Genomic DNA, 72,089 nt, shown 5'->3' on the forward strand with positions numbered 1-72,089 from the left:
CAAAAATTTTAAAAACTCCAAAAAGTAAAATTTTCACTCAAATCACTCACAAAACTTTAAAAAAAAAACCAAAATTATATTCATGTCCAAACATAACTCTAAATTTCACATACCATTTTTACTTGAAAAACTTTTTCGCCCTATTTAGGAATTTTACAATTGTTATGTCCAAACGCCCACTTAGTCAAACCGCTTTTCAGACACGGAGAAGTAAACCTCTAGGCTTACGCATCACTAAAAAAACGTGCCTCAAACGTCCGGGTGTACGCCCAAAATTGGTAGGCGTACGCCTCTTGAGATTTTCGCCCCACACCATCATCTGAGAGTGTTTTTGATGCGTCTCCCTCCCATGAATCGCCCCGAAAACGCCTTTTAAAACATTGCTTACTATGTCCAGCATGTTTGATGCAAATGAGATAGTGAATTCTACATTGCATTAGTTTGAAAGAGTTTAAAACTTTTTTCTATTCTTGATTGCCAAATATATAGATTCCCTCAAAAGTATTTTCTTAATGTATTGCTACGTTAAACTATTTTGACAGATGGATCTACTCATGTTGTATTTTACTAAGCAAATCGGGCAACTTTACTTTCATTAACAGAAAAATGACTGACAAATGGAAATAGAGTAATAGCAACACAACCCTAAAAATAAAACTCGTTGACCTATTAGGATCTGACGGTACAAAATATTACCAAGTGTCCCACAGGAACATTTATAAAATAGTCACAACTAACTAACTCAAACAAAGAGAGGTCTTTGAAATATTATAAGGAGACCATGATGTTCATTTTTAGTTTCTTTCCCCCCCACCCCCCCGCCCCACCCCCAAAAAAAAAAAATTGGTCATCAATGAGCTACTATCAACTATACTTTTAAATTGAACATGGCATGACACCAATATCTTAAGAGATTTCTTTTTTTAATCCACCTCAATTATTGTGATAATGTGATTCTTCTCTTACCCCCAGTTCTCTTGAAATTCCTAATTAATTAACCTACTGTTGAAATTTGAAACAACGGACATCTCATCATAATCTCTCTTGGAGACCGGTACTGCTAGTTTTAATATTTTATGTTAAATTTGATATACAGTAGTTATAACGATTCTTTACACTATCAATGTAATCTTAACATGCACTACAATAAATTTGATTATCAGTGACTAACTATTTTATCACCTAAACTTCATATTTCGTCACAAAAAAACCTTTTATGACAAAAAAATTTTTGTCGATAGTTTGTCCTTGAAAGAGGGTCACTAAAAGTATACAAAGACAACTTATTGTTTTGTCGCTCAATAAAACTATATTAACAACGAATTTTTTTCGTCCCCAAATGAATAGTATATATGACAAGATTGTTTGTCATAGAAAGTAAAATAAAAATTATAGCTAATTGTTTATTTTCGTAACTAAAAAGTTATTAATTCCGACAAAATAATTTTGTCGCTAATTATTTAGCTTAATTAGTGACGACGTCAATTGTCTCTAAAATTGTGCATGTTTTGTAGTTGTATAAAAGTAATTTTGTCGTTAAAGATCACCTTTTATATACATAAAAATATTTCGTCCCTAAAATGTATGAATTAGTGACAAATTTTCTTTTGTAAAAATGGTTTATAATTTTGTAATTAAAAATTAATGTCATCTAAAATTTTATTTTTATTAGCTAAATAAAATTTTTGCTACAAATTTTATGAGTAGTGACAATTACACTTGTCATAAATACAACATTACTTTGTGGTCGATAAAAGCAATTCTTAGATAAATATTATTTTTATCACTAGATACATGCAATTTGGGAGAAACTAATATAAATATGATTGTCATTGCTGAAAAATAAAGTTTTAAAGGTAATACATTTTGTCAATAGTTACAAAATTTGATGTCATTTAAATTCGTAGTGGTTCTATTTATAATTAGTACACCTAGTTTTCCATTAATTGATAATATATAATTGTACAAATTGGAAATAACATAATAAAACATGCATTGTAACAATAAAAAATTTCATCCACGACAAATAATTCTAAGCAACTAATACTATATTGAGATAATATCTCATTACAAACTCCATAAATTAAAATACATAAATAAAGTAAAATCTATCCAACATGAAAGTCTAATCGGAGTTACAAGAATAATTCTAATGTAACCACTTATCTATTATAAATTTACTCTTGAATAACTTCCGCGTTCATGAACCTGTGAAAAAAAGTTACATAATTTTAGCCGTACATTTTGATATCATAATCTAGAAAAAAAAAATTAAACGTTTACTTAATCGATTTAACACAACAGATATTCACAATTCTTCTTTGGGTGCAAATAACCACAAAAATTAAGAGTAAGAAATGTCAAATTTTGAGTACTTAACCTCTCAAAAATTAAAGAAACATAAACAAAATATCTTTAAATGTTCTTCATAAAATTAAAAAGAAACCACTACTACATAAACACAATGAGATCCGGTATGGGATATGTACCGAAGCAAAAGAGGCACGAAAAATGGCATTAGGTCTTAAAACAAAATATTATTACAATTTTAGTCTCTTAAAGTTGTTAAGTTATTAAAAAAAGGCTTTGAAGAAAATCAAACATTTTGGATTGTGTGTTTAAGAGAGATGGGAAAAAAAAGAGAAATGATATATCATGATAGATGTAGGCAGATATTATTGGGGGTAAGAGTGAGATGGGGATGAAGATCATACAAAGAGATACGAGTAGATGTTGGGGAGATGAAGGGGATGGGATTGTGGAGGGGGTGGAGGCGGCAGTACAGAAATTAAAAGGAGGGATTTGGGGAAACATAAAAAAAAAAAAAAAAAAAAAAGGAGGCAAACTTACCGCCACTTTTTTGGTTCATCTTTGAAATATAATGAAAACCGAAAAAGTTAATTTTTGGGTAATTAAGTATTTTATCAGTAACAAAAATATTTTGTTGGCAATTTATTTACACTTTAACTTTATTATATTACCAAAAAATACCACAATTTAAAACGTTTGCTAACAAGGATAACTCATGATTAAAATTTTTATTATGCATATCAATTATTAAATCAAATTGTGAAAAGATAAAAAAATTATTAAAATTTATAAAGTTAATCATATTTCACTAACTAAAATTAAGAAAAGCTAATAAGTTATTAGTAAATTCATCACTAGTTATACGTACAAAGATTTAAACTCTAAGCATACCTTTTAAAATTATAATTAAAAATTAAATTCTTTTAAATTTGATGGAAGATATCTACAATTGTAGCTTCGGTCATGGATTCAGTCTCCTAGTAACAACAACCCTTGAATTGGCAAAGATTTTCGTCTAAACTTTAGCCAAATAGTATCTGATAGCTTTTACTTGAAGGGAATCCAAGAGTTTAATAGCTCGGCCGAAGTAGCATTAGCAAAGTAGTACTAGTGCTTCTTCATTATAAAAATAAATGACTAGCAACAATAGTGAGAAATTATAAAATTACTTATTTTTTAGTAAGACTGTTGTAGATGGATAATTACAAATAGTTTATTATTAAAATATTACATGTTGTTATAGGTTATAGAGAGGTAAAATATAATATAAAAAATTGATTCTAAGGAAAATTTGGTTAATATATTGAAATATTGCTATAGGCGATGAATGTGATAAGAGGTCGTACTATATATTTTGGGCAAAAAGGCCTCCTGGCCATTTAAACTTGCACCCGATTATCATGCCGGTAAATAAACTTTCAAAATTCCCATATGAACACTTCAACTTGAGCATAAGTGAACTAATAAACACCTCCGACCTTTGAATCATAGCGCGTGCATTACAATTTCACAAACGTGGCAACTCAGTCAGCAATAAACGAATTAAAACCTACCACGTGTTATTTTTTACCTAAAGACCCTAAAACACTCATTTCCAGTCATCTCTCTCAAAGAACTCTACATTTTCAATCGTTCTAAATGGAATCTTCTCAAATGGAATGAACGATTGTCATAGGATTTTCCACCCATTAGATCATCTGCATAACTCTTGCCAGGAGACCGCCAAATCCCCTAGCCATCATTTTCAATGGTCAAAGTGTGACTCAACCATAGAACCTTTAAGCACCACTGAATAACTCATTTCCACTGTTATCGACGGTTTTGTCAGCATATTCGATCTGAAATACTTTGCCGTCTGGCGAGAATATCGTCACTGATAAGTCACAACTTGTTCCTATGTTGCTCATTTTTTAAGTTTCGATTCCTTTGTTGTGAAATACTATGAATTTTACTGATTCAATTTTAAGTTCGAAGATTTTTTGCTTTGCAACTATGAACGACTATACATATAGAGGAGGAAGAGGAAAAAAGTTTTCTTTTGTGTCAAGACATAAGAAGAATTTGAAGGAAAGGGGAAATGTTAACGAAAAAAACAAAAGAAAAAGGAAGAGATAAGAGGACTGTGATGAGAGGGGTAACGAAGAAGATGAGGAAGGGGGTACCTGGAGGCATTTGGATTTTTCTTTTCATTTTTAGTTTCTGTCTTTTTAGGTATTTTTGTTATTCCAATAAACTGAATTCACGCATCTAATTTGTGTGATTGGTACGCACTATTGCCACATCACACACGGCGTTGCCATACAAGCATGGTCAACGGTCAAAGGTATTTAATAATACTTATTCTCTCAACTTTGAGTATCTAAATAGGAAAGTTATAAGTTTGCTTACTGGGATAACAATCGGGTGCAAGTTTAAGCGGTCATGAGGCCTTTTTGCCTATATTTTGTGTATATATGAGTTCTTGAATCTCATAAATACATTACTATACTAATTTGCATTTTTTAATCATCTTGTTAGAATTTCTGTCACGGCCCAAAATTTCCACCTTCGGGACCGTGATGACGCATAATATTTTACTTGTTAGGCAAGCCAACGTTAAAATAATTTAAATTATTTTTCAACAATTTATTTTAATTAAATAATAAAGAAATCAACAACCGGAATAATATCTGAATTTAGATGAACAAACCAAAATAAATATGATGTCTAAATACCATATCGGAATTGGAGTCACAAGTGCACGAGTTCTAGAATAATACAAACAAGGGTCTGAATAAAAACAAAGTTGTCTGAAAGAAAGCACACAGGTGGGATAAAGTAGAAGGGGACTTCAGAGTTGTGAACGTTATACAGCTATACCTCAAGTTTCCTCTGATAGTTGAATCCGAGCAAATCTACAGTACGTCGTTGAGACCAACTCCGGTATCTGCACAAGAAGTGTCGATAGTATAGTATGAGTACAACCGGCTACATGTATTATGTAAGTGTCGAGCCTAACCTCGACGAATTAGTGACAAGGCTAAGGCAGGTCGCTTACATTAACATGTACGCAATAATAATAATAATAATAATAATAATAATAATAATAATAATAATAATAATAATAATAATAATAATAAGAAGTAAGACCGGTAAATCATATCAATAATTGAAGTCAATTCAACAGTCATAAACCTTCAATTAACTTCCGTTGCGGTGTGCAAACCGCTCCAACAATATAAACTTAGAATAATTCTGTTGCGGCGTGCAACCCGATCCAACAATATAATCTTTCAATTTAATTATGTTGCGGTGTGCAACCCGCTCCAACAATATAAACTTTCAATAAATCCGTTGTGGCGTGCAACCCACTCCAACAATATAAACATAAAATGAATCAGTTGCGGTGTGCAATCCGCTCCAACAATATAATTTAACAACACTTAAATGTAAAAGTACTTCTATTAATACCACAATTAATAAGAAATTATTAAGCAACAAAGCATACAATAATTATGATTTATTTAAAAAATAAGTAATGACAGGTAGCAATTAATTATGAAAATCAGGGAGAAAATAGGCAATTTAATATTTAATATGCTAAATGTCAAGTAGCAATTAAGACACATAATTCAAATAAGCATGTAGCAATTATAGCATTGATTCAAGGCATAATATTAGACAAGGAATATGAGAGAAATAATTAACATAATAATTAATTCATGATTTAAAATAATTTATAATTTTCAGATAATTATGCAAACAATCAATTTGATGACGTATAGACACTTGTCACCTCGCCTATACGTCATTACACATGAAATTCACTTAACAAATAATTCAAGGGTTCTATTCACTCAAGTCAAGGTTAACCACAATACTTACCTCGCTTTGTAACCAACTCAAGATTTCAATAAACTTTTGCCTCGCGAATTGGTATCTGAATGTCTCGAATATAGTCACAAACAATTCAATATACTCAATACGAATTATAAAAACCAATTCTATATGAAAATACTAAAATTTTCAATTAAAATCTAAAATTACTCAAAAATCGCCCGTAGAGCCCATGTCTCAGAACCCGACAAAAGTTATAAAACTCGAAATCCCATTCAAGCACGAGTCTAATTATATAAATTTTACCAAATTCCGACATCAACTCGACCATCAGATCTTTAAATTAAACCAAGAGGGTTTTCACAATTTTCCAACTTAAATCACCAATTAAATGTTAAAAACAACTATGAATTCAGGTAATTTAACCAATATCGAGTTAAGAACACTTACCCCATTATTTTTCTTGAAACTCTCCCGAAAATCGCCTCTTTCCGAGCTCCAATTCTTCAAAAATGGAAAAGTCCCATTTTCAGAACTTAAACTCACTACCCATGCATTTCTTCTTCGCGAACGCGGAAGCACAAAAATTCACTGCCAAAAATTCCTCTTTCACGAACGCGAGGGTTCTCTCGCGAACGTGATGACCAGGGATCCCAGGCCTTCGTGAACATGACGCCTCACTCGCGAACGCGTAGGCCAACGCATGAAGTCTACCCCAGCCCTCACTTTTCTTCACGAACGCGTCAGTTTTCTCACGTTCGCGATGCACATTGGTCCTCAACCTTCGCGAACGCGTCCAATGCTTCACGAACGCGAAGAACAAATCTTCGCATGCCTCCAATTACCTTTCGCGAATTCGTGACTCCCATTGCGAACACAAAGAAGGAAACCAGGCACCAGAAAATCTGTTGTTTCAGCCATCTTCCAAGTCCAAAAATTGGTCCGTTAACCATCCGAAACTCACCCGAGGCCCTTGGGAGCTTAACCAAATACACCAACAAGTCTTAAAACATCACACGAACTTAGTCGAAATCTCAAATCACATCCAACAACACTAAAACCATGAATCATACCCCAATTCAAGCTTAATGAAACTTAAGAATTTTCAACTTCTACATTTGATGCTGAATCCTATCAAATCAAGTTCGATTGACCTCAATTTTTGCATGCAAGTCATAAAAATGACATAACGAAGTTATTCCAACTTTCGAAATCCAAGTCCGAGTCTGATATCAATAAAAGTCAATTTGTGGTCAAACTTTGAAATCATTAAGCCTTTAAGCTTCAAATTTTCAACAAAATGGCGATAACTCAAGTTAGGGACCTCCGAATTCGATTCTAGGCATACGCCCGATTCCCAAATTACGATATGGACCTACCGAAACTGTCAAAATACTGATCCGGGCCCGTTTGCCCAGAATGTTAACCGAAGTCAACTTAAGTGAGTTTTAAAGTACTATTTCACATTTTAATAATTTTTTCACATAAACACTTTCCTAAAGAATTTATAGGCTGCACACGCAAGTCGAGGAATACTGAATGACACTATTTGAGGTTTCAGAACACAAATGAATATTAAATTTAAAGATGACCTTTCGAGTCATCACAATTTCTAACTCCATTAAACTTACATTTTAAATTAGAAGGAATAAAATAATAATTCTCAAAATTCAAAAGATAAATGTAAACTAAAAAATATATATTTAACGTAAATAAAAAGGAAATCATCTTTTCAAGAAGGAATAGATTGTATTCAACTCCTAATATGTGAAAATAATAAAAGAGGATGCATTTAATGAGGGATGAAATTGTTTCAAAAATTCCGAAAGTAAAAAGAATTAAATTTTTAATGACGAAACTATTTTCGTATTCAAATTATGATTAATTTTAAGACAAACAATAATTTGTCACAAATTGTCTACAACATTAGTGACGAAACTAATGTGTCACCAATGTTTTTAATTTTGTGGTTAATGTTACTTAATATTTGGCGCCAAACCATTTTTTTGATGGGAAACTTTAGTAGACAAAACTTTTGCTACGAACTTTGTGTTTCATCGCTTTAAAGTATGTCCTCGTGTATTTAAGTACGAGTATAATTTTTGTCACAAATAGTCAATAATTAGTGACGAATTTTCAATGGCAGCTAATAGTTTCGTGGATTAAACAGAGACGATACGATGATTGTCACTAATTGTTTATGCTTTAGTGACAAAAACTAAGGTCACAAAAATTATAAATTTTTATGGCTAATTTTCACACCATTTAACTACAAATTTTAGTTTGTCGCCGTTTTAATTGTAGACTTTTAGTGACAAAACTTTTTCGTATCCAAAATATAATTAGTTTTAAGACAAATAATAATTTGTCACAAATTGTCTACAACATTAATGACCAAACAAATTTGTCACAAATACCTTTAATTTTGTGGCTAATATTACTCAATATTTGGCGCCAATCCATCTATTTGGTGGTAAACTTTAGTAGACAAAATTTTTTCTACGAAATTTGTATTTCGTCACTACAAATATACCTCTCATGCATTTAAGTACGGATTATTATTTTTGTCACGAAAAATGAACAATTAATGACGCTTTTTCTATTGTAGCTAATAATTTCGTGGTTAAAAATCATATTTGTTGTAGTGATGTTATAATATAACAAATTTTATTATTATGACTAGTTTAATCTAATTATTTTTAGCTGATCTAATAGTATAATTTTATTTTACACGGTCAATGTAAATTGTAGGGTTTTAAAGTATATTACAAGATTAGTATCCTCTTGGTCACTTAAAGGGCCTCTAGAGGTACTTTTAATAATCTTTGCTATTGCGACTTTATCTCGATTATGTGCTAACTAATGATATTTTGCCAACTCAAGTTAAATATTGCTGAAATTTCTTTTTTTATGAGTATGATGAAACCGATCGTGACTTCAAACCCAGATTTACACCGTAATAATTGTTAAACAAATGCAAATTGAGATATTATTCAACAAAATCGTCAGAACTCAGCTGACATATTTAAAAGGTCTGAAAATTTGGTTTAAATGGCTTCTTGAATAGAAAAATTATAGCTAGGATGGAGACTATGGAGTCTAATTCTTGACATGAGACTACATAAAAATATTAGATGCTATCAGTCTGGCAAGATCATAAACGTTAACTTACTTTTCAAAAACTTTCTCTAAGTTTAAACAATTTATTGCCTTGGATTAGGAATTTTTTTTTCTCAAAGAATATTTTTATATCACGAAGAACCCAATAATTTATATACATCCTTTAAGAGTTCAAATGAAAATGTTTTCCACTACTTTGTCAGGACTCAATGTCATTTTTCCTAGCTATTAAATCTATATATTCCATTTGAACTCCAACCCCGAACAAAAAGTTAGTCATATCAAAAATAACTTTTTACAATAATTAACTACCTTATATCATAATTAGTAGGAAGTAGATGGCCCTAAAAGTGTTCCTATACAAAAGCTCTTTCCCATTTTTGATGGACATTACTTTCTACTTATTGAAAATGCCATGCATCGATCTAATCAAACAAAACCTTAGACCTTTTCACTCAAACCTTAACTTTAAATTAGTTTTAAGCATAAGTTGTGATGCATGAGGTGACTAAATTATATTTACACCAAATAATTGGCAAACCACTCCAAAATTTAAATGCTACCAATACGTGATAGCTGACAAATAAACAATTGTAGAGTGATAAAAGGTGGTGATTTGTTCTCACTTAATTAAAGATCTCTTCACGTAAATCCAAGTCTTGTTGGTGCTTTTAATAACATAATGGTCAATGTGTGGCAACTAGAGTAGAAAGAGTGTCGCAATTCACATATAGGAAAGTTCTTTATCTCTTATTATATAATCAAACTTCCCGGATTAACTTAAACGACATGATAATTTTTATAATATCGAAATATTAAAAGAGTTGCCGGTAGTAACATTTAATTTTGTACCTCTATCTCAAATATTTTTTTAAAATTTCTAGTTGACACATTTAAGTTAAATACTTGTATTTTCAAATTTTAAGAATTTAATAAATCTATATCCAAGTGTTATTTAATTTTACTTCTCTTTACCTTTATAAAAAGAAAAAAATAGTTATAATTTTCGAAATACAAAAAAAAAATAGTTTATCATTTAATACTTCTTATTACCTTGACATTTTGAATTTTTTTTCCTCCGATGACATATTTGAATTCCTCTTCTCCCTTTTTATCATTTTTCTCGTTGATAATCTATCCTTTGTTTTTTTTAGTCTTTTTTTTTCTATCGTTTTTCATTTTTATAATTTTCTTCATGTAATCTACCTCTTTTCCTTATACTATTTATTTTAATGCATTCCAACATTATTTTCCGTTCCCACCTTTCCTCAGCTTCTATTCATTTTTTCACCTTGGTTACCTTTTATTACTTCTTCCTTTTTTCTCATACTTATACCATTCAATTTCTACAATAAAGCAAAAAATCGATATCCTTCTGTTTGACCAAAAAATGTAGTTGTTGGTTCAAATAATTAAAATGTTCGAATTATTCTCGAATCTGATGAAAAAATATGGAATAATATGAACGAAAATCTTGATGAAAATGTAGTGTTTGTACCTAGTAAGAGAGAGAGAGAGAGAGAGAGAGAGAATCTTTTGTTAAAAGTCCGTTCTTATCAAATGAATGTCACATGCCCCATATTATTGTCTCTTTTTCTATTTATATGAGACATTTTCCTAATAAACTTCAATAGTACAAGTGTAGAGAATATCCACTAGAATATTCTCTTTAACATCCTATTTCGAAAACTAGCCATTACAACATCATCAACGGTGCTCTACCTCGACCATTTTTGATATCTTGACCGCGAATCTCATTGCTTCCTAATTGACCTTGACTGACAACGACCCGAGGACTCTTTCTTTAGTGTTATCTTATCTTAAATATTTTAGGGCAGATTTTAACCCATACAGTTAGTCCCTCCGCTTATTGAGGCCGGCCTCAGGCGGGCTTGATGAGCTGATTCTGTTTATTGCAGTCGAAACGATTAAACGAGCTGACCGGGTCGTGATGATTCGGGCGAGATGGCAGTGTGGCCCTTTGTGAACCGCAAACTTTGGAGTTGTGCGGTCCATAAATCAGGGTGATATCATGACATCATGCATCATTATGACGTATTTTCCCGATGTGTTGCTTCATTTCGCGTGAGTCTTTTGATTGAATCAGCTGCTTCGGTTACGATGCGAGATAATGATGAATCAGTTTCTCGGTTTCGATACTTGAACTTATTTAAATAGGGATGTGTGGGTGTAATTTCAACATTTACGAAATCCTTGCACCAAACTTTGTACCTTCTACTTTCTCCTCAATTGTTGTGCATCTTTTCTTTCTATTCCGGCGAACCCTATCGTTTTTAATTCTCTGTTGTTTGATACATTCCTTTATTTTGTTGAAAATATGTCTAACTTACCTTCTGGTCCTAGCGAGGGAAGTGACCCAGTCCCTCTGGCGATTCTTCTTCCTCCTCATACGGAGAACGTTCCCACTACCATAGAGGATGGAAGTTTCCCGACTGTGGAAGAGATAGTTCCTCGCAATCCTGATGTCAGGTCTGATTTCTCGAAACTGCCTGAAGCCGAACCTGAAACCTTTAAATTGGCGATGAATGAGGCTAATTTGTCAGAGCTTAAAGTGAAGTACGGCTTTCCTGACCACGTCGAATTGATCCCTGCTGGGTGGGATGCGGTGCAGCACCACCGTCCTGGGTATTGCGCATTCTACGACCCCTTTCATGTTGGCTACACTTTTCCTCTCCTCCCGCTAGTGTAGGAATTCTGTCACTTCTACGGCATTTGCCCAGCTCAACTCGCGCTGTATGTTTACAAACTTATAAGGATACTCACTAAGTTCGCCGAGTTGACCGGGGTCGAGGTCACACTTCGACATCTGATGTACTTGTTCGCCCCCAGCTTTTATAGGGGGACGATGGTGAATCTCCGCCACCGATGAGGCAAATGCCTAGCGGTGAAGATGGATGATAAGGTTTACCGCCAGTTCTGGCTCAACCTTTTCTTCGTGAGACTTGAGAATGTGGTAGCCAACCTCGTCGGCTTCCCTGAAGCTTGGAATTGCACTCGTATGTGCGTCACTCCCTTGTACGTAGGTACTTGGTTTATTTTGCTTAGTTGTGGATTCTGAACCCTCGTCCTTTTCTTATGCATCAAAGTCCTCGCCTCCTCCTTTGGTCAATGACATTTCTGGTTGGGTCGGTCAGCTCCTCCTTCACATTACGGGAATTTATGAGTGGCCAGGCTTCTTCAAGAGGTTTGGTCCGGCTCCCCCCTCGACTGGTAAGTTACTCTTGTCTTTGTCTTGTTGGTTATTTCTCTTTTGTGGTTATTTTGGATAACTCTCTTATCCTTTTGTGCTTACCTTAATTTTAGCTAGGGGGTCCTTGAGGAGGTCAAGAGCTCCCGCACCTGCGTTATGTAAGAGGAAAGCTGCCGCCTCTTCGGCTCCTGCCCCTTCTACGACCGCGGCTGATTCTGGTCACTCATCGGTCCTACATATTGCTGCATCCACACTAACTCCTTCTTTATATGTGGATACTTCGGCAATAGAAGCATCAACTTCTCCCTTGTATCATCTCATTGATGAGGAAGAGGAGTCGTTGCCATGTGATGGGGACCCGATGCCTCGCAAGAGGAGATCGGTGGACTTGGGCAACGGGGTTGCCCGGGCCGTCGACACGGTGATAGATGAATTCACGCTTCATGAGACGACCACTATTGTCATCGAAGACGATGTCAGGATGGCATCTGAGTTTCTGAGGTCGGCAGAGGCCGACGAGGGCGGATCTCTCCCTTCTATGATGACAGAAGTTGAAGGGGCGACCACTCGGGCTTCTGGCACTTTGCGGCAAGAGGTGTCGTCGACTTCGTAGCCAACTGATGATACTTCTTCGTCGGCCGATGAAAGAGGAAAAGGCGAGGCAAAGGCGTTGACGAAGACGGCTACGAGACGGGTTCATACATTGATATTGCAGAACTGAGGATGATGGAGGAAGGGTTTACCCAGCTCGAGGTAAGGCTGGGGGGGATCTATGCGGACCATTGCAATACCCATGGATCGTGATCTATTAAGGAATACAGAGAACGTAGTTCCTGCCCTTGGCTCTCTTTACTCCAACGTAGAGGGCAAAACCCTCAAAGAGTTGGACGATGTTACCTTGTCGAGGATCATAGGCGGCCTTGCTCTCAGGGTGAGTATTTTAGAGCTTTGTTTTTGTTTAGGGCTTTACCTTTGTTAGCGGGCGCGTTTTCATTTTTTCTTTCCTTCCTTTTCTTTCTTTTTATGACTGCTGACCATGATCTTGGAGTTCCGCAGGCAATTGGAAGAGTGTCACCTACAGATAGAGGTCCTTCATGGCGAAGTCGCCGAGAAACACAACGAGCTTGAGAAGGCGGAGTCTTCTCGTTTGGAGGCTCGGAGAAAATCAGAGATGTTAGAGTTGGAAAATAGGACTCTTCGGGCCGAGCGAGAGATTGACCAATCTAAGGCGAATGTAAAAGAAGATAGATTAGAGAAGAGGATCAGAGAGCTGGAAAAGACAACTCCTTCCTCTAGGACCGGGTGGCCGCCTTAGAGGCTGAAAAGGCTCAACTGCTTGCGCAACCGTCTTCCTCTCGCACTTCAAATTTCCCAAACATTCCCCGGGACCTGTACAAGGAATGGATTCATGCTGAAGCTCAGTTGGACGTGTTTTGAGATTTGTATAAGGTGGGGTCTGTTTCTGTGGCCACCCTTGATGATGTTCATCTTAAGGCCCGCGAGGCTCGGGTCGCTTGTGGATATGATCCCTCCACGCCTGACGCTGGTGACGATGAGGGGGACAGAGGCATGGACCAGCTTGAAGAGAACACCTGGTATGATGCTGCATACCCTGAGGGCCATGGTGATGATGAAGAGGAATATCGAGACGGCCCAGGTGGTCAGGGCGATGGTGCTGAAGGTTCCGATGGCGGCGACCAATAGTTTTTCTCCTTCTTTCTTTATTTTATTGTAGGCTTGTGGATTTTTGTAGGCGTCTTCACGAGCCTTTGTAAAAACTATTTAAGTATGAAATGGAATATAACTTAACTTAATTATGGCCGAGGTCTAGTAGGTATTAGTTCGAGCGAGATCGAACATAACCTAACTTTGAGAGAAATGCGTTGGTAAGTGTAAAGTTTATTGCCTTGACATTGTTGCATTTGTTAGATACTTGGATAAATTTACAAACTTTGGGTATTGGCTGGCATTCTAATTCCAGTCCCGGTCTACCTAGTCCCTTCATTGGTCGATCTGGAGAGTAGTGAGTGGTCGAGCAATGAAATAGAAATCAGGGCATTGCCTTCGCGTACTTCGACTTGGAGTGTTCCCTTCATTGCCTCGTTAAAAACCTTCTTAAGAAAAACTAATTGGGACAAAATTCAAGTGAGGAAAAAAAAAAGTACGACTTGGAGGGCACTCTTTCCTTTAGAAGTTGAAGTACTTGAGGTGGCTGATATTCCAGTTGTTTGGTAGTAGCTTTCCTTCCATTGTTTCTAGCTGAAATGATCCTTTATTTTATTTTCCTGTGATTTTATACGGACTGTCCCAATTTGTTCCCTGCTTACCTTCCCTGGGATCTTTGCTCGCTTGGGTTTTAGCTTTCAGTACGTAGTCTCCGATTTTGAGCTGCCTGACCTTTACTTTCTTGTTATAATTACGCTATACATATCTCTTAGTTCGTCAACTTCGTCGAGTTCCTGTCTTCAGCCATCATCGTTGCTTGTGCCGCTCTCATGGGAATACCTTAGACTGGGCTCTCTGATTTTGATTGGTATTACCACCTCGGTCCCGTAGACTAAAGAGTAGGGCGTCTCTATTGTGCTCATTTTCGGAGTTGTCCGGTATGCCCACAATACTTTTGGTAGGACTTCTGGCCACAATCCCTTGGCGTGCTCGAGCTTCTTCTTCATGATGTTTAGTATTGATTTGTTGGAGGATTCTGCTTGCCTGTTTCCCACGGGGTGGTACGGGGTTGAGAGTATTCTTTTGATATGCCATTTCTCGAAGAATTCAACAGTTTTCTTTCACGTGAATTGGGGTCCGTTGTCGCAGATGATTTCTTTGGGGATGCCGAAACGACATATGATATTTCTCCATATGAAGGTTATTACTTCATGTTCCCATATTTAGGAGAATGATTTTGCTTCCACCTACTTAGAAAAATAGTTAGTTAAAACTAAAAGGAATCGTACGTTACCTCGTCCTGCCGGGAGGGGGCCTACGATGTCCATTCCTCATTTGATGAACGACCAAGGTAAGGTGACAGAGTGGAGGTGTTCGACTGCTTGGGGAATCACAGGGGCGTACTTGTGGCATTGTTCGCATCTTTTTACGAAGTCTGCAGCCTCCTTTTTCATGGTGGGCGAATAATATCCTGCACGTATGAGGCATCTGACCAGCGCCCATTTGCCAGAATGAGCCCTGCAATGGCCTTCATGGATCTCCTCAAGGACGCGCCGAGTCTGATTTGGGCCAAGGTACTTTACTAAAGGGCCACCGTAGGTTCTCTTGTACAGGTCATTGTGCAGGATACTGTATCTGGCCCCTTGCATTCTCAGTTTTGTGGCCTCTTTTTTATCGCCTGAGTGTACCGTCCTGCAAGTATGCGATAATATGATTGCGCCAATCCCAAGTTAGGTTAATGGTTCTTACCTCGACTTCGTCTAGCGAGGATTTGAGAAGATGGACCACATTTTTGTCTCGTGTTGTGATGCTTTTGGTAGCTGTGGCTAGTTTGGAGAGGTCATTTTTCTCAGTATTCTGTGCTCGCGGAATCTGGTCGAGTTGACATTCGTCGAACTTGGGCAGCAGCTTGCAGATTTCGGCCTGGTATTTTTGTAATCTTTGTTCCTTGATTTAGAAAGTCCCTCTAACTTGGTTAACTAAGAGTTGGGAATCACAGCGTAGTTTTAACCGTTTTGCCCCATACTTGAGTGCTAGTCTCAAACCTGCAATGACGGCCTCATACTTGGCCTCGTTGTTAGTCATGTCCGGGCACCTTATGGAATGGCGAATTACTTTGCATGTTGGGACTTCGAGTACGAGTCCTAGTCCGGACCTTGACGCGTTGGACACGCCGTAGGTGTATAGGACCCAGAGGTCTTGTGTTTGGAGGGAGGTTCGGAGGGCTTCCCTTTCGACTTCAGGCATTATTTTTGCGCTAAAGTGGGCGACGAAGTCAGCGAGCACTTGTGATTTTATCGTCGTTCGCGGCTGGTATGTGATATCGTGCTCGCTTATCTCAGTGGCCCATTTGTCCAGCCTCCCCGATAGCTCGACATCGACTAATGTTTTGCTAATGTAATAGATGTAAGATTGCGTACCTTTATTTTCTCGAATCAGGACAGCAATCACTGCTATATCGGATACAACTAGATAAACGAGGAGACGTTCCCCCGGCTCGGGTTTTGAAAGCAAGGGCAGAGACGATAAGTATACCTTTAGTTCCATCAGGGCTTGGACGCACTCCGAAGTCCATTGGAGGCCGTTATATTTCTTGAGCATACCAAATAATGTATGGCATCTATTTGACGACAGAGAGATGAACCTTGATAGGGAAACGATGCTGCTAGTCAATTTTTAGACCTGCTTTTTGGTGGTCAAGAGTTCAGGTATCCCCTTGATGGCTTTAATTTGGTCAGGGTTGACCTCGATTCCTTGCTGCGATATGAGGAACCCTAGAAATTTTCCTAAGGCTACGCCGAACGCACACTTCTCCGGGTTCAGTTTCATTCTGTACTGTCTGAGTATTTCAAAAGTCTCTTTCAGATGATCGATGTGATATTCTCCTCTTTTTGATTTGACCAGCATGTCGTATATATATACTTCCGTTGTCTCACTGAGCTGATCCTTGAACATTCTCGTCACCAACCTTTGATAGGTCATCCCCGCATTCTTTAGTCCAAAGGGGATGACCCTGTAACAGTACATTCCTTGGTGGGTGATGAATGTGGTTTTCTCCTGGTCTTCCTCTTCCATGAGGATTTGATTGTAGCCTGAGTAAGCGTCCAAGAAACTTAGTAGCTCATGTCCGGCTGTTGCATCAATGAGTTGGTTGATGTGAGGCAGCGTGAATGAATCCTTCGGACATGCTTTGTTCAAGTCTGTGAAGTCTACACACATCCTCCATTTGCCATTCTTCTTTTTGACCATTACTACGTTGGTGACCCATTTGGGGTACTTTGATTCCCTTATGGAACCATTTTCTAATAGGTTTTGCACTTCCTCGCGCACCGCGTCATTGATTGCTGAGTTGAATTTACACCTGACCTACTTCACCAGATGGTGGTAGGGACCGACGTTTAATTTATGCGTGGCGATCTCCTTTGGCATACCCGACATATCTGCATGGCTGAAAGCAAACAAATACGCATTAGTTTTTAAGAATTGACTGAATTTACCCAGGTCCTGGAGCTTGCAACTGATATAGGCCTTTTTGCTGTGGTCGTTGGAGTCTAATTAAATGGGGTAGAGGTCTCCTATGGTCGATTCTGCGGCTTCGACTACGCCAGGATCTTTGTTACCTTCTCCAACCTCATCATGCCCCGACCTCGACCCTACTGATTGCTATGCCTCTTTTTCTTTGTCCTTCCTTTGATGGGAGGTCGTGATGTCTAAAGCAATGCGGTAGTATTCCTGGGATGTACGCTGCTCTCCTTATATGCTGAATACCCTCCCATGGAGTTGGAAATTTGATGACTTGGTATAAGCTGGAGGGGACGACCTTCATAGGGTATATCCAGGGTCGTCCTACTATGGTATTGTACGTAGTGTCTTGGTTCATGATAAGGAATGTTATTTCAGAGTTACGCCACCAGCCAAAACAGGGAGAGTAATTTCTCTGGATGTCCGTTAAACTGCATTGTTAAAACCAATTAGTATGATGCAGCGTGACACTATCCTATCCTCGAGTTTCATTTGGGTAAGTACTCAGGGATGAATGATGCACACGCCACTTCCGTCATCAATCATAATACGTTTAACATCAGTATCCAAAATTTGCAGAGTAATAACGAGAGCATCATGATAAGGGAAGACCAAATCGTCGACATCTGACTTGTCGAAGATGATACTTTCTCCGAGTTCGTCATACCGTTCACGGGTGATGGATCGATTGAGTTTGTGTAGTGGTGAACTTTACGTTGTTGGTAGAGGTGTCGTCTCCGATGATCATACTTATGGTACATGATGGTGAGGGTGGTTTAGGTGGCCCTTGATGTTCGCGCCCTCTGGCGAAATTGGTTCTTCCCTTATCGCTTAGCAGCTCTTTAAGATGTCCTTGTCGTAGAATATTCATGACCTCCTGCCTTAGGGCAATGCGGTCTTCAATTTTGTGCCCTCGTTCTTGGTGGAACTTATAGAGGGCGTCAGACTTTCTGGTATTAGGGTCTGATCTCATCTTTGGCGCCCACTTCACTTTGGTCTGAGCTTCTCCAAGGCGTAGACTATCTCTGTGGATGACATACAAAAATTGTGAGCAGAAAGTAGGGGGACATACCTTGGTCAAGCGAGGTTGAACATAACCTAACTTAATTATGGCCGAGGGCCGGTAGGTTTTAGTTCGATCGAGGTCGAACATAACCTAACTTTGAGAGAAATGCGCTGGTAAGTGTAAAGTTTATTGCCTTGACATTGTTGCATTTGTTACATACTTGGAGAAATTTACATACTTTGGGTGTTGGCTGGCGTTCCAGTCCCGGTCTACCTAGTCCCTTCATTGGTCGATCTGGAGAGTAGTGAGAGGCCGAGCAATGAAATAGAAATCAGGGCCTTGCCTTCGCGTACTTCGACTTGGAGTGTTCCCTTCATCGCCTCGTTAAAAACCTTCTTAAGAAAACCCAATTGGGACAAAACTCAAGTGAGGAAAAAAAGAGTACGACTTGGGGGGGCACCCTTTCCTTTATAAGTTGAAGTACTTGAGGTGGCTGATATTCCAGTTGTTTGGTAGTAGCTTTCCTTCCATTGTTTCTAGATGAAATGATCCTTTATTTGCTTTTGCTGTTATTTTGTACGGACCGTCCCAATTTGTTTCCAGCTTACTTTCCCTGGGATCCTTGGTCGCTTAGGTTTTAGCTTTGAGTACGTAGTCTTCAATTTTGAGCAGCCTGATCTTTACTTTCTTGTTATGATAACGCTCTTCTTGTTGTTTGGGGCGATCATTCTTATATAAGCCATATCTCTTAGTTCGTCAACTTCATCGAGTTCCTGTCTTCGTCCATCATCGTTGCTTGTGCCGCTCTCATCTAGATGAGGGGGAACGTACCGAGGACCGGTAGATGTTAGTTCGAGCGAGGTCGAACATAACCTAACTTAATTATGGCCTAGAGCCGGTAGGTGTTAGTTCGAGCGGGGTCGAACATAACCTAACTTTGAGAGAAATGTACTAGTAAGTGTAAAGTTTATTGCCTTGACATTGCTGTATTTGTTACATATTTGGAGAAATTTACACATGGCCCCCTACCAGCGCATTGACTTCTCCAAGTATGTAACAAATGCAACAATGTCAAGGCAATAAACTTTACACTTACCAATGCATTTCTCTCAAAGTTAGGTTATGTTCGACCTCGCTCGAACTAATACCTATTGGCCCTCGGCGATAATTAAGTTAGGTTATGTTCGACCTTGCTCGAACTAACACCTACCGGCCCTTGGCCATAATTAAGTTATGTTATGTTGGACCTCGCTCGAGCAATAATGTAGCACTTAATAGCAATAAATAACAATAAATGATATTTAAGTAAATAGGAGAAGTGATTCACCCAATAAAGGATGAACTAGATGGTTGTTCCTCTTGACAATGATGAGTGACAGACAAATCCTAGAATGTTCGAATTATTCTCGGATCTGATAGAAAAGTATGGGATAATATGAACGAGAATCTTGATGAAAAGATAGTGTTTGTATCCTAGTAAGAGAGAGAGAGAGAGAGAGAGAGAGAGAGAGAGAATCTTTTGTCAAAAGCCTATTCTTATCAAATGAATGTCATATGCCCCATATCGTTGTTTCTTTTTCTACTTATATGAGATATTTTCCTAATAAACCTAAATAGTACAAGTGTAGAGAATATCCACTAGAATATTCTCTTTAATATCCTATTTTGAAAATTAGCCGTTACAACTTCATCAACGGTACTCGACCTCGACCATTGTTGACATCTTGACCACAAATCTCGTTGCTTCCTAGTCGACGACCCGATGACGCTTTCTTTAGTGTTATCTTATTCAAAATATTCTAGGACAGATTTTGACCCATACAGTTAGTCCCTCCACTTATTAAGGCCGACCTCAGGCGGGCTTGATGAGCGGATTCTGTTTATTGCGGTCGAAACGATTGGACGAGCTAACTGGATCGTGATGAATGGGGCGAGCAGGCAGTGTGGCGCTTTGTGAACCACAAACTTTGAAATTGTGCGGTCCATGAATCAGGGTGACGTCATGACGTCATTATGACGCATTTTCCCTATGCATTGCTTCGTTTCTTGGTTAATAAAAGAAAAAATTATTCACGGAGTTGTTGAATTAATATATTTTAGCAAGTTAGTTACGATTTCTATCAAGCTAGCAAGTAATCTTATTGTAGACAGTTTAGTAGTAAGTGAACTAGTTGTGTAAACACTTTTTATAACTATCACCACACAAAACATTAAAATTAAAAACACTAATGTTCGATCCTTCTCACCGTTTGAAAATATTACTTAATATTAGCATATAATAGTATGTGAAGACACGTTCTGCCAAAATCACCAAGTGCAGAGATTGAGGCCAAGTAGGAAGGTTTTTTAATGTAATTTGGGTCAATGATTTAGATTAAGCTTTAAGTCAAGGACCAACAAAGGAAAAAAGTAGTAGTTCAAACTGAGTATGATTGCTTAAGCATCTTAAAAGTTAAGAGAGTTGACAGCAGAAACGTCTTTATAAATGAAAATTTAAAAGAAAAAATGGAAAAAAGGATAATAAAAACCAAAACTGATCAAGAGCGTTGACCAAATAAGAATTGGATCTATTATCATAAATTCAGGCTGTTTTTTCTTTTCCTTTTAAATAATTGGGACATTATTTATTAACAGATCCGTAATTGTCATTGACGGAAATGGTATTTATAGAGTATTTTTATTTTTCTGAGATATTATTTCAATTATCTCTAAAAAAATTAATATGGAAAAAGGGTCCGAGTTGCAGTTACAGTATATTGTTGATATTATTTTTTTGTTCAAAGGATAACTATTTATATTATGTTAAGACAGAGTAGCAAAGAGAGCATTTGAAAGCATAGACATTATCCCGAGGGGGCGACCACGTGATGGGTCGTTACAAAAGGGGGATCTGGGGTAATTACTGCTGCTAATTCCCGCATCCCAGGAAATACAAAAAGGACATCCAAGAGGACTTTGCAAACAGATTTCGTGCTGAAGAGCTGATTGTGCAACCCTTCCAAAGTTGTTCGAACAAAAGACGGAGGTCGTGCAAAAACAGTGATGTCTGCAGTTCTATCCACATGGCAGCCAGACTTAACTAGTAAATCAGCTACTTGGTTTTGCTCCCTGTATGTGTAAAGTATGACAGGAACATCCAGTTGCGCGATAAAAAATATGCAATCATGTATAAGATTAGCATATAGAGGGTGTGAGGTCTGTAATATATTAATTACTATTTGAGCGTCTAGGTTCACTTCGAGAGGTTTGTATCCATGATTATAAGCCAATTGCAATCCATGATATAACGCACGTAGTTCAGTTTCAACACTCCCATGAGAGATGTGGTGTCCTGAAAAGCCGATGTGCCAGTTACCCGTGGAGTCACGTATGACACTGCCAATCCCGCCCTGGCCGGTATCTAAGTGGGTTGAACCATCAGTGTTAAGTTGGAAAGGAGTAGTGCTCGGGGGTGCCATTGGAGTTGTATGGGTATACGTTTATGTGAGGACGAAATAAAAGAGAAGCAAAACTTTAGATCACGTGAAGGTAATGTAGTAAAATTCCAAAATTGTATATTTGTATTAAAAAATTTATTAAATATGTATAAAAAATAAAATCAGTATCCAATTACTGACACATAATGCAACAACTATCTTAGAATTTAGAACTCATAAAGTTGAATTTCTAGCCTCGTTTTACATGCCAATTGTTTGTCTACTATATTGTATGTACAATACGAATCAATGTAAGAATATTATTGTCTGGCCGCCTCCAATAAAACCCCCGCAAAATAACCGGCAGAATGTTGCACGATACAAGAACGTAGATTAGCAATGCATTCGTTCCCATCCATTTCAGCACGGTAGTCCAGCGCCTATAACCCAACACATCAACCATCACATAGACTGCAGTGAAGAGAAATCCAGCTGCACCAGCAGTAACACACATGTAACTGAAGGAGTACAAAACCTTGTTTAAATGCATCCCGAAGCAGTCACATATTACACCCAACAGTACAAGACAATAGGATGGTATCAACCATTGCTGAATTCTAACTTTATGATTCTTGAAATGGACAATAATGTGGCCATAATGCAAACCAATGAAGCACGTTACAATCGCCATTAACGAGCTCAGAACGCCTTCTGGATCGAAAGGGGCTTGACACCATGATGGAGCATCTAGAGGCAGGGGACCATAGTCAGGGGAATTGACACTACATTCTTTTAATCTTCCATAAATTGGTCTTGTATATAAGTGTTGAATACCCAATAATTTTCGATCAATCATTCCAACAGCGTTACATGCTGGCCCTGTATCTCCTCGTACACCACATTTTACTGAGAATATCTTTGTTACGTCCATTGGCATCTGATACTCCCAATCATTAACATATAAACCGTAGAATAAAGAAAGGTAGACAACACTAACTATTATAGCGATGGCCCATTGTTTATGGTATTTCTTCAACAAAGATTGCCCTGAATTGACTTCATTATTATCACGTCTCTTAAACCAAATTTCACACATTGCTGCCACCAAAAATGAAATTGCAATTCTCTGCAATATACCCATCGATCTAATATTCGCAATATCCACTCCATAAGTTAGATTTTTGAGACCATGAAAATAGCCCCCTTGAAGAAAAAGTCCAATAATGAAAAGCTTAAGTGCACGGTATATTGCTTTTCTAGTGGCGGTCAATCTGCAGGGCAAGTTCTTGTATGCAAGTCCAAGAGAGAGTCCAACAATAAAGAGGAAAAATGGCATCACAAAATCTGCTAGGCTTAAACCATTCCAAGGTGAATGATTAACAGAGGGATAAAGTCCACCAGCGTATTCTACAAATATCATTAACGCAACAGTAATACCGCGAAAAACGTCAAGAGAAAGAAGGCGACCATCTTCACTCGCTGCAGCGGAACCAGTCTTAGGCCTGCTGCCTGATATTGGCAATGTATTTGTGGACAAATTTGTAGATGTCAAAGCAGCCAATTCGACACCATTATTGTAATCCTTTTGTGCATCACTTGTAATAACCTCAATATTTCTAGGCGAATAAAAATTCTTAACTTCTACCTCAACTTGCACATCTCCTTGTTCTAGATCCCGACTTAATCTTGCATCATTCTTCTCTCTGATTAATTGATAAGATCCCATTCTTTTTTTTCTATCTAAATTAAAAAAAATAATGTATTAATAAAAGCCCCTTTGGAGGATTTTAAAGGTAGGCTTTCGTGTTTCTTTTCTAGAACAGATATCTCAACATATATCTTGAATATTTTCACATTAGAAAATAGGGAGTAGCACTCTTATTTATAATAGTCCAAAACCTAGTTTAACTAAAACTAGGAAACATATTCCAATATTGTTTTGACTACACTTCCTATTTAGATATTGATTAAATAACCTAAAAATACTAAACCCTAAACAATTTAAGTTTCTAGCTACTCTAACTTTGAATTAGCTTTAGGGATGATAAAATATTAAGATTACAAAGTTTTCCTTTATATATATGAAGTAGGATTTGCATCCAAATTTAGATGACGAAAATGAAAGGAGATCGTTTTAGCGCCCTAGAATGGGCTGGGAGGACCTTCGTCAAGAGATTTTAGGGCTACAACCGGGTCCTTTGTATTTTGTATCCCTAATGTATGTACTCTTTTGGTATTTGCACCTGTCCTATGTTTTTCTTTTTATAATAATGACCCTAACCTATTTATTTCCTTGCAAAATAATAAAATCATTTTTTAAAATTTTCCATGGGGCAAAATGGGAATTACAATTCAGGAGTCCAAATTTAGATGAAGAAAATAAAAGGAGATTGTTTTAGCTCCCTATAATGGGCTGGAATGAGCTCCGTCAAGAGACTTTAAGGGCTATAAGCTACAACCCAAGAAACAACAATTGTTTTTCAATTCTCTTAGTTGTATTGGTCAGCCAATCCAATCAATGACATTTTGTTCGTGCTTATGCTTCACGAATATCAACTTCCTCTTCTTCCTTCTTCTTTTTTAAAAATAATGATAGTATTCAGATCAAATTATTCACACGATTATTATTTTTTTGGGTACAAACTACCTTCCTGTTACGACCTGAATTTCTCACATTCGTACCGTGATGACACCTAATATTTCATTTGTTAGGCAAGCCAACGTTAGAATAATATTAATAAATTTTTAAACAATCTTTACATTATTAATAATCAAGGAAACAAAAGCGGAAGCAAAGTTTGAAATATAGTGAAATAATCCAAAAATACAACGGTGTCTAAATACCATCCAAGAATTGGTGTCACAAGTGCACGAGCTTCTAGAATGGTATTTAGACACCGTTGCATTTTGGATTATTTCACTATATTTTAAACTTTTCTTTCGCTTTTGTTTCCTTGATTATTAATAATGTAAAGATTGTTTAAAAATGGTTAATATTATTCTAACATTGGCTTGCCTAGCAAGTGAAATGTTAGGCGCCATCACGGTCCGAAGGTGGGAAATTCGGGTCGTGACAGTTGGTATCAGAGCACTAGGTTACATAGGTCTCACGAGTCACGAGCAAGCTTAGTAGAGTCTGAAGGATCGGTACGGAGACGTCTGTACTTATCACTCAGAGGCTATGAAGTTTAGGAACAATATCACCATTTTCATTCCTTATCGTGTGACATTGGTTTTGCTTGAAACCTATATCTCGCATTCCTTTGTATCTACTCGTGTATGACATTGCGCACTCAGTATCAGTTGTGCGTCTACGGTTCGTGATGCCGCAGATGAACTACAAGGGAGTCAGAGATGCTCAAACATTGTCTCAACGTGTGATTCCGATTAAAGATGCAGACGTATAAAGAGATCACCCAGTGAATATATGGGGGGTGCAACGTACCTTGGCATTTGGTTGATTTATACGAGTTGTGAAGGTTAATATTGTGGACCATCGAACGTGGTGAACTATGACTTCGCGCCGAGTGGGGGAGTCTACTATCAACGAATGGATTGCGAGTCATGTGTTATATCAGTTTTGGCCTGAAATGTATATATGTGGTACTGAAAGGTTCTTCCAAAATTTACATGTGCTTAAGGCCTGAGATCTTGTAGAGAATAAGGTTGGGACTTGCGGTATGTCCGCCTCCGTAATAATCTTATACTTCAGTACCAAAGGAGTTAGAGAAACAACATTAAATTTACAGAAGGTCTACTCAGCGTGGACGTCACGGTTGCGGATTTTGGGGTGCTTCGGAGGAAGTACAGTAGTTGACGAGATTCTGGACTCTGTGGTTTGTGCCAAGATTTGCCTGTATGGAGCTCTACTTTTGTGATCGTTGTGTATAAATAGGGGTAAGGGTTACCTCTGAGAAGAATCGAATAGTATGTTAAGAAATGGGTCAGCTCAACAGTGTTGAGTCAACATAACAAAAGAATAAGTTGTCTTGAGAGAGATAATTCTCCACAGGTGTCCGTGGCAAGCATATGAAGAGGGCAGACCAGTCAATACAACACCTCCTACTTGGCTCGGTTCTCAGAAATGCTTTTGAAAGAGTTTATTTCCCGGACTCTCCGTAATGCATGGCGCATAAGGTTTGAACGATTGCGTCAGGTCACCATGACGGTGTTATACTATGCCATCGGGTTCAATAAGTTAGCCCGTCATATTCCTACTTTGCTTCCTACAGCCAGAGAGTGAGTCTACAGACTCATTAAAGGACTTAATTATGATCGTAAAATTTTGTATGACTCAGGAGCTACAGACTAATACTTCATTTCTGCTAGTGGTAGAAATTGCGAAGATAAGGAGACCAAGACGCTTCAAAGTTCTAAGGGATTCAGTAGATTCTACTGAAAAATTATTATGGCAGGGGCTCGGGCAGTCGGCCAGCCTAGTCCGCATATCGGATTACCCGGGGTGCTCCAGTAAGTTCTTTTAATGCACCATCAGCATGAGTTTCCTATGATGGTTATTCCAGTCATCTGTCACGGACTTAATATGAGCAGCCAAACCCGCAAAAGGGTTGTTATGAATACGGCGATACTAGGCACATCATGAGAAAATTGTCCCAAACTTGGGAGAGGCATATTTCATCAAAGCACTCAGGCTACGTGCCCCATTGCAGTTACTACACCACCCACACGACCAGTTAGGGGTGGAGGACATGCGGGTAGAAGGCGTCCTAGAGGTGGAGACCCAGCCGTTGTTATATTTGTTTTATGGTATGACGGAGGTCGTTACATTAGATAGTGTCGTTATAGGTACAACCTTGATTTAAAATAAAGGAATAATTTCCTTAACTTGATTTGGTTCTGAGAATCAAGACGAGTCCTCCTATTGTGCTCCACTTATGCGTAGGCTTTGTAATTCTATAATCTACTTATGTGTCTACTTCTGTTGGGAAGTTTTATGGAGATAACTACACCTATCATTCCATGATGGACTCTAATAAGATCTGTGAGAATAAAGGTGTCTTTCTGGTACTTATTTCGGTATGTTTTGATGTATTTCCAGATAATTGATTACAAATTATGAATTATATATCCTACCGGTGTGGGGTTCATTATGTGTTGTGATTTTGTTTAACGAAATTTATTTAAAAGGAGAAAATAGAAAGTTTCGATTGGCAAGATGTGCATATTACTTATGATTCAGAACTGAGGCCGAGGTCCTCGTATTTTAAAATAAATTGGTATGTTTAAAACGGGCTATGAGCTGCGGTGGAAGTTATATAATGACGAGATCCTTGTGATAAAAACATTCTTGTGTTTAAATTCTCCCTAGTGAAAATTAAATTTGTACTATAGTACTAATAGGGAGTCATGCCTGCTAGGCTTATTTGAAAAATATTCATATGAAATTCTCTGTGCATACTTGCCAAATTCGTGTTGTAATATTGAGTTGTAACCTACGAGGTGTGTGCCCGCTCAGGTGGCGTTAAATGTGACTCATTAATTCAGGTAAATAATTATGAGGTGTTCATGCCTCGCATCTCGTTATTAGTATTGTGAAGGTTTGAAACGAGATTTTTTTTTGTTAACATGAAGTTAATTGACGATTCTGTAATTGATTATGAACAACTATTAAGACCAGATTGACCCAGAAAGGTGTCCCATTCAGATGGTCAGACGAGTGTGAGTTGAGTTTTCATAAGCTCAAGACCGCTTTGACTACGGTGCCAGTGTCGGTATTACCCACAGGTTTAGGATCGTATACGGTATATTGTGACGCATCTCACATTGGGCTTGGTGCAGTATTAATGCAAGATGGCAAGGTAATTACATATGCATCGCGGCAGTTGAAAGTTCATGAGAAGAATTATCCTATCCATGACTTAGAATTGGCAGCCATTGTTCATGCAATGAAGATTTGGAGGCATTACCTCTACGGTGTCTCGTGTGAGGTATTTACTGATCATCACAGCCTTCAATATCTGTTCAAACAAAAGGATCTTAATTTGAGGCAGAGAAGATGGTTGGAGTTGTTGAAAGACTATGATATCACCATTTTGTATCACCCCAGAAAGGCCAATATGGTGGCCGACGCTTTGACTAGAAAGGCTGTGAGTATGGGCAGTCTTGCGTATATTTCGGTTGGTGAGAGGCCATTAGCTGCAGATGTTCAGACTTTGGCTAATCAATTCGTGAGGTTAGATATTTCAGAAACCAGTCGGGTTCTAGCTTGCACAGTCACTCGGTCTTCTTTATATGAGTGCATCAGAGAGAGACAGTATGATGATCCTCATTTACTTGTTCTTAAGGATACGGTGCGGCACGGTGATGCCAAACAAGTTGCTGTGGGGGAAGATGGAGTTCTGCGAATGCAAGGTCGTATTTGTGTGCCTAATGTGGATGGGCTTCATGAATTAATTCATGAAGAGGCACACAGTTCCAAGTATATTATTCATCTAGGTATCGCCAAAATGTATCAAGATTTGCGGTAACATTATTGGTGGAGGAGGATGAAAACGGATATAGTTGCATATGTAGCTCGGTATCTGAATTGTCAGCAAGTTAAGTACGAGCACCAGAGACATGGTGGTTTGCTTCAGAAGTTAGAAATTCCTGAGTGGAAGTGGGAGCGTATCACTATGGATTTTGTTATTGGGCTCCCACGGACTCAGAGAAAATTTGACGCAGTTTGGGTCACCGTGGATAGGTTGACCAAGTCATCACATTTCATTCAAGTGGCAGTTACCTATTCCTCAGAGACGTTAACTGAAATATACATTTGTGAGATTGTCCGCCTTCATCGGGTACCCGTGTCTATTATTTCAGATCGAGGTATGCAGTTTACCTCACAGTTCTGGAGGGCTGTACATCGTGAGTTAGGCACGCGGGTGGAGTTGAGTACAACATTTCAAGCACATACAGACGGAAAGTCAGAGCGCACTATTCAGATATTGGAAGATATGCTCCGCGCTTGTGTTATGGACTTGGGAGGTTCTTGGGATTATTTCTTGCCACTTATGGAGTTTGCTTATCATAATAGCTACCAGTCGAGCATTTAGATGGTTCCATATGAGGCATTATATAGAAGGCGATGCCAATCGCCAGTTGGTTGGTTTGAACTGGGAGAGGCTCGGTTGTTGGGTACCGATTTGGTACAGGATGCCTTGGATAAGGTCAAGATTATTCAGGATCGACATTGCACAGCTCAGTCTAGGCAAAAGAATTATGTCGACCGTAAAGTTCGTGATATTGCATTCATGGTTGGAGAAAGAATATTTCTGCGGGTTTCATCTATGAAAGGTGTAATGAGGTTCGGAAAGAAGGGCAAGTTGAGCCCTAGGTATATCGGATCCTTTGAAATTCTTGAAAGGGTGGGTGAAGTAGCCTACAGGCTTGCATTACCACCAAGTTTATCAACGGTTCATCCGGTGTTCCACGTGTCTATGATCCGGAAATATTATGGTGATCCGTCCCATGTGTTAGATTTCAGCTCAGTCCAATTGGACAAAGATTTGACTTACGAGGAACAGCTAGTGGCTATTCTAGACCGACAGGTCCGACAGTTGAGGTCTAAGAGTTGTCCTTCAGTTCGGGTGCAATGGAAAGGTCAACCGGTAGAGGCATCTACCTGGGAGTCTGAGTCGGACATGCGGAGTATGTATCCACACCTTTTCTCCAGCTCAGGCACTTTTTCTAACTCCGTTCAAGGACGAACGTTTTGTTTTAGAGGTGTAGAATGTGATGACCCAAAATGTCATCTTTAAATTTAATAAAAATTCTATGTTCTAAGACCTCGAAAAGCACCATTTTATTATTCCTCGACTTGCGTGCACAGTCCGTAAATTTTTTTGGAAAGTTTTCATGTGAAAAATGAATTAAAATATGAAATAGAGCTTTAAAACTCAATTGAGTTGACTTTAGTCAATAATTTTAGTAAACGGACCTGGATAAGTGTTTTGGCAATTTTGGTAGGTCCGTATCATGATTTGGGACTTGGGCGTATGCCCGGAATCGAATTCCGAGGTCCCTAGCCCGAGATATGAAATTTTGATGAAAAATTAAAAGCTTGAAAGCTTAATAATTTTTAAGAAATTACTGATGTTGGATTTATTGACCTCGGGTTCGTATATTGGTTCCGAAGCCCGCTATAGGTCCACTATAATATTTATGACTTGTCTGCCGAATTTGGTGAGAATCGGAGTTGATTTGACGAGATTCGGACACCCGTTGTAAAGATATAAGTTTTAAAGTTTCTTGAAAATTTCCTTTGATTTTGGTGTTCGATTCGTAGTTCTTGGTGTTATTTTGGCGATTCGATCGCGCGAGCAAGTTCGTATGATGTTTTAGTACTTGGGTGCATATTTGGTTTGGAGCCCTGAGGGCTCGGGTTGGTTTCGGGTGGTTAACGGATTATTTTTGGACTTGAGGAAAATGCAGAAACCTGCTTCTGGTTTCCTTCTTCGCGTTCGCGAGGGGAGTCTCGCGTTCGCGAAGAGCAAATATGGGCTGACACATTTTGTGCTTTGCATTCGTGATAGAGAGAATGCGTTCGTGAAGGCATGCGAAGCGAAGCTTCGCGTTCGCGAAGGGAAAGAGACTGGCCAGGTCAATTTTCTTCGCATTCGCGAAGGGCATCTCGTGTTCGCGAAGGCCAAGCAAGGCAAGCTTCGCGTTCGCAAAGTAGCCCTCACGTTCGCGAAGAGTAAAAGTTGGACAACACAAAGTTGTGCTTCGCGTTCGCGAGAGTACCTTCGCTAATGCGAAGGGTAAAAATCCGAGAAACAAAACTTAAGTTCTAAAAATGGGTTTTCGACCCATTTTCAACTCCTTCCCATTTTTTAGCTCGGTTAAGGCGATTTTTGGGCGATTGTCGTGGGAAAATATTGGGGTAAGTATTCCTTATCCTATATTGATTCTATTTCATGATTCCATACTCGTTTATATCATGAATCCCTGGATTTATGGGAGAAAAATCAGATTTTTCTAAAATCTTCCAAAAACGAAAATTTAAGATTTGAAGGTCCATTTAACATCGAAATTGGATAATTTTTGTATGGTTGGACTCGTCTCGGAATGGGTGTTCGGATTTAGTAAGGTTTTCCGATATTTGAGATGTGGGTCCCACTATCAAATATTTTAATGAATTTCAGATTTTTATTCGGAAAATTAGTAAATTAATATGGAATTAATTTCTAATATTCGTATTAAATATATCGAATTGTTTGTGAATATATTTGAAACTTTTGGAGACAAATTTAAAAAGAAAAGTTGTGGTTGAATAATTGATTGGAATTTGCAAAGCGAGGTAAGTGTCGTGGTTAACTTTGACTTGAGGGAATAGAACCCTTAAATTATTTGTTATGTGAATTGCATGTGAACGACGTATAGGTGAGGTGACGAGTGTCTATACGTCGTCAAATTAATTGTTTGCCTGCTTACTTGAAAAATCATAAATTATTTTAAATCATAAATTAATTATCATAATAATTGTTTCTCTCCTATTCTTTGTCAAATATTAATTCTTAAATTCCTGCATTAATCGTTACATGCTATTTGAATTACGTGTTTAATTGTTATTTGACATTTAGTATATTAAATATTAAACTGCCTATTTTCTCCCTGATTCCCATAATAATTTGCTATTTGTCATTGTTTGTTTCATGATTAAATCATAAATATTGAATGCTTGTTGTCTTATAATTTTATATTAATTGTTACATTTATTGGGGAAAATTTCTTCTATAAGAGTTGATAAATGAATATGTTGGAGGAGCGGGTTGCACGCCGCAACATGATTGATTATAATGAATATATTAGAGGATCGGGTTGCACGCCGCAACAGAATTATTAAAAGTCCATATTGGAGGATTGGGTTGCACGCCGCAACAGACTTATTAAAAGTCCATATTGAAGGATCGGGTTGCACGCCGCAACAGACTCATTTAAAAGTCGACACACACACACACACACACACACACACACACACACACACACACATATATATATATATATATATATATATATATATATATATATATATATATATATTGGAGGATCGGGTTGCACGCCGCAACAAACTTGATTAATGTGAATATATTGTGAGAGCGGGTTGCACGCTGCAACAGAATTGAGTGTGAATATATGGTAAGAGCGGGTTGTACGCTGCAACAGAATTGAGTGTGAATATATGGTAAGAGCGAGTTGCGCGCTCCAACAGAATTGATGTAAATGATTATTGGTTATGATTGCTGAGTTGACTTCAATTATTATAAATGAGTTACCTGAATTATTTCTATTATTGTTGTTGTTACTAATATTGCGTATAGGTTAATGTAAGTGACCCGCCTTAGTCTCGTTACTACTTCGTCGATGTTAGGCTCAGCACTTACTAGTACATGGGGTCGGTTGTACTGATACTATACTTTGCACTTCTTGTGCAGATTTTGAAGTTAGTCCCAACGGCGTACCGTAGACTTGCTCGGATTTCAGCTACCAGAGGAGACTTGAGGTATAATTGCATTGCGTCCGCAGTTCTGAAGTCCCCGTCTATTTTTACTTTAGCTATGTGTTTATTTTCAGACAACTTTATTTTATTCAGACCTTTATTTGTATTTATTCTAGAAGTTCGTGCACTTGTGACACCAATTATGGGATGGTATTTAGACACCGTTGTATTTTTGGATTATTTCACTATATTTCAAACTTTGCTTCCGCTTTTGTTTCCTTGATTATTAATAATGTAAAGATTGTTTAAAAATTTGTTAATATTATTCTAACGTTGGCTTGCCTAGAAAATGAAATGTTAGGCGCCATCACGATCCGAAGGTGGAAAATTCGGGTTATGACACTTCCAATATTGTATCGGGTATTAATTTTGCGGAGCAATACTTAATTAAATAAAAAGAAATTACCTATCATTTTTTTTTCTGCTGCACCAAATTGAGAAAAGCAATGTGATCCTAGTAGAATTTCCCACGGTGGGAAGTTGTACAAAATGAATGAAGAAGTTCATCCATCAATAGCATTAACCGCAACCCTTCTCTTATTCATCATCATTTTTGCTCTTTGTTTCAACGACACAAACTATATGCATGATTGTGGCTGATAAATTCACGCTAGTGTCACGACCCAATTTTCACTATAGATCGTGATGGTGCCCAATATTACCGCTAAGCAAGCCACCGGTGAACTATTCATTTAATTGTTCATTTTAATTGTTTAAAGTCATTGATTTTATTTCATAAAGAACCAAGAGTAAATGAACGTAGTAACATAAAGCATGAAATAAACATAAGGGTGAAGTAGTAAAATTAATAGACAAAAATTATGAATATCTACTAGAAAATTTTAAAATCCGGTGTCACAAGTGCATGAGCAAACTAGTAGAATATACAAAACCTCCTACAACTACTGTCTAAAGTAAGATAGACAGAAAAGTAAATATAACAAGGAGGAGACTCTGGGTGCTGCAGAACGGAGCATAGGAAGCAGCTCACCACTAAGTCTCTGGATAGCGGAGATACGTGCCTGACTGGCCACCAGATGCACATGCCTCAGATCCTGCACGATTGGTGCAAAAGTGTAGCGTGAGTATATAAACAACGTGTACCTAGTAAGTATCTAGTCTAAGCTCGAAGAAATAGTGACGAGGGGTCGGCATCGACACTTACTAGAGGTCAATAAATAAAGTATAAGAATTATAGATAGGCATGAAAATACAACATTAACAATGGAATAAGAAACAGGAAATAATGATTCTTAAACATAATATCAATTTAAAATCTCCAACTATCACATGTCAAATTTTTAACGCATAAGAGCCACCAAGTAATTATCAAGTTTTAGGTCAAGAAAGAAATATCAAGTATAATCGGACTCCTAGCAATATCACGCACGATTTATGCCGAGGTCGTTTGGCCCGACCCAGAATAGTGTGTACACTACCGAGGGTCGACCGACGCGAACCATAGATGCATCTAATATACTGCTGAGGCGTTCGGTCCGATCCTCAGGAATAGAGAAACTCTACAAACTCCGATCAACGACTACTACATAGGAATAGTACTCAAAGAAGGCATAATTCCGCTAACAATTAAGTATTTCGTCAAAACTCAAAGTAATGAAGCTCGGTCTCATAAAATCTTTTATCCAATTTCAATTATAAATTCAAGTAATTAAACTAACAAGTTGGGAGCAAATAATACAAGTAATGTATAGTAAAGTCCTAAGTCTACCCGGACTTCAATATGATTTTAGCTACATACGAACCTCGTCACATTGTGCGTACATAGCACCCATAATTATTAGCAAATAACTATTTAAAATACCTACGGGGATAATTCCCTCTTACATGGTTAGGCAAGAGACTTAACTCATTTCCAAATCCTCTTTCCAGTCCACAAATCGCACTAATAGTCTCAAATCGGTGCTGAGCAATCCGAAATTAGTCAAAGTTAGTACAAACTAATCAATATATACTCAAAAGTTCATAATTTTACATAGGGTAATTACCCAACCTAATTTGGAAGGTTCCTAAAATTTATCCCCGGGCCCACGTGCTCGGATTCCGGGAATTTTTAAAAATAAATGTTACTCATATCCTCACGAACACAAATATATAATTTCTACTCAATTCCATAATTATTTTCGTGGTTTAATCTCATTTTTACCAAAACCTAAGTTTTTTAACAAAATCCTAAAATTTCCACATTTTGCATGTTAAAATCTACCAATAATCTATGTATTTAACTTACATTAAGTAAAAATCACTCACCTTATAGTGCTTGATGAAAATCCCCCTCCAAAAAGCTCCAAATTCGGCCAACACAATGAGAAATGGAAAAAATAAGCCTAAGTCCCCACTTTAAATTGTATTCTGCCTAGTTGAACCTTCTTCACGATTGCGGAAGCTCACTCGCGATCGCAAAGGCAAAGCTGCCATCGCCCAAAATGCGAGGGCAGACTCGTGATCGTGAAGGCTTGCTCAGCATGAGCTTCACGAACGCGGTCAAACCTTCGTGAACGCGAAGGGTAATAGCAGCTGACCCCTCCAAGTGCCTCATTCTTCTACGCGAATGTGAGAGGGTCTTCGCGAACGCGAAGACCTCGAGCCTCAAACCTCCGCGAACGCGACCTCATGATCGCGAACGCGAAGAACAAATCACCCCTGCCTCAATCCTTCGTCGCGAACACGTGAGGACCTCTGCGTTCGCGAAGAAGAAAGCCAGAAGTAGAAAATTCTGATGTTTTGGACTTAGCTCCGGGTGGTCCGAAACACACCCGAGCCACCCGAGATCCCGTCCAACTGCACCAACAAGTCCATAAATATAATACGGACCTGTTCGAACCCTCATAACACATACAATAATATCAAAATTAAGAATCGCACCCCAAAACCAAATTAATCAACTTATACACTTCAAACCTTTTCAACTAGCTCCGAACGCGTCGAATCATACTTAGACAACTCGGAATGATGCCAAATTTTGCGTAAAAGTCATAAATCACCATACTAACCTATTCCCAGACTCGAAATCCCAAACGGACCTTGATAACACCAAAGTCTACTTCAAACCAAATTTAAAGAATTTGAAAATCTCCAATGCGCCAACTTTCAACATTAAGCACTGATACGCTCCCGGATCACCCGAAACTCTATCAGAACACACGCCCTAGTCCAAAATCATCATACGAACCTATTGGAACCATCAAATCCTGGTTTCGAGGTCGTTTACTTAAAATTTTGACTCAAGTCTGATTTGGCCATCTTAGGCTAGAATTAAGGAACTAAGTGTTCCGATTTCAACCTGAACCCTTCCAAAATCAAACAAACCATCCCCACAAGTCATAAAATAGTAAAATCACATACGAGGAGTCTTATTTAGGGGAACGAGAATCTAGAAAGCAAAACGATCGGTCTAGCTATTACAACTGATATACTCATTACTTCTTTGGGACAATAAATGTGACCTTACTATTAACATACATTTTAATATTTCTTCAGTTATATTTTTAATTCAATTGGAAAGAGTCGAGGGATTTAGGTCACCTTTCGAGTGTTGCGTCAATCGAACTAGCTTGGATATTTAAGTAGACAAAAGTAGAGGAGCACATCCATCATTCCCAAATTTCAAAGATTGCGGTTGGCCCGAACGGTAAACTCCAGACAGATTTATTGGCCATCAAAAAAATATTTTTTTAGCTCAAACCAAATTCAGAAGGTACACTATCCTCTCACTGGTCACAGTTGCGCACTATTAGCTCTCGTCGTCCCGTTCAATTCTATTGTCGCCCAATAAGTCACAGCCCACCATACTTGACACTTGCGGGTCCTGGCATTCTTCCCAGGATATATCTATTGAAATGTATCTAATTAATGATCTTTACAATCATCTTAAACAGTAGACCTAAATCTTCTGCCTAGTTTTAGAGTGGGTAAGGCTTATCATCATCCAAATAAAACAAAACGAGATTAATAATTTGAGAAACGAAAGGAGAACTTTGTCACAACGCCGAACAAAAAGTCGTGAATTTAAGTCGTAAAATTGGCGCATATAAAAATGCAATGTAAAGCTACATAGTGCTACAAATACAACCCAACATAAGGCTACATTAGACCTAATGTTATCCGATCCTTATGCAGACGTATGCATAACATTACTTCTCAGCGCATCCATCCTTTCTTGTTATGATCTGATTATGTACATGACTGTAGCAGGAAGAAAGAGTAAAAAACCCTCGCTCCTAGTTTTGTCCCTTTTGACTATTCAACACTGAATAGAGCTAAAAAAAACGAGTACCCAAAAGAAAAAAGGAAAGAGAGGGTGGGGGTGGAGAAAAGTTTTTTTTCTATTTCAATTCTGAACTTCAAGGAATTCCTTCACTTTACTAGTATTAAATCTGGTCCACTGTACAATGCTCCATCTACAGTTAAGTCCTCAGGTTTCTCCCTCTCTTTGAGCCACGCATATTCATTTTGTTGTTCCTCAGGCACTGACAAGCCATCCACTGTACTTTCACCATATCAACAATAAAAAAAGAAATTAGATAGAAAAACAAGAAACCTAGTGATAATGTCGGAGAGACAAATATTTCCGTATTTAGAATGTCATTTCAAGTACAATCAATCAAATCAATAATGTATACTTTGGAGAAAGCGACTGAACACAAAGTTTAAAAAAAATAATATTTTTAAAATTTGTGATCCTAAACAAGTCAAAAAGACTAGAGTATTTGTGTGGTTATAAAAGTTTCTCATTAAGGATAGAATTATAAGTTTAAGTAAAATTATTTTTAAATTTAGAAAAGAATCATTCTTTTTTAAAACTGACAAAAAAAAAAAAAAAAGGTTCAAGTAATTGGGGAGTAATAGTTAATGATTTTAGCAGCTGGTCAAGTTGGCAGTACTTTAAAGTCTACATGTTTCGGAAACTGTTTAATTTGCTCACCTGCCAACAATTTCTTCGAATATACTTTATGTATGTCTTATATTTCGGAGAATCAAATCAAAGTACTACTAGTAAGACGTAAATAGGCAATAATAAGCATCAACTGTTAGGCGGAACGAAAAAAGTATTTCTAGTATTAACCAGAGGTATCTGTTGAAATGGATTCCTCTACGAGAGAGCGTATTAGACTTTCTACGCCACAAATCCAAATTTCCAAATATTGAATAGTAATTAAATAAAAAAGAAAAGCCATAAAATTCCAAGGAATCAACTTATAGTATTAAGTAGAACTCAAGTTTTAGTAAAAACAAAAGTACAGTGCATTATACCTGAGAAATTGGGAAATGGGAAGTCATAGTAGTATTGACAATGGCGACCTTCAGGATCACAATAAGGTGGGCCAAGCACATCAAGTACGGCGCAAGCCGTTCGTGTTGTGAAGCAGTGCATATTACCTCCATCAGCTGGATAGAGGATTGATGTCTTACAAGGAGCTCTAAACTCGGAATTCACCTTCAACTTTGCAAGACGTAGTCCAGTCCAATCACCTACATCATCTGATAAAAGAATGATTTTTTGTTACTTAGACTTCGTGTACGAGGAGGATAGAGGGGCGAATTCTGTGTGTTCAAAAGAACCATTCAGCTTGAGCTAGGTATACTATATGGAAAAAGTTAAAACGTATACTAAAACTCTAAATCTTGAATTCGCATGTGCAGGAATTTTGAGTGAGTTCATCAGCGGATAACCATCTTTTCTGAGTGAACCAAAAAGTTCTTGTTATAGTATCGCAACTTGAGTTATCTCAATAATGGATTTGGAAGCCAAGATTTCTACTACTATATTTTTTAAATGTACGTAAGATACTGAATATAACCGGAATAATCATATTAATAATTGCATTCATAACTATTTTCACTCTCAAATCTGAATTTATATGTAAATTTTAAAGGCAGTGCAAAAGAACTTGCCATTTTCAAAAAGTAAATTAACAAGATAAGCAATTTCCAAAGAACTTACTGTCAGATATATTGGCATTTGGAGTTGATTGATCAGGAAGGAGATTATCCGCCCAATCATAAGATTTGATGTGCATTTTACCAAAGAGAAGCTTGCTGAAAACTGTCATTCCAGGATGGTTATGAAGAGGAATGACTGCTGATGGCGGCAAGCAAAAGATACCAATCTACCAAAAAAGAAACAAACTATGAATTAATTCAATGAAGAAGGAGAAATGAGAGATAGAATTCATTTCATTAAAAAGTTACGTTTAACTTCTATAAACTTACAATACAAAATTTTTTTAACCTATTATGTCACCTAAAAGATAACTATAAATAACCGTTAATAATAAGTGAGATTAGTGATCTAAAAAATGAAGCAAGCAGCTGATTAAACAACAATGGTAGTGTAAAATTAAAATTCTTGCATTTTACACTAGTCAGTGTATATAGTATATGTTAGTAAATCTTTAGTGAAATAGTAAACTTATAAAAGCTCGACCTTGACTACATACCGAGAATTTGTCACATTCATGGAGATGCAGGTACATTATTTTAGGAGATCTTTCAGATACTGTAGACTTGAAATATGGCATATTCGTTGTCAAGCCAACATCTGCTTTAGTCATGTTATCTATACAAAGGAAAATGGAGCAACTGTTACACAGTGTCATATAATAAGGGGGAAAAAAAGGAGGAAACGAAGGAGTAGTCTTCATCTTCAAATCCTGGATAATCATAAGCAAAGCAAAAAGAAACAAGAAAGGAAAAACGATCCTAGGGAACAGTGTCGCAATTATTTCCCAATTCCAAAAAAGGTTGCTCCTTTTTTAACCAACAAGACAATTATTTCTACACCAAAATGCAGACAAAATCAGCTTGAAAGAACAGTAAAGGAAGCAGCTTTATCCAAAATTTATAAGGCATTTCCGTAATGGGAGAGGAAAAATGACAAGATAACTAGATCATGTCGTGCTAAAAGTGATAAAATATACTCCATTAACAAACTCATCATTGTCAAAACCAACTTTCCATAAATTTAAACTCCTTTAATAAGATCATGGAAGCTATCACCGTAAGCACTAAATACTATAGCATCACAAGAGAGAGAGAAACCATTAAAAGAGAAACATACAACTAGAGTTCCAAATAATGGGTGCCATCACCATTTCAAAATGGCAATGCATGATCAATTTTATCAATGCCAGATTATGTGCCCCGTTTTCAAAAGTTGCACCTTGAACGGTTGTACCTCAAAACAAGTACACTTTTTTCAACGTTAACAGAATTGTTATGGCACCATTTTATATAAACATGTTCCTCCAAAATAACAATAGTGTAACATTAAAAACCTCAGGAATCCAAGTAAAGATATAGTAAAAGCAACTAGAATAACAACATACCCAAAACTGCTTTGAGACGTTCAACATTTTGCGGGGAGGGCACAACGCCGGGTCCGCAATTAGCAAAAACTTGTTTGCAAGTTTCATACAGTTTCTGAACCTTTGACACTTCCCTCCGCCTCCGACTCCGACGCCTCTTCTTCGAGTTACTGTACTCCCTTTTATCTTTCCTATCACTTACATTTTTCTCAATCCCCATTCACCCAAATATTAAAATTCAATTATATATTCAAGACGAATTACGATCTGGGGTATTCAAAAAAAGCGTTACTGTAAAGAAGAGCAACAAAATTTTTACTGTTTTATTATGAGCAGTATATACTATATATATACATGTAGTATTTGTTGAGTGATAAAGAAAAACAGAGAAGTGAAATTTCTCATCCCCTACTGTGATGTGAATGATAGTAGATGAGTAAAAAAAAAATGGTGGGAGGGGTATATAATTATAAATGGAGGAGTAGTGGATTGGGATGGCTGAAAGGAGAGCTCCATAATTAGTACAGGTGAATGGAAATGAAAAACCAGGGGCCACTATTCCAATGGGCTATTCAAACACCACCTTCCCCTTTTGACATTGTCTATTCCTTTTAACTTTTATATACTCCATATGGATTGCTCCTGACAAATTTAAAATTTAAAAGTACTATTCAATTGAAAGAATTCTCAAATTAAGTTTTTCAATACTTTCATAACTGCATCAAACAAAAATTACTTATTAATCCTAAATAAGTTGAGATCAGAAAAAAAAAAAAAAAAGAATTTTTTTAAAGCATGTGGTCCTAATGTTTAAAAGTCAAATGCTTTGTGGGGTCATGTCATTTGTATAGTATAAAATGTTATCATTAAGGGCAGTGGCGAAACCAGAATTGTTTTTTAGGGTGTTCAAACTTGAAAGAATTAAAAAACAATTCATGTCAAATGGTGTTCAATATATGTTATATACCTCTAAAATATAATATTTTACATATATACCCAGTGTTATTTTCCGACGAATGGTAGTCAATTGACCACCCTTACTTGACCACCCTTGCCATAATGTAGCTTCGCCCATGATTAAGGGTAAATTGGATAAAGCGAAAAGTGTAAAATTAAAGTTGTTTACAAATATAAAAATATATCATTTTTTAAAAAACAAACTAATAAAGGAAGTGTGTTATTTAAATTAAAACGGAGGGAGTACTTCATTTAAATTATCTCATGTCAATATTATGCAAATATAAGTAAATTTTAAAAACTATTAGAAGTTCAATAAAAGTGTTAATGTCTAAAATATATTCTTAACTAAGTATTGTCTATATAGATTATTTTCTTTTATTTTGCCTATTTTTGCTAAGTTTGCATGAATCTGAACAAATTATAAGTCATTCGAGATAATTTCATTCGATGTAATTTTAGGTCTATCTCATGTTCTTTTATCACCTTCTTCAATTTTTGCTATTTGAACTTTCTCGCAAATATGATAATTTTTAATCTTATATGAACACACATCCATCTTAAACATTATGTGCAGCATTAACATCCTAAAGTGGGAATCAGAACTTTACATCTAATTTATGAGAGTTTTCCCCATCATTTTAAAGGGGATGGGAATTAAGCAAAAACGGAGGAGTCGATTAGAAGGTAGGAAATCGATACATAATCAATCAATTAAGCAAATATAAATTACAATAATTAATAATTTAATATCAACTTCAATAATCTCATTTACAAGTTATAGCTAATCTTCTTTTTCCTTCTCTCCCCCCCCCCCCCCTGTTTTCTTTTATTTTGTTATTCCGTAGAGCTTATCACAGATACCCCTTTATCCCTTTTTCAAAACGTCTTCCTTCGATTGAGATTGTCAATTCATGAATACCCGTTATTATTGTAATTCAACATTACCTTAGAAAACTAAATCAAGCTTTGCACTGTTGGAAACTCGACTCGGTCTTGAAATGCCTGCAAAGCTATTCTATTTCATTTACTGAAAGCAAAAAGAAGGAAATAAGAAACTGTAACCACCCGGCCGGTCGTTTCGAGAGTTATAGCCCCGTTCTTTCCATTTCTGTTTCTTTTTGTGTTACTCAACTATATTGTGTTATGCCGGGATAGTCGGTTCGGATCCGGAGTGGTTTCGGAGTGAATTGAGACACTTACTCTCTAAAGTAGAAACTTAAGTTGGAAAAAGTTAAGTGGACGTTGACTTATGTGTAAACGATCTCGAATTTAAATTTTGATGGTTCCGTTAGCTCAGTTAGGTGATTTTGGACTTGGAAGCGCGTTCGGAATGTGATTTGGAGGTCCGTAGTGGAATTAGACTTGAATTGGCGAAAGTTGGAAATTTGACGATTTCGGTCGGTAGTGAAAATTTTGATATCGGGGTCCGAATGGATTTTCGGAAGTTTAAGTAGGTTCGTGGTGTCATTTGTGACGTGTGTGTAAAATTTGAGGTCATTCGAACGTGGTTTGGTTAGTTTCGGCATCAATTGTCGAATTTGGAAGTGTAGAAGTTCTTAGGCTTGAATCTGAGGGTAATTTGATGTTTTGATGTTGTTTTGAGTGATTCGAAGGCTCGACTAAGTTCGTATGTTGATATATTACTTGTTGGTATGTTTTGTTGAGGTCTCGAGGGGGCTCGGGGTGATTTCGGATGCTCAACGGAAGGAAGTTTTGGACTTAGCTTGGTAGATTTTTCTAGTGTTTTCGCATCTGCAGTGGGAGGCCTGCAGGTGTGGCCCCGCAGAAGCGCTTAGGAAGTCACAGATGCAGGCAAGGCTGGGTTGGATTGGAATTGTAGGTGCGAGAAGGGGGACGTATCTGCGAGCCCGCAGATGCGGAAGAGAGGAGTTTGGCTGTTTCCGCAGAAGCGGAGGGAAATGTGCAGGTGCGAGACCTGGGACGTAGGTGCGGGGCCAGTGCGTTAAGTGAGTTTCCGCAGAAGCGTAGTTCCCAACCGCAGAAGCGGCTCCGCAGGTGTGGATATTGGACCGCATGTGCGGTTTTGTTGGGCAGAAAGTATAAAAAGAGGATTTCAAGATTTTTCCTCATTTTCACAATTTGGAACACGAACTTTGGAGCTTTTGGAGTAATTTTTGGAAGGAAATTTGAGGGTTTTCACAGAGGTAAGTTGCTTGAGCTCTAATACTCCTAGCTATGGTGCTTTCCCATTGATTTCTCATCTAATTGGTGGGGTTTTGAAGTGAAAATTGGGGGTTAGGGCTTGGGATTTTGGAGAGTGTAATTTGAGGATTTGAGGGACCAAATGATATCGGATTTTGATAAATTTAGTATAGATAGACTCGTGAGTGAATGGGCTTTCGGGTTTTGTAACTTTTGTCTAATTTTGAGATGTGGGCCTGGGGGCCGGGTTTGAGCCAATTTCGGGTTTTGAGTCTAATTTAGTAGTTTCCTTGTGGAATTGATTCCTTTAGCATATATTAATGGTATTGTACTGCTTGTGGCTAGATTCGGGACGCTCGGAGACCGATTCGAGAGGCAAGGGCATTGCAAAGTAGAGATTTGCTCGGATTGAGGTAAGTAACTGTTGTAAATCTAGTCCTGAGGGTAAGAAACCCCAGATTTTTGTGTCATGTGACTATTTGGAGGTGACGCACATGCTAGGTGACAGGCGTGTGGGCGTGAACCATTGGGGATTTGTGACTTGATCCGTCCCGTAATAACTGTAAAGTTGAACAACCTGTTGTAGCTATTTGCTCTTTATGTGCTTTAGAAAGTTTTACTGTAAATCATTCTAGATACCATGTCTAGGCCTTATGCCAGTATTGTTGGACTCTTAGAGATCGTTTCTTACTGTCCTCTCACTGCTTTATTTGATATCTCGTACTCAGTCATATTCATGCATTCTTACATCATAGTTTTGTCTCTGTTATTCTATTTGTTGCATCATGTTAATGTTGTTTGGACTGATTTCTTTGATTTCTGAGAGCCCGAGAGACTGGAGAGGTTTATGACTGAGTGAGGCCGAGGGCCTGTTTGTGAGGTATTGTACCTTATCACGTGAGTTGTCCGTATAGATTCTGATATGATATTATAGCACGTGAGTTTTCCGTGCAGCATGTGAGTTGTCCGTGCAGATTATAGCATTTGGGCTGTAGGAACCCCGTCGGAGTCTGAACACCTCAGTGAGTGCGGGTACCTACTGAGTGCGAGTGCCGAGTGCTGAGTGATTGTGAGGCTTGAGTGATTGCGAGGTTGGAGTGATTGAGAGGACTGAGTGATGTTAGCCCGATGGGCAGTACATGATTTCATCATCCATGCTCATAGTTGCTTTGAGTCCTTGTTTGAGAACTGTTGAAAGATATTTCTGATTGTCTTACTTGAACTCGATTTAAACAAACTGATTTGACTTAAACTCTGGTTGCATAGCATGCTGCACTTTACTAAATTCTTGTGATATGAACGGTACTTGCATTTAGCTCGTCACTACTTCTCAACCTTTATTTACTTCCGTTGCTTACTGAGTTGGTATACTCACGCTACTCCCTGCACCTTGTGTGAAGATCCAGGCATTTTTGGTCACGGTAGCGGCTGCTGATATTCCTGTAACTGATCATTGGAGTTAGCAAGGTAGCTGCCTGGCGATCGCAGCCCTGTTTTCTCCTTCTTTATCTCCCCCTTAGTTGTATTTTGGATTTTTCTCAGACTATGTTAGTCTTATTTTTGTTGGACTAGTTTTTAATAGTTGCTCATGACTCAGTGACACCCTGATGATTAAGACTTTTCATTCTGCATTTCTATTTTTGAGTTCAACCCTTATTTCTTTTATCAAATTCTGCTATACAAGACGCCTTTTGGCATATCTGTGAATGAATTGTTGTAGTATTGTGTGAGTCGGCTGGCCTAGTACCATCGATAGGCGCCATCACGACAAGTTTGAGTTTAGGGTCGTGACAAAAACAATAATTGAACAATAGCCTCTCGAAGAATCAACTAAAAGAAAAAGGAAATCTTCTAAAATTCATGTTGTTTAATTTTGATTCCATTTTGTAAGAAATTATTCGTATTCATAGTCGAGCTTCTTTCACAAAAATAATATTATTGTCGGTTAGTATTTCCATTTATCTTTTAATTTGCAAAAATATGTTATAAACCATTTATCTTTTCTTTTTTTTTGGGTTTAAATAACCATTTATCTATTCTCTCATCAATAATAACATATAAATAATGCAACAACAAAAAAGAAGATTTTAGTATCAAACGATTCAAATGAGATATTTTAGGTGGAATGATCACCGAAACTATTTGAACAAGATACAAATTTGACCTGGATTAATTAGTGAACCTTGATTGACAAGAAAAATTTATAGAATATTCAACTTTTGAGAATTATTTATACAAAATAATTTAATTATACGAATTCTAACGATGAAATCCATTATTTTCTCTTAAGCATTAAGCATAAGTGCTACTCCTTGATCTCTTTAAGGAATTGATTTTTGCTTAGGTTTAAGAAATACACGTTTTCTGTTGAAAAATTAGAAAGTCCTTTCTCCCTTAATTGACCAACGACTAAGAAAAAAATGGACGAATGAACTTCCTAGGGGCCGAATCCACTTGAAATTAGGTTTGGATGCTCTTTCAACTTGATAAATTTGGACAACTACATCCAAATTAAATGATCAAGTTGCAATATATCTAAAGTTTCACTTTACTAGTATTAGCCCCGTAGCAACTCGTGAAGTAACAAGTTGCCAGAATCAAATTTTTCTTAGAATTACAGCAGAAAACACTCTTGTGAACTTTTGCATTTTAAGCTAGGCTACTTAATTAATTTTTGGGCAAAGATCACTTTTAGCCCATATCCGAAACTATTTACATCCGATAACCGTAAAAGTGTATAAAATTTTATATTTTTGTATATAACATACAAAAAATGTACATATATACAATTTTTTTTATTTTTCGGCTATTATTTTGAAAGATCATTATCTTATTATTTTTCTAAGTACCTAACCGGTCATGTGCAATTGATATACTCTTCCATACAAAAGTTAAAATTAAATCTGATCAAATGAGATTAGAGTAATCCATGCGGACGCCATTAATTGGCATCCGTAAGTTTTAAATCTAAACAGGATGAAATGACGTTAACTTTCACGATTATCTTATCTAGGAATAACAACGTACTATTGGTATATGCAATATAGCCAAATATTAAGTACTTAATAGTTAATATGTGGTTAAGGTTAATTCATTTGCTTGTTTAATGGAAAGAGTGCTTCAAAGTTGTGGTCCAGCTAGCTATTCCTTAGAGTTGACCAAATGAGACTAATCTTGATAATTAAATATCTTAGACCAAAATGTAAAACGCATGCTTGACTTTTCTATATCCATATTGTCACACCTCCTTCTTCCCGAGGGACAAGGAGTTTTTCAATTAAAATGACATAATTCGAAATGAGATTATTTATTTATTCAGAGTCGGCACTTGGAATAATTATGATGGCGTCCCAAGTCACCGGTTCATTTTAAATCTCAAATCGAGGAAATTTGACTCTATTTTACGGTCCGCGAACACAGAAGACCGGGTAAGGAATTCTATTAACCCGAGAGAAGGTGTGAGGCACTCCCGAGTTCCGTGGTTTTAGCACGGTCGCTTAACTATTAATAATTGGCCTAATTATCTGATTTATTACATATTTAAAACCTATTGTGTATTTTTACTCTTTCATCGCTTTTAATATTTATGGAATTTGTTTGAACAAGTCACGATGTCGCGCACTCATTTATTTTTGTACACATTGCGAATCGTGCCACGTGAAATGCACCCGCGATTCACAACATGTTAATTTTCATTATTATTTGAAGTTGAGGTCAAGTCGCATGAAACACACACTTGAATGGGGATTTATGTATCGTGACCATGCCACGGGGATCGTACCCATAGTCACGATGATTTATTATTAATCGCGTCTAAAGAAAGTTACGATATTCGATAATTGATTAGTTTCTTAAGGTTTGAGATGATTGTAAGGCAAGGAAAGATGGGCCACCTATATAATTTATAACTCTGGGCCTGGCAAGACTAAATTTTTTTGGCCTAGTTCTATTAGAAGAAAGATCCAAACTCTATTATGATTCCAGTCAACCAAATGGCCCATTTGAATTATCCTAGCGCACCCCATGTTCCAAATTCATTCGCAACAATTCACATTAAATTTGCCAGTCTTAACATACTAACTCAGGCTAAAATGGTACAAATATAATGGCATGTTTCTCAGAAAACACAAAACTTCATTCACTTAAGCCTTTGAATTCACAAACAGAATACCAAACTTATGCATTATGAAGGATTAAGATTCAAGTCATATTTCTTCTTCTCAAGAATTAGCAAACAAAACAAACATCGAACACACGTTCTCAGAGATGTAAACAAACAAAGCAGTTGAAAACTTTTAACTAGGCCAATCACAGTAAAATATCAACTAAAACCATAATATAAAGAGAAAAATGACCTTTGTATAGATGGAAACTTCTTCAGTTACATGAACAAAGGAAACTCCTAAATTCTCGCACCAAAGGAACCACAAATCGAAACCCGCTCCGGAAGTCTCGAACTCGACTCCAAAAAAAACTCGGCTAAACATATGAGGTCTTACCCGGTTGAAACGAAGCTCTGCTTATCGACAAATATGGTGCGATGAGGATTATTTTTGGGGTGGTTTGGTGCTGCGTTCCAACTAGTTTTGGGTGGCTGTTTTAGCTGGTTTTTGGGCCGATTTTCATGGCTTTTCGGGACTTTTTTGGCGGTTATCAGCAGCTGATTTACGGCTGTTTTTGGCTGCATTTTTGGCCCACTTTTGCTTGAGTTTGGGACTGGAATTTGGCTGGTTTTTCAGCTGGGTTTTGGAGTGAATTTGGGGATGTTTCAAGTCAGTTTTTGACATATTTCTTCAGCAATTTTGCAGCTGTTTTCGCTGCTCTTTGGGGCTGAATTTTGAGGTGTTTTATGGGGTATTTTGGGGTGAAGATAAAGCTGGGTTTGGAGATCGTTTTTTATGGTGGGTTGTGGCTAACTTTAATGGAGTTTTACATGAGTTTTGAGGCTGTTTTGAGCTCAAATATTTGCTGTTTTGTGTGACGTTTTGGACTGGATCCGAGCTGCTGGTTTTTGGGGATGTTTGGGAGTGTATTTTGCTGGTGATTCAGCTGCATTTCATGGCTGAATTTTAGAAGTCAACCGTGGTTTTTATGGTGAAGCTAAGTGAGGAAGATGAAGTATTCTTGTATAAAAAAAATGGTGAAGAAGAAGGAAGCTGCTATGTTTTTGTTTGGCCTCCAGCTCCCCCTTTTCGTTTCTTTGTGTGTGTTATATAGTTAAGAGAGTGACAAAGATGAGAGAATCCATTAAGAGTGAATGGAAAGAATTCTTTCTAGAAAGAAATCGGTCCCTTCCCTAAAGTGTGTGTATCCCTCTTTATGGTAGGAGAAAAGGGCTTAGAGTTAAGGGATTGGTCTAGGAGAAAATGGGCTTTTGGCTATTGGGTTTAGGTTTTGCCCAATTTGGGTCATGATTTGGACATTTGAACAAAGCAAGACTTTAGTAGAACTAGTCAAAATTAATTTTTTTTTTCTTTTGTGATTTTCAATTTTATCAAATAAAATCTATAAAAAAGTGAAATACAAGCTAAAATATCAAGATTAATCTTAAAAACTATTTAAATAAAGAAAGTGATAAAAACTCTAAATATGGTAAAAACTTATGTGCTCACAGCATGCCCCTCTTTGCTTGGAAACATGAAAAGTTTTCAGGCAAAGACAAGGTGAGTGGTATGACTAATTTTTTACCATATTATTATTCAAAAAGGAAGAAACAAAAGAAAAGAGAAGAGAGTGCAACCGAATCCTGATTTTGGACAACCTACATATCCCGGGTGATAAGAGAATCAGGTCGCGTGTAGTTCAAGGAGAATGATGGAATGATGAGTTGGAGAGTCGAGTGAGGTTCCGTCGAGGCTCCGGTCCGTGGTCCTGTTATTACATCAAAATCAAAATCTAAAGGAACTAAACAAGCCTATCAGTTATGAGTTACAAGATTCCTATCTATAAGTCTTCTGAAACTTGATCTTAAGTCTTGAATGGTTCTTCATGCAGACTTTTGAGTTGAACCTTGATGCTTGCTAGCTGCAGGTACTTGTTCATTATTCTACGGCTTTTTCTGATAAAAATGGGGAATGCAGTGCTCGTGACTTCAGTCATGTCTTGAGCAGTTCACATCTTTAATCTGCTTCTTCATTTTGGATTCACTTTTTTTTTTCTTTATTTTGGATTAAGACTTCTTTTTTGGTCATCTCGAACCATGTGCCTCGAGGTAAAAACTTTATTCTTCAGGCAACTCGTGCTACTTCCGATTTGAATTGAAAATAAAACTGGAGGTTGCACCTATTCTTCAGGCGGGATCATGTTGTCTTGAAAATTGAAATAACTCTAAAATGAATTCCCTCGTTCTCCAAGCGGGCGCTTGCTACTGACTTGAAAATTAAAATAACTCTGAAATGAATTCTCTCGTTCTCCAGGTGGGTGTCTATTACTGACTTGAAAATTGAATGAATTCCCTCGTTCTCCAGGTGGGTGCCTGCTACTATTTTGAAATTTGAAATAAATTCTGAAATGAATTCCCTCGTTCTCCAGGTGGGTGCCTGCTACTGACTTGAAATTTAAAATAAATTCTTAAATAAATTCTCTCATTCTCCAGATGGGTGCTTGCAATCAAACAAACAAAACGAACAAGATTTTCTGCCCTAGTTTGCACTAGGAAGATTTGTGAGTTATTAGCAAAATTATAAATCACATATGCTATTGATGAAGGATGCAATGATGAGAGTAACATTAAAGATTCGACTAGGATGTACGTCTCTTGTGGGATTGAGCTTAAGGAAAACTATAAAATGAGCTTGACTAAACTAAAAATTGACCATATTCTCCTGGCGGGACCCCTGAACTTTAAGAAAAACAAAAGACTAACAACTTAAGGAAACTAAAACTGATCCTATTCTCCAGGCGGGACCCCTGAACTTTAAGAAAAATAAAAGACTAACAAGTTAAGGAAACTAAAACTGACCCTATTCTCCAGGCGGGACCCCTGAACTTAAGGAAAACTAAAGATTAACAACTTAAGGAAACTAAAAACCAACCCAATTCTCTAGGCGGGACCCCTGAACTAAAGGAATGCTAAAGATTAATAACTTAAGAAAATAAAAAACTAACCCTATTCTCCAGGCGGGACCCCTGGCATTAAGGAAAACTAAAGATTAACGACTTAAAGAAACTAAAAACTGACCCTATTCTCCATGCGGGACCCTTGAACTAAAGGAAACTAAAATTAACAACTTAAGGAAACTAAAGCTGACCTCTTCTTTTTTTTTAATCCAGACTTTTTCTTTTTTTATTATCCTAGGAGAAAATTCATCAGACTAGATTTTTTAATTTATTATCTTAGGAGAAAGATTCATCAGACTAAGATTTCTATCCTAGGAGAAAATTCATCAGACTAGGTTTTCTTATCTTATGAGAAAGATTCATCAGAGTAAGACTTTGTATCCTAGGAGAAAATTCATCAGACCAGGTTCTTTTATCTTAAGAGAAAGATTAATTAGACTAAGACGTTTATCCTAGGAGAAAATTTATCAGGCTAGGTTTTTTTTGTTATCTTAGGAGAAAGATTCATCAGACTAAGATTTCTATCCTAGGAGAAAGATTCATCAGACTAGGTTTTCTTATCTTAGGAGAAAAATTCATTAGATAAAGACTTCTATCCTAGGAGAAAGATTCATCAGACTAGGTTCTCTTATCTTAGGAGAAAGATTCATCAGACTAAGATTTCTATCCTAGGAGAAAATTCATCAGAGTAGGTTTTCTTATCTTAGGAGAAAGATTCATCAGACTAAGACTTCTATCCTAAGAGAAAATTCATCAGACTAGGGTTTTTTATCTTAGGAGAAAGATTCATCAGACTAAGATTTTTATTGGGAGGAAAATTCATTAGAATATGACATTTTATCCTAGGAGGAAAAATGTGAAGAGCAATGGCACAATTTTATGCACACTAGAAAGTCAAATAAAGGCAAAGATTTGAGAAACTTTCCTTTGTTGGCTCCCCCCCCCCCCCTTCTTTTTCTCTTTTTTTTGAACCACTTTCCTTGCATTGCTCTGTTCCTGTTTCAAACAAAGAAAATTTTGTCAGTTTTAAAAGTGGTGGTCGGCTTGTGGCCTTGAGTCTTGGGCGGTTTAGTTTTGTGATCATCCAGCCTTTGGAAGAGCGATTGCATTGGTAGTTGGCTGCACTACTGGGAGATTCTGTTGTTGCTTACAAGGGACCTTTACTTTCTGTATCAACCCTGATTATTTCGCTCCCAGTGCTATTATGTTTTGTGGCACAATCAGCCTTATCTCAAAAAAGAGATTTCTTTTCTTGGATAACCTTTTCTGATATCTTGAATGGCCTTTGCTTTTGGAGCAATATGTCTATCATAGAGAATCACAACTGGTAAATGCCTTTTGCATGATGTGCGCACTTCATAGACTTTGTTCAGTATTACAGAGAATCCCTGATTAACCTTGAGGTTATCTTTGTTTGCTTTAGCCAAGTAGGTTAACAAGAGTCTTTTGGTGGGGAGCCTTTGCATGAATCCTCAAGGTATGTTGACTGTAAGAACTGAGTGTGCTGGCTAAATATACTTTGTGCAACTGAAAAGCTGGTAGCAGATTTTGAAATATTTTCTTGCTTGTTTTGACAAGGACTAACTCAAAGTGAAGGACACAATGATGCAAAGAAATAATATTAACAAGAAATGCCCTTGTCGGGCAAGATAGAAGGAAGAGTTTTTTTTTCAATAACTAGCCTTAATGATCATGACATGCATTTTGGACTCAACGACCTGATCTATCAAACTGATCTAATCTTTCCTTTTACCATTCTTATGACATTTGAAGTTGGGCTTGTTTGTGCCAATTCTTTGCATCAGCTTCACGACTCACTTTCGACTAGTGGTGCCCCGAGGAATTTTTACCAGTAAATCTCTCTCATTTCTTTATCTCTACATACCATCATCTTATAGTGCCCGTGAGGGTTTTCACTAGTAATACTCTCTCATTTTTTCTTTTTTATTTTTCCTTTTATTTTGCTTTCTTGTGTGAGCAACATGACAGTGTCATATGTCGCATGACAACCATTGCTCATTGCATGCTTCTCTTGACATTCTTGAAGGCTTATCGGGAGATATTATTAGGAAGGTTTTTGGATAAGGTTGGAAAGAAAGGATGGCATGAAGGCTCTAAGTAGACTAAATATGATGGGTTGTACACTTACGACTCTCGGAATCGACTCTTAAAAAAAATTAAAACAAACTCATGCCCCAGTTTTAGATACTGAGATTTTTGGATTTGTTTTCTTCTAAATTCTTATTTGGTTGGACAGAACCGTATAAGGTTGCCTACGTATCCTTTTTTAAAGGAATCAGGTCAAACGTAGTTCAAACATCTAACATAACTATTTTTTTTCATCTTTCTTTCCGTTTCTTTTTCTTTTCTTTTTTTCATTTTTTTTTCAAAATAAGTTGCCCCAACCTTTATTTTCTGGGGGCATAAATCTTTGACTATTTTTATCTTCTTCTTTTTCACTAGAACTTTCTAACAGTTGCCCCAGTTCATACTTTTGGGGCATAGACTTTCCTTTTCATTTTTTCCATTTCATTTTCATTTTCGAACTTATAACTCTAAACTTGAATCCAAAAGAAGGTGGTCAAAGAAAATAATACAAGCTCAAAAGGGGTGTCTAAGCGTATAAAGTATTTGGATAACAGAAAAAGGGCCTCCTAACCTCGAGAACGCAAAACATAGTATCCTTTCGCAATTACAGCATTCATGAACATGTCTGTCTTCTTAGTGTGTCGTGGTCGAAGAACACTTTCCATCCATTAATCTCAAACTTTCCTCCAAACTTCAATTGGTTCTTCCTCAAATCCGATCTTCACAATGATTTGAAGGTGAATTTTATTCGAGCTTAATTCCAAAGTGTTTCGACTCTTTATTCATCCACAAAAATGTCTTTTTCTCAGTTATCCAATTCAAGATTAAATCAGTTTTCTAAGATCTAGAAAAACTTTCTGCATGCATGTCATATCACTAAAACTAGCAGGAAAAGAATTAAGTACAGAATGGCACAAAAGGACAAATTGTATTTCATTGAGTAAAGGATGGAAGAGTTTGAAAACAAGAGAAACAACCTAAAATTCGAGTTACAACCCTAAAATAACCCGGATAATGAAAATAGCAACAGAACAAACAGACAAGACTCACACAAACAGAATATAGGGATAAAAGGGTTTGACTCAATAAAACAAATAAAATCTGGATCACAACCCTGAAATAACCCAGATAATAGAAAAAACATCAAAATAAGCTACCAAGCTTCCTTCCTAGTGAGGAGGAAATGACTTTTCAATTGCTAAGCTTGACATTTAGCAACAAAATTGCTCATCAGAATCACCAGGTCCTTCTCCAATGTCAATATCATTAACTTCAATCAGGAAGTTCCCGAGAGGATATGCATGTTCTATGTCACCGCGTATCATCCCCACAAAGTGTGCATCATCATATGCAGGCAGAGGATTCTGCGCGATATTCTGGGTGTCACTGTCTTGGATCACAATCAGGTTTTCCTGGATCATCCTTTCTATTTCTATTTTCAAATCCTGAAAGCTTTCAACACTGTGCCCCTGGGCATTGGAATGGTATTCACACCTTTTAGAAGGGTCAAAGCTTCTTGCACGTAGGTCCACATAATTTGGAGGAATAAATGCAATCATGTCATAATGCTTTAATTTCTCAAACAAGCTTGCATAGGACTCTCCTATTGGTGTAAAATTATCTTTCAACCTTTGTTCCCCTCTATACCCCTGGCTTGGATATGGGTTATAAGGCACTTGAAAATTTTGTGAAGGCTGGTGGAGAATTTGTGGTGTTTGTGCTCGCCTTCTGGAGTGTCTTGGTGGCTGGGTAATATACTGAGGTGAAGCAACAGAGTATTGTGGGTTCTAAGGTGGATAATATTGCTAAGGGGAATCATCGGAAAATAGACAAGGCTGGTCGTACCTTCGAGATGTTCTCCTAGGACCTCTTCTCGACCCTGATGTCATCATGGTTTCTTCATCCTTCTCATTCGTGTCACGATAATTAACAGATTCAATCTGGACAGCCTGAGTTATAGCTTTGAGAACCGCTTGACTTATAATTCTACCTTTCTTTAGGCCATTCTCAACCATTTCCCCAATTTTGATTACTTCCGAGAAGGTTTGCCAACTGCGGACATCATGCTTTGAAAATAATCTGGCTCTTGAGCCTGAAGGAAAACAATGATTAGCTCGTGGTCATCCATGGGTGACTTAACTCTAGCCGCTTGCTCTTTCTCCATTTAATGGCATATTTCCTGAAACTTTCAGTTGGTTTCTTCTTCAGGTTAGAAAGGGAATTGCGGTCTGGGGCGATGCCGATGTTGTATTGGAACTATTTAACAAAGTCCTGGGCCATGTCATCCCATACATACCAGCGAGATGTGTCTTGATCCATAAACCATTCGGAGGCTAGTCCCGTAAGGTTTTCCCCAAAATAAGCCATCAGTAATTCTTCCTTTCCTCCCACACCTCTTAGTTGATTGCAATACCTTTTCAGGTAGGCTATGGGGTATCCATGTCCATCATATTTTTTAAATTTGGGAGTCTTGAAATCAAGTGGCAAACGAACATCGGGGAACATACATAGATCCTTGAAGGCAATACTCTTCTGACCTACCAACCCTTGCATATTTTTTAACTGTTGTTCTAAGCTTTTTATTCTTTGGGTCATTTCTTCCTGTGCCATCTTTCAGGCAGGCTTCTCAATCTTTGCAGAAAGATCAAATATGTAGGAGTGGTACTAAGGAGAGTGGTACTGTTCTTGCTGGGTAGCAAATTGTGACTCATGAGTTTTCCTCTGCACCACCGTCGGTTGTGGGATGGTGAAGACGGTCATAACAGTAGTGGTTGTCTGATTGGTTGTCAATGGCACACTTTGGGAGCGCGCAACATAAGTTCCAGGTGTAGTCGTATAGTTGGGATAAAGACTGAACCCAGATGGATAAGATTGATCAAACAATGAGACCGGAATGGTAGTAGTCGAGATGGATGTGAACTCTGGGAAATCATGAATAGAAAAAGGCGGTCCTTGGCCATTGGCCCATGCTTGACACATTTAAGTCATTTGTTGCTTCAGTACTCTATTTTCCTCAACCACAGTAGACTCTTGTTGAACCCTCTGACCTTGAGTCTCTTGACACTCGTAACAGCTTTGATGTCAATTGTCATTGGCATTTTTCCCTTGGATCTTGTGAATTCTGGATGTGTTGCTAGCTTACCACAAACCGACCACCTTAAACTTTCTTCACCATTCAAAACAAAAGACACGTTAGAATGGACTCAGTCGGTCCTTATTATTATGATCATCATGTTTTTTTTTTTTTTAAAATGGTCGATCAAACCTGATGTGGGTTGCCTACGTATCATGTGGAAAAATGAATCAGATCTTTGCGTAGTTCGGGAAGATCATGAATAAAGTAAATAAACTCACTCTTTTTTTGGATTTTGAAGTTTTTTTTAATTTTCGAAAGAAAGACTTATAAAGAAGAAATAAAATATTTTTGGATTTCGATTTGTTTGGCTTTTGTTTTTGAGAATTTTTTAAAAGAAAGACTTCTAAAGTAGAAAGAATTTTTTTTTTTTTTTTGAATTTCGATTTTTTTTCTCTTTGTTTTTTCCAGAAATTTCGAAAGAAAAACTTCTAAAAAAGAAAGGAAATATTTTTGCATTTTTGGACTTTTATTTTGAATTTATGAAAGAAATACTTCTAAAGAAAAAAGAAAATATTTTTGAATCTTGAATTTTCTTTTCAATTTTCGAAAGAAGAATGAAAATATTTTTGGATTTTGAGAAGAAATTAAAAGAAATTTTGTTTGTATTTTTTTTAAAATATTGGGGTCTAAAAGAAAGACTTTCTAAAGAAGGAAGTAAAGGAAAATATATTTGAATTTTTGTTTTTTGAAAATTGTGTGCCGAAACCGATGAGGTTTGCCTACGTATCTCACATCCGGTGAGAATCAGACCCTCGTAGTTCGGTTAGTTTTTCAGGACCAGTGGAAAATGTTATTTTTGAAAATTTGGACTCATTTGTGACAACCTTCTAAAAATTCGACAGAGTTTCAGGATTTTTTTTTTTTTTCAAATACCGAAATTTTAGGAATCAGGTCAATTTTCTCTCTCCTATTTTTTCTTGATTTTCTTTCCATACTCTAGAAGCCAGTCAACATGCAAGCCGAACAAACAAATACACAAGTAGCACGTAAGATGCATCATGATGGTCTTTTAATTTGGGTATACCTGTCCTAGACGGATCCAACCCCTGTGTTGAGTCCCCAAAGTCAAATACACGTGATGCAAACTAGCGTACGTACTAGGGATCTGGCATGAGGCTATGTTCTTCTAAGTTTAAGAGCTTAAAGGTATGGAGACTTACCCGACGAGACAACTCGAGCCGAGGGGGGCAACGTACCGGGAACCAAAAGGCCATCCGATTTTATAACTGATCTGATCCTCGTTCTAAATTAGGGTATGACACTAACAGAAAAGAAGTCACACCAGCATGCACTTCCCAGAAGATTTAGAAGCCTTAGAGAGAATAAGGGTTTCGTAACAGTTTTATATACAGTTCAAACAATATCAAAGCGGTAAAAAGCGGTATTTAGCACATGAGGCTCAAACATGTAAAGAAATCAGATAATAAGCAAAATCCAGGTATAAAAATTATTCTAAGCTCGAATTCTGAACCCTGAACTAGAGACTCTGGGTTCATGTCCCTAGTAGAGTCGCCAGAGCTGTCACACCTCCTTTTTCCCGAGGGATCGAGAGTTTTTTTCAATTAAAGTGTCATAATTTGAAATGAGATTATTTATTTATTTAGAGTCGCCATTTGGAATAATTTTGATGGTGTCCCAAGTCAACGGTTCATTTTAAATCTCAAATCAAGGAAATTTGACTCTATTTTACGGTCCGCGAACATAGAAGACCGAGTAAGGAATTCTATTAATACGGAAGAAGGTGTGAGGCACTCTTGAGTTCCGTAATTTTAGCACGGTCGCTTAACTATTAATAATTGGCCTAGTTATATGATTTATTACATATTTAAAACCTATTGTGCATTTTTACTCTTTCACCACTTTTAATACTTATAGAATTTATTTGAATAAGTCACGATGTTGCGCACTCGTTTATTTTTATACACATTACGAATCGCGCCACGTGAAATGCACCCGTGATTTACAACATGTTAATTTTCATTATTATTTGAAGTTGAGGTCAAGTCGCGTGAAACACGTACTTGAATGGGCATTTATGTATCGTGACCATGCCACAGGAATCGTACCCATAGTCACGATATTTTATTATTAATCATGCCTAAAGCAAGCTACGATGTTCGATAATTGATTAATTTCTTAAGGTTTGAGATGATTGTAAGGCAAGAAAAGATGGGTCAGCTATATTATTTATTACTCTGGGTCTCGTAAGACTAAATCTTTTCGGCCTAGTTCTAATAGAAAGATCCAAACTCTATTCTGATTCTAGTCGACCAAATGGCCCATTTGAATTATCATAGCGCACCCCACATTTCAAATTCATTCGCAGCAATTCACATTAAATTTGCCTTTCTTAACATACTGACTCAGGCTAAAATGGTATAAAAATAATGGCATGTTTCTCAGATAACACAAAATTTCATTCACTTAAGTCTTTGAATTAGAATACCAAACTTATGCATTATGAAGGATTAAGATTCAAGTCATATTTCTTCTTCTCAAGAATTAGCAAACAAAACAAACATCCAACACACGTTCTCAGAGATGTAAACAAACAAAGCAGTTGAAAACTTTTAGCTAGGCCAATCATAGTAAAATATCAACTAAAACCATAATATAAAGAGAAAAATGACCTTTGTATAGATGGAAACTTCTTCAGTTACATGAGCAAATGAAACTCCTGAATTCTCGCACCAAAGGAACCACAAATCGAAACCCGCTCCGGAAGTCTCGAACTCGACTCCAAAAAAAAACTCGACTAAACGTGGGTGGTCTTACCCAGTTGAAATGAAGCTATGCTTATCGACAAATATGGTGCTATGAGGACTATTTTTGGGGTGGTTTGGTATTGCGTTCCAGCTAGTTTTGGGTGACTGTTTCAGCTGGTTTTCGGGCCGATTTTCATGGCTTTTCGGGGCTATTTTTGGCGGTTATCGGCAGCTGATTTGCGGCTGTTTTTGGCTGCGTTTTTTGCCCACTTTTGCTCTAGTTTGGGAATGAAATTTGGCTGATTTTTCAGCTGGGTTTTGGAGTGATTTTGGGAATGTTTCAGGTCAATATTTGACAGCTTTCTTCAGCAATTTTGCAGCTGTTTTCGCTGCTCTTTGGGGTTGAATTTTGAGGTGTTTTATGGGGTGTTTTAGGGTGGAGATGAAGCTGGGTTTGGAGGTCCTTTTTGCTGGTGGTTTATGGCTAAATTTAATGGAGTTTTACATGAGTTTTGGGACTATTTTGAGCTCGAAATTTTGCTGTTTTGTGTGACGTTTTGGACTGGATCCGAGCTGCTAGTTTTTGGGGATGTTTGGGGGTGTATTTTGCTGGTGATTCAATTGCATTTCATGGCTGAATTTTAGAAGTGAACAGTGATTTTTATGGTGAAGCTAAGTGAGGAAGATGAAGTATTCTTGTATAAAAAATATGGTGAAGAAGAAGGAAGCTGCTAGGTTTTTGTTTGGCCTCCAGCTCCCCTTTTCGTTTATGTGTGTGTGTTATATAGTTAAGAGAGTGACAAAGATGAGAGAATCCATTAAGAGTGAATGGAAAGAATTCTTTTTAGAGGGAAATCGGTCCCCTCCCTAAAGTGTGTGTATCCCTCTTTATGGTAGGAGAAAGGGCTCACGGTTAAGGGATTGGACTAGGAGAAAATGGGCTTTTGGCTATTGGGTTCAGGTTTTGCCCAATTTGGGTCATGATTTGGACATTTGAACAAAGCAAGATTTTAGGAGAACTAATCCAAATTTTATATATATATATATTTGTGATTTTTAATTTTATTAAATAAAACCTATAAAAAGGTGAAATACAAGATAAAATATCAAGATTAATCTTAAAAATTATTTAAATATTGAAAGTGATAAAAAATTTAAATATGGTCAAAATTTAGGTGTTCACGCATATAATAGAAGAGCCAGAGGTTTCGACTCGCGTGTTTCGTGGCAATAGATTTCAAACTAAGGGCATATTGGACCTTTCACCTATTTAGTTTTACGTGTCTTTTATTATGCAACTGAAAGTCCACGTAGCATACCACATTCGCAGCATACCACGTTCGCTTTCTCGCTTGTATTTTGCTTCTCAGATTATTCTTTAACTAGTATACCTACAATTCAAAGTTCGATTGGATATTGACGTAATGAATTTTGTAAAGGAAAATAAAATCTTTTCAATCAATAGTTTAATTATTCTACCATCTTTCATAATTCTCTTTACTATCTATATAAAAAATTATAATAGAAACAATATTTTAGGTTAATATAAAATAACTCTTTAAATCAATATTATGTATCTTGAATATAATAAACATAAAATAAATAAAAAATATGAAAAGAGAAAAAACTATCTTGGGAATACAAATCTGAGATGTCGCCCGTTTTTTCTTTTATTTTTTCTTCCTCTCAAGCCTTCTTTGTATTTTGTTTCTTAATATAAATTATTGACAGCTATGTTTCATGACATTAATATTCTCTTTGTTTCTCTCAAATAACAATTTAAAGAAAAAAACAAATAGAAAAAGTAGAAATAAAAAGAAAAGAGATGGAAAAATCAAAAATCAACTAAACGTGTTCCGTCATTGACGGGATCAAATTCCCTAGTTTCTACTACTTGCCTTTTTTGTTTTCTTCTAATACTTGCCTTTTCGTTTTTCTTTTTGTTTTCTTCCATTCCTTTCTTTAGAACATGTAGATTTTTTTTTTTTACTTAAATTTAAAATCTCAATAACTTAAGATGTCTCATTTTAAAAAGGATTCAGACAATAATAATAAAAAAAAGTAGTACTACAAAATAGTTTTGTTATGTCTCATGAATTTAATATTAGTTACCAAGTTATGAACATAGAAATGTTAGATGGCGAGAGAACGTAAGTTGTTTAAGATTCTTATTGTCAAAGTTTTCCATATACTCTATTAAAGAAATAAAATTGAAATAAGATCCAATTTGTATTTTTTCTGTCGTACTCTTATTTATTTTTTATATTTTTATTTTACCTTTTTTTGCTTTGTTTCTTTCTCTTTTCTTAAATCAGGCCTCCTGTCTCTATTTCATGTTACTGTGTGCTTCTTTTTTTATTTCTTATTTCTTTTATTTGTCCTCCTAATTTCTTGTAAACTTGTAATTTTCTCTCTCTTGTTAACTTTTCCTAATTATCATTTTAAACTGAACACTACATACTCTCTCTATAAACTCAAAGGAAGGAATAAAATTGACACAGTTTGAAAGGTAACATACAGAGTGTTGTAATGTTGCAGTGTTACGTTATTCATCGTCATTCTTGGTTGGTTCAGTTTCCGTGCTTATAAGCCACTCTGATGCCGTGGCAATTACGTTCCTTTATACTCCACCCCTCGCGACTACAAATATATCTTTAAAATGTTTTTCTTGAAGCATATTCACCAAAAACAAATGCAGAATTTTGTAAAATATAGAAGCCAATCTCTGTAAACTGAAATGTGAGACAATGGCCCCATGCAAAATCCAAATAACTGTATAATATCCTCTGTTTTAAAAGGCGTTTCTGGGGTGAGGCGTACCAAAAACGTCCTGGGGCGATGGTGTGGGGCGAAAGTCTCAAGAGGCGTACGCCCGGGCGTTCGAGGCGTATTTTTTTAGTAAGGAGTAAACCCCAAACACTTTTTCAAATTAAAATAAAATTTGTTGAATTAGTTCTTCATATAATACCCAAATTCTCAAAAGTTAGTTTGGTATTTACTCAAAAGGTTTAAAAATGAACTCAAAAGTAAAGACCTTTTTTATTGATTTAAGCCCTAATTCATGGTTTTCCCAATTTTTTATCTTGTCCGCTAGTCTGCTAATATCTCCCAGAAGCAACGAATATTTAATTTTTTTTACAAATACAAAGAGAACTACATTCTTCTTCGTAGCAGCAAATTCAAAGTTCAAATTGCAGGTTAATCTATCCTTTTTGTTTCTCCATATAGAAAACTTTATTCTTTTAGACTCAAATTACTTGTACTTGTAAGTAACGTATAATAGATTGTTTTGATTAGTTTTTTGTGGGGATGTAGCACACATATATATAGTTTTCTTCAATTTTTATGCAATTTTACCTGTTTATAAATATTTACTGTCATTATATTATTTTATAAAATATTAAAAATTAAATACATATGAGGCTTACGCCCCGCTGAGACATATGTAAAACGCATCGCCTTACGCCCACGACTTTTAAAACACCGTTAATATCACAGTACTATGAAATAGCGCAGAGTGAGAAATCTTGATATTAAGATGTTTTAGTATGTTCCAACATCAATAGGTGCAGGAGGCAGTATTGAAAACAAAGCAGAGATAAAATATGAGGCGAAGAGAGCACTGAAACTACTTTCAACCGTTACAATTTTTAAGGAAGAAATCGAACAGGTGGGAGAAACAAGAGGGAAAATAAGAAAATATAGGAAATTGATTTTGCGCGTTATATCATGGGGAAGCATTTAAAGCCTTAAAGTTTTTGAAACGCTGCCTTTGTGACTTCTATGGAGGTGTAACCGTGAAATTAAAACTTGATTTTAAAAAAAATTCATTTAATAGGAGGAAAATCTCAAAAAATGAGAAATTAGATAAATGTATTTTGCTAGTTTATAAGAGGTGTCACGTCACCTTGTCAAGTCCCTCATATATATATATATATATATATATATATATATATATATATATATATGTATGTATGTATATATATATATATATATGTATGTATTCATCTGCTTTTTCATTGCTCTTTCACCGTAAATTATTGCTGATTTTGTTCCTCTTTGCCTGAATAATAGCAACGAGATTCGAATCTTCTCGTCATCTGTAGAAACGCTTCAATTATTGGGATTTAGCTCCCGTTATGTTCTTCAGTTTGATTCCTGGTTATTTTTCTCTTTTTGCAGTAATCCTTATTATCAATTTCTCATTCCTGGTCTTTGCTCCGCATAGAGTTTTGTTCCTAAAAATTCTTGATATATTATTGAACTTTTGATTAATTTTTCTGTTTGCTTATACCTAGGGACGCCCCACAAGGGAAAAAGATTAAGCCAAGCCGAATATCGCAAACGCTTTCCTCTCGATCTCAAAGCCAGTCTTTATCTTCTCAATGTTACTCTTTCTCTTCTTTTTTGTTTTATATTTTGTGTATTACGCCTTCTTATTTAGTGTTCATCGATCAATATGTGAATCTGAAATGTATTTTCAAGAAAGTACTGTGTGGCTACTTTCTTGAATTTTTGGGAGTTGGTGAGATCAAACATATGCAAAAATGATTATTAATGATTCAGAAAATTTTGTTCGGACGCCGTAGCAGTTTTTAATAAAGGAGATTGTATGACCTCGGAAAAGCATTTAAGGATGATGCAGATTGAATGAATGCTAATGATCAGAAGAAAGAATTATAGCTTCTCGAATGGATTGGTGATTTCACGTTGAGTACCATATTTAGAATTATCCGAGGAACATGATGTGGGGTGGGGTATCACGGCCTATAGTGAGTTTTGAATTATTATAATATGCAACTTGAGAGTTGGAAGATATGCTTTTAATTTTATTTTTCCACTTGTTAAGATTGTCATAAAGAATCAGGTAAGTCATATTTCAAAGTTCCTTTTGTTGAAAAGGTCAAGGTCATGAATTCTATGATTACAATAAAGGCTTCACACGTTTAAACAAGTTAACTTGATAGAAATACTCTCACCATTCATTTTTACTTGGTACATATTAATTTTTTACGTCTCTTAAAAAATAATAAATAAAATATATAATTTACTATGATACACATATTAATTGATGCATATTTTATTGGATTTGAGAAAATGATTTGAAATGAGTAATAAATAAGGAAACAAAATTGTCTTCTCTTAATATGCGTAAAGTGACAATTAAAAATAAAAATTTATTTTTAGTATGCATGTCAAGTAAACGGAAGAAGTACATTATAAAACCAAAATAGATCGGAACCAATACCAATAAAAGAGCAAGGTATAGGAAATAAATAACCAAAAAAGCCATAAATGTCTACTGGCATATTCCCAAGACCCGATATCACAAGTGTATGAGCAACTACTAGAATATACAGAATACCTATGCTACTGTCTGAAATAGGATAGATAGATAGTAAATACAAAAGAGAGACCGTGAGTGCTGCAAAACGGACTCAAAGAGCAACTCACCACTATACCTCAGGATGACAGGGGTACGTGCCTGAATGAACGCCACGTGCACCTGTCTAAGATCCTGCACGATTAGTGCAGAAGTATAGTGTGAGTACATAAATAACATATACCCAGTAAGTATCCAGTCTAACCTCGAAGAAGTAGTGACGAGGGGTCGACATCGACACTTACTATGGGCCACTAATATAAATACAGAAATTTTACATAGGCATGAAATACATGAATAATAAAAAAAAAATAACACAATAACCAGCAATGAATAAATGGTTCTTTAATTGATAGTCAATTTAAAAGTCTCCAATTGACACATGCTAACTTCAACAATTTCAGACCATTAAATAAATTATAACCTCTCAAGTCATAAAAATATATCAAGTGTATTCGGGCTCCGAGTATTATCACGCACGATTTATGCCGAGATCGTACGGTCCGATCCAAACTACTGTGTGCACTGCCGAGGATTGAGCGACACGAACCATAGATGCATCTATTATACTGCGGACGCGAACGGCCCGCTCCCATGAGAATAGAGAAGTTTACCTCGCTCACGGAAGTACTTGCGACACGAAAGGACATGGATTTCTCAGAATTATTATGTATTCCTCAATTCTTCCCAAAATAAGAAATTTAAATTGAAAATTTACAATTTTAAAATCCCTAGTCTCAGCTCTTTTCAAGACAATTAATATGCATAATAAATACAACAGTACAATTAAAGCATGATGTGGATTTAAGACTATCCAGACATATCATGGAATATAGCTACGCAAGACTCTCTTCACCTTGTGCATACGTAGCTCCTCACACAACTGATACACAACAAAGGTACACTTAAGAGGATGAATTCCCTCTTACAAGGTTAGGCAAGAGACTTACCTCGTTCTCAAGCTCATTTTCGGTCCAAAAATCCGCTCTAAAGGTTCAACTTGGTGCCAATCAATCCGAAACTAGCCAAATATTATATAAATTAGTCAATACACACTCACAAGTTCATAATTTAGCAATTAGAGAAATTACCCAACCCAAATTGGAAGATCCCTAAAATTTACCCACGGGCCCACGTGTCCGGATTCCAGAAATATTTGAAGATAAACTTTACCCATAACATTACAAACTTAAATATATGATTTATTCCAAGTTCCATGTCAAATTTCGTTGTCAAAATTTAAAAATACCCAATTCTAGGTTTCCTACCAAAATTTCATAATTTCCATAAATTTTTATCCTTAAGTCCACATATAAACCATATATTTAACTTTCAATAAGTGAGAAATTACTTACCTTATATTGCATGATGAAAATACCATCAAAATAGCTTGCCAAATTTGGCCACCCAAGAGAAAAATGAGAGAAATGAGAGCTAAGTCTCGATTTAAAAGCACCACTGCCTAGCAACTTTCGCACCAGCGGACCACTAGCCACACATGCAGCTTCGCACGTGCGGACAAATCCATCGCATGTGCGGTTCTCCCTAATCCCAGGAAAACCCACTTCTGCGGACCAAAGTTCGTTCCTATGTGACCGCTTCTGCGGTCCGACCTTCGCTCCTGCGCACTCGCACATGCGGAGCCCTTCCGCTTTTGGGACTCCAGTCTTGCCCAGCTCCTTCCGCTTATGTGATCACTTCTCTGCATCTGCGACTTCGCAGGTGCGGGATTTTCCTGGCACCTGCGCTCCAAGGTCCCTTCCACCAAAATCGCACCTGCGATGGCCCCTACACACCTGCGTGACCGCAAATGCGGCCACTCCTTCTGTTGGTGCGATGGCACCAGACTTCAGCAGCAACAACATGTCCTTAATTTCAAGTTTCAACCCGTTTCAAACCCGAGGCCCATGGGACCCCATCCAATCGTACCAACACAACCCAAAATATAATACGGACTTAGTCGAACCTTCAAATCACTTCAAACAACATCAAAACTATGAATCGACGATCAAAACCTTTCTTTAAACTTTCAAACATTCCAACTTTTCCGAACGCGCCCGAATTATGCTTAAATATTTCGGAATGACGCCAAATTTTGCATGTTAGACACAAACCACAATACGAACATATTCCAAGGCTCGGATATTCAAACGGGCATCGATAATACCAAAGTTCATTTCAAATCAAATTTAAGAAATTCTTAAACTTTCTAAATGCCAACCTTCCATAATAGACACTGAAATGCTCCCTGACCACCCGATACTCAATCCAAATATACGCCCAAGTCCGAAATCATCATACGAACCTATTGGAACCTTCAAATCTCGATTCCGAGTTCGTTTACTCAAAAGTTCAACCTTAGTTAACTCTTCCAACTTAAAGCTTTCAAATTTAGAATTTTCCATCCGAATCAACTCCAAACTTCCCAAAATTCAATTCCGACTGCACATACAAGTCATAATACATGAAGTAAAACTACTCAAGGCCTCAAACCGTCGAACGACACGCTAGATCTCAAAATGACAGGTCGGATCGTTACATTCTCCTCCACTTAAACATACGTTCATCCTCGAACGTGCCAAGAACTGTTCTGGAGCTGTCCAAAATCATTGTTTAACACTTCATGCCCCTTATTCGTGCCACCACAACTCATGCGAGTATATTAGCTCGAGCCAGATTGAAAATCCTCCCTATAACCTTAGCTAACATGTCTTAGAACCAAATTCCAACTCCTGGACTTCTCCGCGAGACCCGATTCTAATATACGAATACCGTATCGATCACTACACACTGTTCCGACATATGATCATGCACCTATGCTGAAATCACACCATATACCACATAAGTCGTCTGTCCATATTAGCATCCTCTGACCATAATATCTGAAGTTTCATAAATTCGATGCGTGCAATACACCTCATAACACATATAAGCCCTGTCCCAACTCTCGCAATACTGTTATGACGAAAGAGATGTGTAAAAATTCATAACCACCTGCCAAATCAATAGATCATAGAGTCTCTTCTACTGACAAGAACCATTACCTCATTCTGAACTGAATAAAGATATTTTCTCTTTAATATACCTTACTTGAATCCGATCGCACTGATCTCAAGTCCAATAACTTTGTTTCACCTAGTACAAGATGCTCGGGTAATAAGCTGTCTCAAACACTGTCTAAAATCTCATACAACGCCATCAAAGCGCCAACAAGCTACAACTCGAATATGACTCATAAGGAAGAACGAACTCCGATAAGGAACTACCCAGCCCGCGTAACGAATAAATCGGCCAACAGATGCTATAAACCTTTCTCGGAGACGAGAAACAAGACATACAAAAATAAGTATAGGGAACCGTACTCAACATCTCACTGTTACGGCGTGCAACCCGATCCAAATATGATACTGTTGGGGCGTGCAACCCGATCCAAATATGATACTGTTGCGACGTGCAACCCGATCCAAGCATGACATCGTTGCGGCGCACAACCCGATCCACACAACATACCTGTGGCGGCGTGCCATCCGATCCAAACAATATACCCGTGGCTGCATATGTATTCCGCCTTTTTAAAATTTATTTTTTAAAATCGTGCTGCATTAGTTAAGTATGTACTCACCTACTAAAGTATTAAGAAAATCCATAGAAATTAATTATCAATTAAAGATTTTTTTTCGGTTGATCTTCCAAAATGTTTACATCTTATTTATGTATTTATGAATATTCCTATTTCTAACAGTTGTAGATTACAGTTGAATCTAACGAAACATAAACTCGCACTTTCATAATTGAGGGAGTGAGTATATGATGTCATTGTTTTGGCATTGCCATTAGTAATGGTACTTACCAACAACATGAGAAAATTGATAATTTACTTTAATGTTTGGCAAAATATATAAGTTACTCCTGAACTATGGACCAAATCTCTCTTATACATTTTTTTACGGAAAAAAATTACCTTGCACATTTAACCTTTTTATAGTGCAGTTAGTACACACCACTTTTTTCTTGACTAGCTTTTTAAAATATGTGTAAGATCACGCACCAATAAAGTCATGACACGTGTCCTAACTCAAGAAGAAGAAAAAAAATACTAAATTTACACCAATTGATAATATTTAAAAGAAAATAAACAAAAAGAAAACAAACCCCACCTCCCCACGTTTCTCATCTTCTTCAGACCCTCCATACCCGTCGACTTCCTCCTCTAAACTCCAACAGCCATGAAAAATACCCACTAGAACAAAACATTCACATGAATCAAGCACCTTCATATCCATATTATTGAAGCACCCAAACTTATCAAATTTTGAAATTTCTCTTTACCAAATTCAAAATCAAAATCTGCAACTTTGGATTCAATTTCAAGTTGAAAATACACAAAAATGAACATTCTTTCATGAGTTCAAGAAACAATTTTTTATTCGGCCCAGCGCTTTGGTGGAGAAAAAGAAAAAAGAAGAAGTAAAGAGGACGGTGCTTTAACTGTTGGCCATGACAGATGAGGAAGATGGGGTGGAGTGATTGTCGCTGGTGGAAATAGAGCTCGCAGTGAAGCAGTGGCGATTTTCCTTTCTGGTTAATGGGTTTTATAAATGAAAAACATTATGGTGAAAAACAGGTGAAGAGAGGTAATATTGGGTGGTTGAAGAAATGTGATGTTGGGTGGTGTGCTGGCGGCAATGGAGAATGATGGTGAAGATGGAGGCTAGAGAGACATTTTTTGGTAAAAAGAAAACGGATAAAAAGAAAAGAATTATGTAGGCCATCAAATCAATTTTATTAAATCTGAGCCGTTCGAATAAAGCTGCAGATGGGCATGTGGACAAAAAATGTAGAGGTCTGACGCGCTCCCCTTTTTTTTTGTTAAACTCGCGCGCCCCATCTGACAAAAGTAGTGTGTCTTAGTGACGTTTTAGAAATATTGAGTGTTTAAGGTAATTTTTATCCGTAAAAATTATATAATAGGGATTTGGTCCATAGTTTAGAGAAGTAGGGGAGCCAAAATTTTAGTTAAGGGGTAACAAAATATATAAAAGTAAACATACCAGGAAATTACGGGGAGTCAATATATAGTATATTTATAATTTATATTTTTACCTACCTACACAGTGTATTTTTTCCGGAAATGGATATCATTTGACACCCCTTCCTATAAGGTGGCTCCGCCGCTGGTTTAGGCTGTAACTTATGTATTTTGACTTAATGTTTCGATGGTCATATGGATCTTGAGGACTTATTGATCCTACATTCTATTAGACACATGTCATCACTAAAGTAGGAGCTTCATTAGAACTTTTTATTCTCAGAAGCTGTGTCGTTTTCAATTTAAATTTTTTACTTCTATGGGACGATGTTTTCAGCTGGATGCTACAATATAGTTGGTTGTCAAGTCTAATAAGGTAGAGTATGAAGTTTTCTTCTGTCCAAGGAGAAGACATGGTCTGTGCTAGTTGAGTTTGAACTTGTTGAGATTATTCTTCCTCAACTAGGCTTGCCTATTTTGTTGGACTGAAAATTTGAAAGGGCCGTGAACTTTCTATCATATGAACTTGGGAGACTCCACTCATGGCGTAGTCGGATGGCTTTCTGTATTTGGGATGGCTTGGTTTAACTGCGCCTTTTGAGAGTTGCTTGGAGGCAACTGAAATGGTTTGTTGGTTGGAAACAACATATGTAGAAGATTGTTTGGGTACTGCTTCAGTAATATTTTTCTCCGGCGAAAGAAGAGCAGGTATTGGAGAATCTGAAATTTCTGCTTTCTTTTTTCTTGGCATTTTATCTCCCCTGCAAGAATTCTCGGCTAAGAATGTTTATAATCCAATTTGATCTCCCTTTGATATATTCTATATCAAAATCAAAAATAAATAAAATAGTTTGCCATCTAGCAAATATATGTTTAGAAGCAAGATTTTGTACATCATTTTGTAAAACAGATTTCGCAACTTTACAATCAATTCTTAATAAAAAAAATTTATTTAAAAATCAACTTGAAATTTAGAAATGCACAAAACAATTGCTAAAATTTCTTTTTTAATGTAGAACAATTTTGTTGGGAATTATTCCAATGTTTTGATGCAAATGCAATAATTTGCTCCTTGTCATCTTTTTTCTGCTTTAAAATGCCACCATAACCTATGTCTGATGCATGAGTCTCAACTATTTTGAATGCAGAAGGATGAGGGAGAGATAAGCAAGGAAGGTCTTTGACTTTCAATTTGATTTGTTTGATAACGTTGGTGGGGGCTGAAGTGCATGGAGGTGGAGATTATTTCAACCTATCGTGAAGAGGTTTTAGCAAATTGCTTAGGCTTGGAATAAAATCTGATACATAATTAACACATCCTAAAAATCTTTGAAGGTGAGTTTTATCTAAAATTTGGCAAGAAAATTTGTCAGCAAATTATATGGGTCTTTGAATAGGGACAATGGTTCCCTGCTGGATATTGTGCCCCAGAAATCAGATGTTGATTTGAAAAAGACTATATTTATTTTTGATAAAACTAATCCATTTTCTTTGATAACATTAAAGAAAAACTTTAGATGTTTTAAATGTTGATCTATGCTAGTAGAAAATACTAAAACATTATCAATATAAACAACAATAATAAAATTTGAAAAAGGATTAAAAATATCATTCATTATCTTTGAAATTCGGAAGGACCATTTTTAAAACCAAATGGTATTACATTCCATTCATATTGTCCAAATGGTACCGTAAAAACAGTTTTATATCTTTTCTTAGTATCTATTTGAATTTGTCAAAATCCTGATTTTAAATCAAATTTTGAAAAGATAGTTGCAACATAAATCCTTTGAAGTAAATCCTTTTTGTTTGGAATAGGGTATCTAATCGAGAAAAGTGCTTTGTTCAAAGTGTTATGTGATGACCCAAAAGGTCATTTTATGTTTTAGAACTCGAATCTCCGCTCTTAAATCTTAAAAATCTCATTTTACCCTCTTCAATTTACGTGCGCAGTCCGGGCATATTTTCAAAAAGTTTTTATGTTGAAAACTAATAAAAATAATTTTTTTTACCTTAAAAGTTAATTTTAGTTGATTTCGTTCAATATTTTTAGTAAACGGGCCTGGATCCGTATTTTGACGGTCCCGGTGGGTCCTGTCGAATTATGGAACTTGTGCATATGCACGAAATCGAATTCGGAGGTCCCTAGCTCAAGTTATGAATTTTTGATAAAAATTAAAAGGCTAAAAATTTAATTGTTTTTAAGAATTGATTGGTGTTTGACATTATTAGTGTCGGGTCTGTATTCTTGTTTTGGAGCCCGGTACAGGTTCATTATAATATTTAAGACTTGTAGATAAAATTTGGTGAGAAAATAGAAATTTTAAAGTGTTCTTGAGAATTTCATTTGAATTGGTGCTAAATTCATATTCTAGGTATTATTTTGACGATTTGATCGAGCGAGTAAGTCCGTATGATATTTTTAGACTTGTGTGCATGTTTGGTTTGGAGCCCAGAGGGCTCTGGTGCCATTCGGGCGATGCGCGAGTTGAGTTCAAACCTCAACAAGGCTGCTGGTGCACCAAATCTGGTGTGCTCGCACCTGTGAGCCTTTGGTCGCAGGTGCGAGCGATAGCCCCATAGGTGCGACCCAGGCCTGGACTTCATTTTTCGCAGATGCAGACTTTTCTCGGCAGGAGCGGGACCGCAGAAGCGGAACCCTGTCCGCAGGTGCGGCCCCAGTTGGCCCAGTCCTTTTCGGCAGAAGTGCACGTCCTATCCGCACGTGCGGATGTGCAGGTGCGACCAAAGCACCGCAGGTGCGAAGGTTGCTGGGCAGTGAGTTCATTTAATTCGGGCTCCAGCCATTTTTCTTCTCGTTTCAAAAGGATAGGAGGCCTAGGGTGATTTTTCAAAGACATTTTCTTCCCCAAATCATAGGTAAGTGTTCCTTAACTCGTTTCTTTCAATCTTTTACTTAATTTTACAAGAATTCAACCAAAAATCTAGAGTTTTCATGGTAGAATTAGAGGTTAGGGTAGAAACTAGGGATTTTGGAAATTTGATGATTTAGACCTCAATTTGAGGTCGGATTCCAAAACTAATTATATATTTGGGCTCGAGAGTGAATGGGTAAGTGCATTTTGGTCCGAACCTCGAATTTTGACCAATCGAGCCCGAAGTCGATTTTTTTAACTTTTTGGAGGAAATTTTTGGGAAATTTAATTTATGAAATATAATTGATTTCTTTAGCAATATTTGATATTATTGAGTCATTTTTGAATAGATACGAGTGGTTTGGAGGTGAATTCCAAAGGAAAAAGCTGTGATTGAGAATTAAGTGGTCTTCGGAGCGAGGTAAGTGTTGTGTCTAACCATGACTTGAGGAAATTAGGAACCTTAGATTACTTGCTAAGTGAAATTCATGTGAGCTGCGTATATGTGAGGTGACGAGTACTTATGCACCGCCAAATTTACCTGTTTTTTCATGTTTCTCACTTTTACTTATATTGTCTCATTCCTATGCCTAATTGCGATGTGTTATACCAGTATTGTTCTATGTTCTTATCATGTTTACGAATTTTCTGGTTATAATTGAGTTTTTATTTCAAAGTTGAGATTGATGTTTTGGAACCAAATGTTGAGGTAATGTTTGTACTTGTTATTCTATCTCCCTGTTGATATTTATGCATTGCATTATGGTAAGGAAGAATATTAATGCACGAAGGGTGATG

The 72,089-nt window shown here is 36.9% G+C and overlaps 2 protein-coding genes across 3 annotated transcripts; both read right to left on the minus strand.

Annotated features, from left to right (window-relative positions):
- Positions 1 to 22,349: 22,349 nt before the first annotated feature.
- On the minus strand, positions 22,350 to 23,663 carry LOC107758917 (uncharacterized). Its single transcript, XM_075235621.1, has one exon. The coding sequence runs from the start codon at positions 23,484 to 23,486 to the stop codon at positions 22,350 to 22,352; it is 1,137 nt and encodes a 378-aa protein (XP_075091722.1). The 5' UTR covers positions 23,487 to 23,663.
- A 12,922-nt stretch (positions 23,664 to 36,585) lies between these two features.
- On the minus strand, positions 36,586 to 40,257 carry LOC107758918 (plant cysteine oxidase 2-like). 2 transcript variants are annotated; one of them, XM_016576765.2, is made up of 5 exons: positions 39,914 to 40,257; positions 39,026 to 39,144; positions 38,530 to 38,695; positions 37,839 to 38,066; positions 36,586 to 37,069 (listed from the first exon to the last, which is right to left on the minus strand). In XM_016576765.2, exons 1-5 carry the CDS (start codon positions 40,110 to 40,112, stop codon positions 36,942 to 36,944), a joined length of 840 nt encoding a protein of 279 aa, XP_016432251.2. In that variant the 5' UTR covers positions 40,113 to 40,257; the 3' UTR covers positions 36,586 to 36,941. The 2 variants fall into 2 exon arrangements, with proteins under 2 accessions (XP_016432251.2, XP_016432252.2); XM_016576766.2 differs by having other exon boundaries at positions 36,784 to 37,074.
- Between the last annotated feature and the right edge of the window lie 31,832 nt (positions 40,258 to 72,089).

Source organism: Nicotiana tabacum, chromosome 17 (assembly GCF_000715075.1).
Source record: "Nicotiana tabacum cultivar K326 chromosome 17, ASM71507v2, whole genome shotgun sequence".
Classification (NCBI taxonomy): domain Eukaryota; kingdom Viridiplantae; phylum Streptophyta; class Magnoliopsida; order Solanales; family Solanaceae; genus Nicotiana; species Nicotiana tabacum.

Bases quoted from the DNA above. Each gene is read 5' to 3' on its own strand.
- LOC107758917 (XM_075235621.1), bottom strand. From the start codon at position 23,486: ATGATATTTGTAGAATACGCTGGTGGACTTTATCCCTCTGTTAATCAT.
- LOC107758918 (XM_016576765.2), bottom strand. From the start codon at position 40,112: ATGGGGATTGAGAAAAATGTAAGTGATAGGAAAGATAAAAGGGAGTAC. The intron at 38,696-39,025 runs GTATGTAGTCAA...CTTTTTTGGTAG, and splicing joins ATGAATGTGACAAATTCTCG to ATTGGTATCTTTTGCTTGCC. The intron at 37,070-37,838 runs GTATAATGCACT...GTGAAAGTACAG, and splicing joins CCCATTTCCCAATTTCTCAG to TGGATGGCTTGTCAGTGCCT.